Genomic DNA, 60948 nt, shown 5'->3' with positions numbered 1-60948 from the left:
TTATTTGTTTGTTTGTTTGTTTTTTTCGAGACAGGGTTTCTCTGTGTAGCCCTGGCTGTCCTGGAACTCACTTTGTAGACCAGGTTGGCCTTGAACTCAGAAATCCACCTGCCTCTGCCTCCCAAATGCTGGGATTAAAGACGTGCGCCACCATGCCCGGCGCATGGTTATATTTTTGGGTCTGGGTTACTTCAGTCAGGATGATATTTTCTAGTTCCATCCATTTGCCTACAAATTTTGTAATGTCTTTGTTTTTAATAGCTGAGTAGTATTCTATTGTGTAGAAGTACCACATTTCCTTTGTTCATTCTTTCCCCCACATTGATTTTCAAAGTGGTTGTGCAAGTTTGCAACACTGGAGGAGTGTTCCCTTGATCCACCTCACCAGCATGTGCTGTGTGCTACCCTTTGAGTTTTTGATCTTAGCCATTCTCATGGGTGTAAGATGGAACCTCAGAGTTGTTTCGATTTGCATTTCCCTGATGGCTAAGGAAGTTAAGCACTTCTTTAAGTGCTTCTTGTCTATTCAAGAGTTCCCTACTGAGAATTCTCTTTTTAATTCTGTACCCTATTTTTAAAATTGGGTTATTTGGTTTGTTGGTGTGTAACTTCTTGACTATATATATATATATATATGGAGAGAGAGAGAGAGAGAGAGAGAGAGAGAGTATACCAGCCCTAGGTTGAATGTAGAGTTGATGAAGATCTTTTCTCATTCTGTAGGCTGCTGTTTTGTCCCATTGACAGTGTCCTTTGCTTTACAGAAGCTTTTCAGTTTCATGAGGCCTCATTTATTAATTGTTGCCCTGAGTGCCTGAACTGTTGGTGTTCTGTTCAGGAACTTGTCTCCTGTACCAATATGTTCAAGGGTATTTCCCACTTTCTCTTCTATTAGGTTCAGTGTATCTGATTTTATGTTGAGGTCTTTGATCTACTTGGACTTGAGTTTTGTGCAGGGTGATATAGATATATTTGCATTCTTCTCCATGCAGACATACAGTTAGACTGGCATCATTTGTTGAAAATACTTTTATTTTTTGTTCAAAAATCAAGTGTCTGTAGGTGTGTGCGTTTATTTCAGGGTCTTTGATTCTACTTCACTGATCAATCTGTCTGTTTTATGCCAATATCATGTGGTTTTTTAAAATCATTATTGCTCTGTATTATAGTTTGAAATCAGGGATCCAGAAGGTCTTTTATTGTACAGGATTGTTTTAGCTATCCTGGGTTCTTTTGTTTTTCCATATGTCTTAGTTAGGGTTTCCATAGCTGTGAAGAGACACCATGACCAAGGCAACTCTTATAAAGTTTAACTTAATTGGGGCTGCCTTATTGATTCTGAGGTTCGACCCATTACCATCATGGCAGGAAGCATGGCAGTGCCAGGCAGGCATGGCGCTGGAGGAGTTGAGAGTTCTACATCTCATTCTAAAGGTAAACAGGAGAAAACCGCCATCCTCAGGCAGCTAGGAGGAAGCTCTTAGAGCCCAACCCCACATTGACACACTTCCTCCAGCAAGACCACACCCACTTCAACAAAGCCACACCTCCTAATAGTGCCACTCCCTGAGCCAACAATATTGAAACCACTACATTAAATGAAGTTGAGAATTGTTTTTCTTCTTCTTCTTCTTCTTCTTCTTCTTCTTCTTCTTCTTCTTCTTCTTCTTCTTCTTCTTCTTCTTCTTCTTCTCCTTCTTCTTCTTCTTTCTTTTTTTTTTTAGGTCTGGGGATTACATTGAGTCTGTAGATTGCTTTTGGTAAGATACTATTTTAAATGTTAATCCTACTGAACCATGATGGGAGACCTTTCCATCTTCTGATACCTTCTTCAACTTTTTTTCTTCAGAGACTTTAGGTCTAATCACACTGGTCTTTCACTTGCTTGGTTAGAGTTACACCAAGATATTTTATATTATTTGTGCCTATCATGAAGTATGTTATTTGCCTGATTTCTTTCTCAGCCCGTTTATCACTTGCACATAGGAGGACTACTGATTTTTTTTTTTTTTTTTTTTTTTTTAGTTAATTTTGTATCCAGTCACTTTGCTGGAGGTGTTTATCACCTGTAGGACACATTTGTGTGTGGAGAGCTCTTTGGGGTGCTGACATTGGCCAAGGACAAGGACGTAAGCTCAGGCAGGAAATCTGACTTTAGGGCATGATGAGGAAGTACGTTTCTGGGAGATTCTAACTTTTGTCTGTAATAGGGAAGTAGGTTAAGGCAGGAATTTGAATCTTAGGGTGGAATAATAGAAGTAGACTTCAAGCAAGATTTTGGGCTTGGACAAAGAGGTGGGCTCAGGTGTTTTGGCCATTCTGACAAGCCCTGGGACACAATGGGAGTAACCACAGGACTTTGTGTATGTCTTACTTGTTCCTTATTGTGCTGCTTGCCCTTAATACTTGCATGCAATTAAAATGGTATAAAAAGCAGATTGGGAAAATTAAATTTGCCTTCAGTCTCAGAATTGACTGGGGTCATGATACAATGTTGTCTAAGTGTCTTTTTTTCTTTTTAATCCTCACTCCCGTGCTGGAGAACCTGTTGACTGACTGAGCAGGCTTGGTCATCTGTGATGTTAATTCTTTCAATACAAGAACACACACACACACACACACACACACACACACACACACACACAAACCCTTTCATTTATGTATGTCAGCTTCAGTTTATTTCATCGAAGTCTGATGGTTTTCAATATATTCATCTTGGTTGAATTTAATCTCATTTCTTAAATAAGATATACACCCCATATTTATGCAAAGTATTGTAAATGAATAATGTTTTCTGAGTTTTGTCATATACTTAAATTTTAAATTAAATTTAAAGTTTAAATTACTTTTTACATGTTAATAGTATGCACAATTTTCCCCACACTGGGACTAGTGATTATGAAAATGAATGAAGTATCTTTAACTGAAAAGCTAACAAAGTGTCCTCTTTCCTCCAAACCACAAACTGGGTGGCAGCTGCGTCCCTATGCAACACATTAACAAAAGAGACAAGGGGTGCACTTTGCTGTCCTCCCCAGAGACCTTGGCCACATGCAAGGAGAGGATTCTACACCATCGGACGGCAATGGCCATCATTTTGCTCTCGTCACCCCCGTCTGGCCCTTGTTTTAATAGTTTCACGCATAGGATGCACTAACGTAAAAGGGAGCATCAGGCTGTCCTCTGTGACTGACACTTCCCCATCCTCCTCCCTCTTTCTTTCACTCTTTTTTTTCCTGCATTTTTCTTTCTCCTTTCCCTTTCTCCAGATATCGCTTTGACCACTAAATGGGTCATTCCAGGAACACCTTGAAACTTATCTCGATGCAGGCTTGACTTGAAATTCTTCCCTTTTCTTTTCTTTTTTTCTCACATTGATCATAATTTTGAAACTCAGTCATCTTGAATGGTTCAGAGGCTCAGCATAATTTATATTCATTTATTGAATAAATAATTGAGCAAATGAAAAATGAACACAGTTTTTATTATTATCATTAATTATTATTATTATTTTAAAATAAAATATGTAGAGCTGGTTAGGATAAATGGCTTCTGGTGTTCTACAGCATAATAGGATAATGAATCAAATAACTCAGAATAGCCTATAGAGAGGATTTTGAGTGTCCTTAGCAGAGACATGACAAATATTGGAAGTGGTAGATATGCCAAACATAATGATATGACCATCACCCTGTACCGGTGCATTGATACAACACACTGTAACTCCTAACACATGAAATTACTTCATGTCAGTCAAAAATAAAAAGAGCGTGAAATGCTAAGGAACGTGAGCAGCAGGGGGCAGTAAAGTGCTTTTTCCCTCCTCCCTCCTTAATTGGCCTTCAACATAGAACTACCACTCCAGTAATATTAACTTTCCATGTGAAAGAGAAAGATGCAAATAGTGTGAAAAGTGCTTATTCCAAAGGTCCTGTTCTAAAGTGATAAATGCATTGTGTAGTAACGTTCTTCAGGTAACTGTAGAATAACGCTCCAGCCCCTTGGTTCTTTCCTGAGCTGACAAAGATTCATATGTATTACATACCAATGACCAGCAGGTGGCAGCACATCTCACAAGTCAGGAATATAAAAACAGATTTTTGAGGGAGGAATTAGACATGTCTAGGGAATGGAACTTTGCTTAAAAACTAGAGAAATGAAATCATCATTAGGCAAAGATTAAACCATTTATGTTGCAAGTGCAAAACAAAGGGGTGTCGAATTTTAACCACAAGTACATAATTCATTTTGAAGCAAGTGACAGCTAAAATGTTCGAAGGTCAAGTTGTGACTGACGGACATCATTAATGTTTTTCCATGAACTTTTAGAACACTCCTTTATCAGATTGTGACCAATTAATTCACCAGTGTTAGCCAGAGAAAGACAGTGCACACAGACACAGTGCTCTTGGATTGATGATTAATATATGGACCGTCTTCCCCGTTGCTCCTCACTTAAATTATTCAAGTCTCAACAGAGGACCTCATGTATTCTCAGGTCTTCACCTTTTCTGAACATTTAACTACTTCTCTTGTATATTTGTAATCAGATAAAGCCAGGAACAATATCTGAAGTACAAGCCCTTGTGTGTAAAGCAAAATGCAGAAACACTGGTTTTTGAGAATGACCGCTGTTGACCCGAAACTTCAAACATTCCTGTGAAACGTCTATCCTGATGCAGGAGCAGAGACCAGACCTGCTCTGAGCTCCACCATTTCTTAGTCATGTAGATAAGCAATACGATTGCTTGAAAGAGAATAAAAGGCATTCCGTTGCGTTTTTATAGGTGACAAAAAACCAAAATCTCCCAGTCTTTGCTGCTTGATTTCTCACGGGAAGCCCAACTTGGATTTCACTGCAATGACAAAGAGCGCTAGAAAAAACAAGAGGGCGTATTTGGTTAAACTGCTGTTTGCACGAGAAACTGCCTAGCGGGGTTATCAGAGGGTCAGGCCTCTCATGCCTGTTTTTTCCAAGTCTGAATCAGGCGCTGTGGATCAGGAAGGCTAACTGGAGTTAGTCTTCAACTCTACTATCCTCATAAAATCACTGCGGAGAAGGCTCTTGCTTAGGCTTGCATTTGATTGCCAACTGAAAGACGCTAAGGAAAGAGATGCAGTGTTGAAGAATGACTGGGTACTAGGGAGTGAACTTTGGATTGGATTTGACTCACTGCTGCCTGTGGAAATCTGATCCCTGCGCCTGGGCTGGGACTGGGGTCTCGGGTGCCCTCTATTGGCTATGGCATGCCATCACATTTGTTCCTTCATCTGTGAGACTAGGGTGAGTCCTCCGAGCTAGTGTGAGACACTTGGAACTTGGTAAGTGCATGTCACGATGGTGGTGGTGGTGGGTACATTGGTGCTGTCGCATGAGCTGCATGGAGAGTTGTGATTATGGCCGGAGGTGCTGACATATCCCTTCGATCCCAGAGGCAGGGGGATCTCTGAGTTCAAGAGAAGCCTGGTCTATATAGTGAGTTCCAGAACATTCAAGTCTGCTCAGAAAAGCACTGTCTTGAAAACAAAAAGGATGAAGAGGGGGAGGAGGAGGAGGAAGGGGAGGAAACGAGAATACGGAGACCTGCAAAGGACTTCTACTTTGGGGAAGTTTAGTGGCTTTTAACAAGCTTCAGTTAAGTAAGAACAAAATACGATACTTGAACTTGAGATCTCTAGAGATTGCAGTAGTAGAGCACAAGGGATGTTAAGTTTAGCCCAGTTAGGGGTGAAAGAGACTTTCTATATGTTCACAGATAAGAAAGGGGCAACGGGAAGCTCTCAGACATGGCTGAAATCAGGCTGGAGGATGTATCCTGACGAGATGCCCAATGTGAAGCAGTGTGCTACATTTGCAGAAATGCCATTATTGAAAATGATTAAAGGGCAGTGAGAAACTAAGTCCTGCGAGTGGCCAGAGGTCAGAGTGCAGCACTGTGGGAGGGGCCTGGGCAGTTTTTGAAACAGACACATTTCCTTCAGCTCACCGGTGATTCTTGTTTTTAAAATAAAGTACTGGGTTAGGAAGAGGACTCAGTGGATAAAGCCCTTGCCATGCAAGTTTGAGGGCTGGAGTTCAGATGAACAGAATCTGTGTAAAAGCTGAGCAGATATGGTAGCTACCTGCAATCCTGGCACTTGGAGCCAGAGGCAGCAGATCTGGGGGGCAAAGCTGGCTAGCTAGACTAGATGACCAGTAAGCTCTGGGATCAATTGAGAGTCCCTGCTTCCGTATATGAGATGGAGAATGACTGAAGAAGACATGAGACAGCAACTTCAGGCTTCTGCATATCTGTACACAGGTGAATACATGCCTGCACACAAATGTGCTCACACACATGCAAATATATATATATATACATGTGTATATATCACCCTCATATACACACAAAATAAGGTGCCAACATTTGAAATTTGTTTATCTTTTAAGTAGGAAAACCTGAATTTTTAGGATTTCCAGGGAAGTTGGACTGTCTAGTGCTTTCATTCTGTAATCTTGCACAGTATCCATGGATGGCACTTAGTGTCCTTCTGGTCCCAGACTCTCCCCATCCCATTCACCCATCCACATTACCTTGACTCTTGTGTACATTGGCATCTCTGATCTTTCTACATCACTCTAAAGAGCTCTGCTTTAATTCCACAGGGTATGCAAGACATGGATAGTTTTTAGCAAGTAGATTCTGCAGTTTTCTGATTTATATTTTTGTCTAGAGGATTAATTGGAGGAAGAGATGATAAATTGAAGGAAGATATAATAAACTGCTTTAATCTTTTAACAAATGCTTCATGATAATTAGTGACTGTTTATATGTAAAGGCAGTTGAACGTCATTGCATTTTCTTAGACAATAGATTTTGATCTTTGGAAATTATAATCTCTGATGTTGTTATGAAGGAGTGATCTTCAGCCAAGTGTGTTTTTATTACTTTTAGAGCAGTGACAGTTCTCTACATAGAATGCATGGGATTATTTCAATCTTCTTCTATCTGTTGAAGCCTGTTTTGTGACTGATTAAATGGTCAGTTTTGGAGAATGTTCTGTGAGGTGCTGCAAAAAAGGTATATATTTTTTGTTTTAGGATGAATTGTTCTATAGATTTCTGTTAAGTCCATTCGGTCCATAACTTCAGTTTGGTTTCACTGTTTCTCTGTTTAGTTTGTGTTTCCATGATCTGTCCACTGATGAAAGTGGTGTGTTGAAGTCTCCCACTATTATTGTGTGAGGTGCAATGTATGCTAGGAGCTTTACTAAAGTTTCTTTTATGAATGTGGGTGCCCTTGCATTTGGAGAACAGATGTTTAGAATTGAGAGTTCTTGGTAGATTTTTTCCTTTGATGAGTATGAAGTGTCCTTCTGTATCCTTTTTGATAACTTTTGGTTGAAAGTCGATTTTATTCGATATTAGAATGGCTACTCCAGCTTGTTTCTTGGGACCATTTGCTTGGAAAATTGTTTTTCAGCCCTTTATTCTAAGGTAGTGTCTGTCTTTTCTAATTGACATTCAAATTAAGCCCTTAGCCCCATTCCCATAGACTTCTTGAAGCACATCTTCCATTCCCCTGCCCAGCAGCAGATGCTCACAGCCACATCTCCCACGATCATGTCAAGGAAAATCAAACTGACTGATTCAACTCAAACACACTTCAAGCCTTAAAAATCGAGGTCTGGGATATTGTTTATAAATCTTTGTCTGGCTTAGCTGTTATAGATTTTATGCTGAATAATATCTTACTGAAAAAAATGCCCTTTGTCTTAGTGGAAATTTCTTTATGTCCTTCTCAAGTAGAACTTTTAAAAATGTGAGTGTAAGCTGGGCAGTGATGGCACATACCTTTAATCCCAGAACTTGGGAGGCAGAGGCAGGCGGACTTCTGAGTTCAAGGCCAACCTGGTCTACAGAGTGAGTTCCAGGACGGCCAAGGCTACACAGAGAAACCCTGTCTCGAAAAACCTAAAAACCAAAAACCAAAAACCAAAACCAAACCAAAACAAAACAAAAAACAGTGAATGTAAGACACTAGGCTTTCTAGAAGAAAATGTTAATTACCAGGTGTCTATCTAATATATCTTGAAGTAATATATGATGTCATGTGTTTTATATATAAATTTTCTGTTCATCACAGCGATACTGCTTTATACCTATTAAATCTAATCTGTCATAAATTATATGTAATTCCCCTTTAATATAGCATTCAAGAGAGTTGATGTAATTTACTGTTTTGTACTTTATAGGAGAAATCCCATTGGGGCATTCAAGGTGTCTTTTAAAAATAGGTCAAGTAGGCTTTTCTTTCTCACACATGTCTTAGCTGTCATATAATACTTGTATTTATTGTGGGTTGTGGTATAATTAAATGTGTGTATATAGTATTTAACGATTAAAACGGGTCACTAAGGCTGCTTGTAGGGATGGGCGTCTGTGATCTTGGTGCTGAGGCAGGATAACCTGGTGTTCAAAACCAACCCAAGTTATATCAAGACTTTATCTCAAGAAAATCAAGTAGGCTTTCAGCTTTCCTCAGAGAGGCCTCACTCGCACTGGGCAGCGGTTAACACAGAGACTCACAACTGGGTGAAGTGCTGAGAGTAAGTGGAGGCCTTGGCCTTAAGTGAGATATCTAAATCCTCTCCTCTCAACAAGGCTTTGGGAACACCAGCCTGAAATTGTGGAAGAGTGCTGCTTCAAACGTGTTTTATGGACATGACATAGCCATCGAATTCATGAACTCAGTAGGTTATCTTGATAATCATCCTTCACGTGGGAGGGGCTCATGAGCCCTCAGCCCTCACTGAGGGTCTATGGGAAAAATTAGTTGGTGCCATAGGAGGATTGCCATTTCCCTCAGCACTGTACCCACTGATAAACTGTTCCAGCCAATAAGCCCCTACTCGTGCTTATGCAAAGAGCCTTAACTAATATTAGTGGGTCAACAAACTCACAAACATCAAAGTAGGAGTGATATTGTGAGATAAGGAAGGAACGAAGGGTTGGGGGTGGATGAAAGAGGCCAAGGACTCTACGTGAAGATGCTTAAAATACAGAATATAAAAGCATGAAAATTTCAACAAGTAATGAAGAACAAGAAAACAATAATTAGGGCCGTCAGCATTTTCATCTCCTCAAATACTATTGTTTCTCTGTTTTAGGAACTGCAATCTTTTGTTTTGATCGCCTTTCTCAGCTGTCCACTAAGCGACATCAATAGCTGAAGCGATTTCTACCAAGTGGAGAAGGCCAAAAAAGCTGGCCTGACTGGCTAGTGACACTTTCGTTCTATCTCAGGAGCCGGCTGACTAACTTCCTGTGCTGTGAAGAAGGCATTTCTGGAATTTTAGTGGGGAAGGAATTTTCTTGGTAGTTCGGAAGTGGTTAAACTGCTGGTTTCCTTTACCCACTTGCTGACCGTATTATCTACTGTCAGACTCACTGATATGACGTCTAAGAGACGAACCAGCCAAGTCAAGCAGTTGCAGATACTCATCAGGAAAAGCAGTGTCTCATCTTGAGACACACGGACGTCAGGCGTCTCAAACGCAAACCTGTCTGTGTGCAGTTGCTGCTTCCTCTCCTCTCTTAAAGGTCTCATTATGGCTGAAACTTTTTAGGAAAAGACCTTGAAATCCTTAAGTCTTAATATCTTGAAAAATAAAGACACAAAGGATTTTGTTCTTAGGCATGGGTCAGAGAGCAGTCGTTTGAAATGGTGAACCGATGTTTGATATCTAATATGTAATCACAATCTTGTGCTGCCACCCTGTAAAAGGGGATGGTTGCACCCATAATACATCTGCAGTGAGCGTCTCTGCAGGCAGCATCCAGAGTGAAAGCAAAACTGATCCTCATGTCATCTAGGAAAAGGCTTCTTAGAAATTCCCAGAAGGTTCTTCTTTATGAAAGGGAAACCCCCAGCTATTGTAACGTCTTCATTACCCATGCCCCTGTGTCAGGAAAGGCGTGGTTCCTATAATTTCACTGCAGTTCTTACTCCACAGAGCGAGTCCTCACAGCAGTGTGTGAAGTGTTCATCAGGTAAATGAAAACATATAGCCATAGTCTTTTCAAAGCTGACACCACCGGGGCTGATGGTCCCCGACAGCATGCTGCAGCTCCTTGGTGGACCTACAGCTGAGGCCAGGTATGAGCTCTGCTGGTACTGGAGTGCTACAGCTCCTTGTCCCAGGGGCTTTTCTAATTGCTCATCAGCCAAGGGAAATCCCGGGCTTCGTAAAGCGCTGTTAAGATATGTTTGATATGTTTTCCACCGCTTTATTTTTTTTTTCTGGGTAGAAAAAGTTATCGGAAATTCGATTAAGGTTTTATTTTGTAAAAGTTTTGTTTGTAGGGGCTGGAGAAATGGCTCGGCAGTTAAGAGCACTGGCTTCTCTTCCAGTGGTCCTGAGTTCAATTCCCAGCAACCACATGGTGGCTCACAACCATCTGGGGGTCCGATGCCCTCTTTTGGTGTGTCTGAAGACAGTGGCAGTGTACTCATATACATAAAATAAAAAATCTTGAAAAATGTTTCAAATTGTGTATGTGTGTGCACATACACACACACACACACACACACACACACACACACACACACACACACACACATTTTCCCAGAGATTGGAGGAATTCAGTCCCTTGAAGTTCTTGAAGTTGGAGCTGCTGCTAGTTGTAAGGTGCAGCACAGGGTGGTAGTAATTGCACTTAGGTCTTCTACAAGAGCACCATGTGCTCTTAACATCAGAGCCATTTTTTTTTTTTAGCCCTGAAGATTCTTACAAACAAAACAACAGTACCCACACACCCCTCACCCCCCACAGCTCCCCTCACCCCCCCCCCCACACCTAGAATCTAATTAACATCACAAGTATAGCATAGGACAGCCTGGGCAAATAACCTATAGTTCTACCACAGCGAGCCTGGTTACCTGAGTTTGAGTTCTCTCCCTGATTTTCTGAAGCTCTGTGATCTTGAAAAGTGCCATCATCCTGTTTTTGATCCATTCTCCTCACTTATGCAATGCTATTTAACAAGCTTGCTTGAGGATTATGCTGGATTAAACAACCAAAGCTCCCAGAGTAAGGTCTGTTACATAGTAAGTACTCAGTAAATATTAGCTTCCCGATTAACAGACTTTAAACGATCATGTTAGATGTATGGTTCATTTCATAGTAGTCTCTATTGTTATTGTATATAATTTCAGCTTACACATAATTTTAAGCCTTTTTTGTTTATGTGTATGAATCTTTTTTTTTCCCACATGGCTGTATAAACTTCATACAGCCATGATCTCTAACCATATCATGGAGTTGTTAAATTTCAGCTGTTAAAAATGTCATTCATCTCTCAGGGGACAGCTATACCAGGTTCCTGTCAGTAAGTGCTTCTTGGCATCTGCAATAGTGTCTGGATTTGGTGTTTGCAGATGGGATGGATGCCTAGGTAGGGCAGTCTCTGGATGGCCTTTCCTTCAGTCTCTGCTTCACTCTTTGTCCCTGTCTTTCCCTTAGACAGGAACAATTCTAGGTTAAAAAATTTGAGATGAGTGTGTGGCCCCATCCATCAACTGGGGGACTAATACAGATGCAGAAACTCACAGCCAACTATCAGACTGAGCCTGGGGACTCCAGTGGAAGAGTTAGGAAGGGCTGAAGGAGCTGAAGGGGATCGCTGCCCCATAGGAAGAACAACAATATCAACTGACTGGACCACTCAGAGTTCCCAGGGATTAAACTACCAACCAAATGTATACATGGGTGGGACCATGGCTCCAGCTGCATATGTAGCCGAGGATGGCCTTATCTGGCATCAATGGGAGGAGAGGCCCTTGGTCCTGTGGAGGCTTGATGCTCTAGCGTAGAAGGATGCTAGAGAAGTGAGGTGGGAGTGGGTGAGTGGGGGGAGGAGCAACCTCATAGAGGCGAAAGGGAGGAGGAATGGGATGGGGGAGTTGTGGAGGAGAAACAGGGAAGGGGGATATCATTTGAAATGTAAACAAATAATTAATTAAAAATGTCATTCATCTTTTACAGAATCCTACTGAAATTATCCTTTTTTTAGAATGTGTACTTCATTACTATTTTGTTAACTATACATGGGTTCTACAGTGAATATCTTGAAACATTCTTGAATTAATTCTATTGATTTTTTTTTTGCTTAGCAAGTAGAATTGCTAAAAATAAAACACGAACTTTATACAAAATAACATTTCAGTATAACTTTCCAAAAATAGCTGTCCTAAGTCACAATATTCAGATAATGTCTCGGTATTTTAAGGATCTTTTCAGTAACATTTATATAACCTTTGGATAAGTAAAAACTAATATTTTAACTTTTTTCTATTTTTTGCTTATTCTTTTTGCATGCTCTTATATTTTGCACTTTCATGTTCTTAAATCAAATGATGTTTAAAGTGTGTGCTGTAAGCTACGAGTATTGATTTCTTCCTATAATATTAAACACATATTGGCCAAAGCTATTTTAATTAAGTTCTTTCTGAGAGTTTAAGGGGAAAAAAAAAAGAAGAAGAAAAGCACTATTTTTTTTTTTTTTGTTACAAATGTCAGCATACTTAGAATAGTTCCTGCTAGGTAAAGTTACAATCCAGATATGCTAACAGAAAAATTTGCCTAAACCTTTACTATAACAGAACAAACCATTGTTGCTCCCCTTTCTTGCAGTTACCACTGCTGTATCAGTCAGTGGCTATCTCATTCATATCAGGCACTGAGTTGGACTCCATGAGTAAAAAGAAAGAATTCAGCTGGGGAAGTTGTAGGCAGGCACTTAAACATATAATTGCAACATAATTTTCTAAGATCTGTGATTCAGATCATATAACTGCTGTGAGATTTCCAGCATGGCTTGCAGTTCACAATTGGCACGGCTCTGCCCCTCTGCTCTTTGACGTAACCCTTAGCCCAACTGAAGATGTCTCAGAGATGATGAAACATCGCAGCAGATCTGACACAACCACTTTCTGTCCTGCAGCAGAACCTTCCTTTTTATGTAGATACCACACCATCCTGGTTGCCTTCATATCACATCGACATTCTTGCTTTCACGTTTTCTGTGTAGACACCACCCTCCCTCTAAGCACTCAGTGTTGGGGACCCTAGTTGGATGACCTTGGTACTGCATTCCCTGTTGACCTCATTCGTGGGCAATCTCATATAGTAAGGCCACAGCTTCAAAAAGTTTCCACCATCCTCTTCTGAGGTCCAGGTTTGAATATCTGGTGCTCTACTGGTTTGTATGTATTGCATGTTAAATCAAAGCTTGCTTGTTTTATTTTTTAATTTTCACAAGCCTTCTCTTTACAGAGATTCCCTACCCAGCACACAGCATCACTGTGTTCAGAGTTACATAATCAAATACTCAGATATCTAGGTCTGCCCTCCCTTCCTCTTTCTCTTTCTCCCCTCCCATGCTTCTTTCACATCTTCTTTTCTTTTAAACTTGGGATTGAACCCAGAGCCTTGTGCATGCTAAATGGCTATGCTGCTTCTGAGCCACAGCCCTGGTCTTCAGTATTTGTCTGTTTTCTTAAAATTGTCATCTTTTCCATCAATAAGTCTTGACAGCTCAGCCATCAAAATGTTACCACCATGATTATAACTATCTTACCACCTCCACTTATGTCATTATGTTTAGACAAGTTCTGCTATGTAGCACTCGCTGGCCTAGAGCATGCTATGTGGACTTGGGTGCTCTCAAACTCACAGAGATCCTTTTTCCCCTGTGTTTTGAGTACAAGGATGGAAAGACAATGTGCACCCCTATGCAAGGCCATTTTTGTCATTATTATATCTGGCTGAGAAGTGATATTGATTTTCTAGATGACCTGCCTATTTCTGTTTTCCTATGTCTTACTAATGAATTTTCCACACATGGGTGAGTTATTTTTCAGAATATAAATGTGTTCAGTCAACTTGGCTTAATACTCTACAATGGTTTGCTGTGAAGCCAAGAATGAGGAGAGTCCTTACCCAATCTTACTATGGTGGTTTGAATGAAAATGGTACCCATAGGGTCAAATATTTAGATGCCCAGTTGGTGGAATTGTTTGGGAAGAATTAGGAAGTATGGCCTTGTTGGAGGATGTGTATCACTAGGAGTCAACATTAAGGTTTTAAAAGTTTATGAAAATCCCAATGAACTCTTTTTGTCTTATGCTGGTGGGTTGAGATGTGAGCTCAGTCACTGCTCCAGTAACATGCCTGCCTGCTGCTATGTTCCCCTATCACGATGGTCATGAACTCTTAACTCCTTAGACCATGAGTCCCAAATTAAATGCTTTCTTTTGTAAGTTGACCCTTGGTCGTGGGTGTTTTATCACAACAATTAACCCTCTTCAACTAACTGTGATTCACCCCATTCAGTCCACTTAGCCAAGCTGCCTGGGCTTGCTCCTTCTTATGCTCCAAGTTTGGCCTCTGATTAGGTCTTGGCACTTGTCATTTATTCTTCCCAGAATGATGCTCTTCTAGTTCTTCACAAGGCTCATTTCCTTATCCCGCAGAAAGGATGCCTTCAAAGCAAAGACATTCCCAGACTTTCAGCTCTTGAGATCTGCCTTCAGGAGTTACAGGCAGACACAGCCATGCATGGGTTTTTATAGAGGCTGGGGCTTGGAACTCGGGTCCACAGGCTTGCACAGCAAGACCTTTTACATACTGAGGCCTGATGCCAATTTATTGTTCATGAAAGAGACATTGCTATTCATGTTCTACCTGTAGATTTCTTGAGCTTTCTCTGAATGTTACTGCACATATTAGACCTTAAGAGGCCCTTCCCTTTTACCCTGCTGTGCAGCTGTTTCCTGTGAATTGAAATGTTCCCTGGTGAGTTTGTCAGGAGTGTGAAGAGGCTCAAGACTCAGGAAGATAATGAAAGTTACAAGGCTTGCAAAGCTCATAAAAGTTACAAGATCCACCAGTAATTGCTGGGAGAAGAAGAGATTGTCCTCTGGCACTGAGCCCCAGTTGTGGAGGGACCATTAGAGATGTGGCTTCTGTGAGCTGATCCTGTAAGTAACCCCTTAACCCTGCTTCTGTGAGTACATCCATAATGTCAAAGCACACTGAGTTAGACTCGAGGGAGCCATTTCTTAGTTCTGTCATTGGTACACTATCTGGGACAAATAACCATTTTCATCTCTCCCTAGAAATTCTACAGCACCTGTGAATACAATGCTCTTTGATGATTCTGACTGGTTCAATCAGGCATTTTTCTTGGTCAAGGAATAACCCATCAATAGTATGATTATTGATGATTTGGCTTGGTTTGAGAAATCAGCATTGCTATTTAGTTCCAAGTCGGGTTTGGGGAGAATTCAGCTGCCAGCTCCTGTCACCTTCACTGTCTATTTATTTATTTATTTATTTATTTATTTATTTATTTTCGAGACAGGGTTTCTCTGTATAGCCCTGGCTGTCCTGGAACTCACTTTGTAGACCAGGCTGCCCTCGAACTCAGAAATCTGCCTGCCTCTGCCTCCCGAGTGCCACCACGCCCGGCTACCTTCACTGTCTTTAATACGGTTCTAGGGTTTTTTAAAAAAAACATCTTGAGTATCTGACAGTAGAGGACAAGGTAAATGCATGCTGTGAGATGCTGTACAGTAATTAAAGGGATGCAAATAAATATTGAAACAAGTGACACTCTATAATGTGTATTGTTGAATGGCAGAAGATAAACAATATTATTATAGTATGTAATATCACTTCAGTTTTGCTAATTTCCTCTTTTCATAATATATTCATATATAGTTTTCATTAAAATTTGAATAAAATTATGTTACTCAGAAACCTTTCTACAAAAAAGGCCCTCTGAAATTTTATGCTTTGTTTAAAACTAGATTTTGCACTGTTTGCTTGTTATAGAAAACTATGTATAAAATATAGAGTTTATGTACAATACACATGTTTCTATCAAGCAACAAATCAGAACATGTGCTCTCTCTAAGCACACATGCATCAGTCTGTGTCTAGCCAATTCTTGTCAGCCCTTCAACTGCTAATTCATTTTCAATCTAAAATGTGACTTTATGATAAAAAAAATTTGCCAAATATCATTCTTCTTCTTCTTTTTAAGAAAGTACAACAAAGAAAATGAGCCTAAGGGAAATTATTTCATTTTGTTAGAATTAAAAAAATATTAGTGCAAGCCAGGTGGTAGTGGCACATACCTTTAATCCCAGCCCTTGGGAGACAGGCAGATCTCTGTGAGTTCAAGTCCAGCCTGGTCTACAGAGCTAGTTTCAGGACAGCCAGGGCTACACCTGTCTCAATAAACAAAAACAAACAAATAAAAAAATTTAGTCCAGTTGTTTTAAAATCATGTTACAAAATAATGGGTGTTCCATTTGAACATCTATCATTTAGAAATTCAAATGTATTTCTGCTTAGATCGAAGTGTCCTTCACCTTAACTGAAATTCTGCATCTAAAATGGGAAATTCAGCTATTGCATGATAGATCTCTCAGAGACTACTTTATTATAATTCAAGTGGTAGCACCTTGAACTAACAATTATTTGCAATAATAGCTTAAAGATGAGATGTAAGACAGTAATGGATGCATTTTGAGTTGAGAAGCTTTGTATGTATTTAATTAGGAATGCCCTTGGGTTGTTTAAAACTCAGTGTTTATTCATAGTTTTAAAAATTAATTTACCTGCGTAATATTTTTAGAATATCTGCTATACTGCATAAAAGAAATGAACTAGAAATAGTTAATTAAACGATCAACTAGCAAATTCAAACTATGACATATGTGCAGGCTGGTTTTATGACAAGCTAACGTCATTTGGGAGGAGAGAACCTCAATTAAGAAAATAACTCTATGTGATTGGGTTGTAGGCAAGCCTGTAGAGCATTTTTTTAAATTAGTGTTTGATGAGGAAGGGCCCAGTGTACTGTGGGTGATGCTCTCCCTAGGCTGGTGGCCTGGGGTTCTATAAGAAAACAGGCTGAGCAAACTATGATGAGCAAGCCAGTAAGTAGCACCCCTCCATAGCCTCTGCATCATCTTTTCCCTCCAGGTTCCTGCCCTGTTTGTGTTCCTGTCCTGACTTCCTTTTTTGATAAACAGTGATAAAGAAGCATAAGCCAGATAAACCCTTTCCTCTCCATGTTTCATTGGTCCTGGTGTTTTATCACAATAGAAACCCTAACCAAGACAAGGTACATTAGGAAACTGCACTGGGAATCAACATGAGTTAGGATAGAGATGAGGTCCTTCCTTTTGTCTAATAAAGGAATGTTGACAGCTTTTAAATACCACTGACCTGAATCACCCTGCTAGGGCCAGAATTTCTCTGTAGTGAATGTACCAGTTCTCAATGTGTGGGTCGTGACCACTTGGGGAGTCTCCCCTCCCTTTCACAGGGTTCTCCTAAGACCGTTGGAAGACAGGTATTTACATTACAATTCATAACAGAAAATTGCAGTTATGAAGTAGCAATGAATATCATGTTATGGTTGGGGATTAGCACAACGTGAGGAGTTGGGTTAAAGGCTCACAGCATTAGCAAGGTTGAGAGCCACTGAGTTCATGGGAACCAGCCATATAGTCCCCAGCAAATAATTCTTTGGCGTCCATATCTGTGTTTTCTCTTGTACATACCACATACTGTAGGAAAAGGAATGAAAACAGAGCCAAGGGCTTATGGACCATGAGATGGTCCTCTCCTGCTGCTCTGTCCAGAGAAATGGCTCTAGGGAACTGTACTTTTGGCTTCAAATGAGTAAGTTTATAAACTCAGTGTAGCAAGCAAAAGTAAAAGAATAAATTGAAGGTAGCAGATAGTAGAACATCATCAAATCAGAGGCGTATGGTATCCCACAGAAATGCCTGGGGAAGCCCTGCTGGAGCCGTCATGCTGGGGCTCCTGACTGAGGTTCAGGCCCAGCTGAGTGGTGATTCTCATTTCTACCACAGGCTTTTCCACGCCATTGGATAAACAGTAGTAACCTCAGCTCGAAATGGCTTTCCTTAGAGCTGTTCTTGTTTTAAAATGTTTATTACTTAAGATCGCGTGACACATGAAACTCAAGAAGAACGAAGACCAAAGTGTGGATACTTTGCCCCTTCATAGAATTGGGAATAAAACACCCATGGAAAGAGTTACAGAGACAAAGTTTGGAGCTGAGACGAAAGGATGGACCATCTAGAGACTGCCATACCCAGGGATCCATCCCATAATCAGCTTCCAAATGCTGACACCATTGCATACATTAGCAAGATTTTGCTGAAAGGACCCAGATATAGCTGTCTCTTGTAAGGTTACGCCGGGGCCTAGCAAACACAGAAGTAAATGCTCACAGTCAGCTATAGGATGGATCACAGGGCCCCCCAATGGAGGAGCTAGAGAAAGTACCCAAGGAGCTAAAGGGGTCTGCAACCCTATAGGTGGAACAACATTATGAACTAACCAGTACCCCGGAGCTCTTGTCTCTAGCTGCATATGTATCAGAAGATGGCCTAACCCGCCATTGTTGGAAACAGAGGCCCATTGGTCTTGCAAACTTTAGATGCTTCAGTACAGGGGAACACCAGGGCCAAGAAGTGGGAGTGGGTGGGTAGGGGAGTTGGGGGGGGGGAGGGTATGGGGGACTTTTGTGATAGCATTGGAAATGTAAATGAGGAAAATATCTAATAAAAAATAAAAAAAATGTTTATTACATTTTATGTATTTATTTGTTTGCTTATTTATTTAGAGAGAGAGAGAGTGTGTGTGTGAGAAAGAGAGAGAGAGAGAGAGAGAGAGAGAGAGAGAGAGAGAGAGAGAGAGTTCCCACATGCTGCAGTATACTTGTGGGCACCAAAGGACAACGTCAGGAGTCACTTTTGTCCTTCTACTACGTGAGCCCCAGTGTTGAGTTCAGACCATCAGGATTGGAGATGAGCACCCCTTACCCACGGGACCATCTCGTTTGCCCAAAGGCTCCATACATTTAATATGGTGAGCCATTTGTGGTTTTTCTTTCCTTCCTGTTAAAGAGTACTGAGTCAACGTGACCCAGGACAAGGGATCTCATGGGACGGCTCAGAAGGACATGTTGCGTCTGAGGCAAGGGCACTATCTCTCATTCTTAGAGTTAAGATCTCATCAGGCATAAAGAGCACATCAGATAGAACTTAGATTACAGGTTCATTCTCAACATCCCCCCGGTCACAGCTCAGAGGATCACGGCTGTCTGTGACATTGATTGCAGTAGAGTCCTGGATGAAAGGACAGCAGGGCAGATGCTAAGTACTAATCCAAGAAAACTCGTTTCTCTATGTTGTACCCCTTCTATGTGCCATACACATTGTTTGATGTGTTATAGCTAATCTTCTTCCCAAGAACTTTGTAGCTGATATCACAATTTAAGGATGAAGAAGAACTTGGGCCCAGAATCATGAAAGGCTTGCTCAAAGTTACTCAACGACTACTTCAAAGGACTAGGGTTGGAAGTCAAGTTGTTCAAACTCCAGATCTAGTGAGGTTTCATTAATCTCAGTGCCAGTAGCAGACTATCTAAGTGGGTGGGACATGGGAAAAGCAGCTGGAGAAGATGAGGTGGCTGTCTTATACTAAAAGACCAAGAATGAAATTTACTACTAAGTAAAGCCTGCTGATGTTATCTGAATTTGTAGCTGTCTTAGGATTTATTGCTGGGAACTCAGTTACCCCAAGCTATCCCAAGTGCACTTTGATTTTCTCCCCTTTTCTGCTTTTTCCTCTTCCAAGAACATGGCTCACAAGAAAATGCAGCACATGGCCTGGATGCCTAGGCTATGGTGTTGGGTCCCCATTCTTTGGCTAGTGATTCAGTTCATCATGCCATTTTGCGCCGGGCCCTCCTGTTAGTGAGCTACATTTTCCCTGCTCTTCAGCGTTGGGCTTGAACATGTAACTTGTTTTGGATTGTAAGGATCTTGGTGACACAGAAAAGATCAGCAATGCTCTTGAACACTCCTCTTGTCCTCTTGTGTTCCAGGATTTCAGAATAAGGATGTGTCCTGGATAGCTGTTTCTTAGAATAAACATAGGTGGGACAGATTTGGAATGAACTTAGAGCAGGGAGCCAAGATCAGCTAACCTACAGCCTGAAAAGAGAGTCCAGGTTAGTCAACTATGTACATACAGACCTATAGTGTAAGAATAAATGACGTTTACTGTACACACACATGCACACACACACACACACACACACACACACACACACACACACACACACACACACACACACACGCTATGCACTAAAATTTAAGGGACATGCAGAAGAAGAACAAAACCAGTGTTCTTTTTTTTTTTTTTCTTTTCTTTCTGAGTTAGTCAGTAGAGAAAGTCAGAATTGAAGTTCCAGGAGGAAGTGGTCTGAATCCATGGTCTGAGTGTGAGGGGCAGAATGTTTGGGGGTGTTTACTAGCTGGACCAGGGTGAGCTGCCGGGTGAAAGGTAGAGGGGAGCCCTGCCAGGGCAGGTGTGCTTCTCCAGCCAGCTTTGTAAGCTCCACCCCAGAGGCCCAGCAAAGGCGCCTGTCACTGGAAATGAGCTAAGGGACAGAAGGATAAAGCCGAGGCTCTCTTGGCTCTCAGCCCTACAGCCTCACAAGTGAAACTAGTGAAATTGTTAAAGGTAGCTGTCATGTGGCTAATCGACCTCATTTCACTTCATCTCCTGCTGGATGCTACCTTTAGCTAAATAGGACTGAGGATTTATTAGAAACACTGGTGGATTTTGCTTATGAGGTAATCTGTAGATTAAAGTCATTGGAACAAAGGATTAAAAATGAAGTTGCTTTAGGCAGTTTTTGCCTCAGTCTAGATCATTTGCCCAGTGAAGGAATTACCGCAGAAAGATACTATTCATAGTTTTTCAGGTGGGATTTACTACAATAGCTAATGAAACACGTATGAAGCTTATCATGAAATACGCCGGTGTGGGGTGTCTGTCACCCCGAAGGAACTTGGCACTGGTACTGAGGTTTTGCTACATGAAGACAAAGACGACAGCTCCTAGGAGGAAGTTTATTTCAAGAGAGACAATGATTCTGTGGGGTAGGCACCCATGCTGGTGTTCTAACAGGGCTTGGCTAGAGATGTCCACAGTTACTCCTAGTTTAGGTCATAGATTTCGTCACAATACTAAGTCCCACTTAGTCACCCGGCGTCCTTGGGCTTCTGACATGGAACAGTATATGTTCTTGGAGAGGATCCTTCTGCCTTTTCAGCTACGTAAAAGATCCATCTTATGACTGAGTTGAAGTCGCAAAAAGGAACCCCATATATTTTTAGTTTTTACAGTCACAGGTTATATGATAAGTACAACTTTATCAGTGCCATACAGCCATTTGGTGAGATGAGAGTGGATGAAGTGGAAATCATGATATAAACAGAAAGTACAGTCATTGAAATTCCTCAGCAGGTATTGAGACTAGCTATACAAGCCTAGAGTCCTGCTTACAATTCCTAGGACTCACGTAAAGCAAAGGAGAGAACCGACTCTGCAAGATGCCCTCTGAATTCCATACCATGTCATGTGCCACATGGACTAATATACACTAATAATAAAGTTTACTTTTAGAAAATAAACCAGAACCATTTTATCTTATTGCTTCTCTCCAATTTATGAGACCCCACTATGATCAAGAATTTGCACATGGAAGCAATTAAGCTCTCTTAAGTTGGAACTCAAAATGTACATGAAATTAAGGGCTGCAATACTACATCCTTGTATACAAGAAATAATCACAGGCTTCCTTGAAACCACACATTTGCCTTTTGGGGCTGAGGCTGGAGGCATGATGTTGACCTAGAATTCAGGTGCTGGTGGGTTGCATGGGTTTTGGAGTCTGGGGGAGAGGTCCTTTTTCGTTTCCCAGCTCCCAAGGTTGCCCAGGTTCTCACTGAGTGGCTTCCTCCCATCTCTAAAGTCAGCAGCAGCCAGTGCTGTGTCACTTTGACACCAACTTGCCCGCCTCCCTTTTTAGAATTCAGTAACTCTGAGATCGCATGGATTCACCTTATAAACCAGGATATTTCGCCCTGTTCTGAGGACTGATTTATAAACTTCCATTTGTAGTGTACCAATAGTACTGTAGGCTTCACTTACAGCTAAAGGTAACTTAAAAATAGATGGTCTCCAGCACCAGATGTCTTATAAAAATGTCCATTGAACAGAAAGTAAGTGGGTTTTGTTCTCTCTCTCTCTCTTTCTGTCAGTCAGTCATTCATTCAGTCAGTCAGTCAATCTGTCTGTCTGTCTGTCTCCCTCTCTCTTTTCTGAAAAAAACAAAAAAGAAAAAAAAGCCCTGTCTCAAATTTCTGGAATTCCAGCTCTGAGCTCAGCAAACAGCCCATGCTTTCAAGCAGTTATCCAGATTCCCACATATCCAGTTTTCTCTCCCTTTTTTCTCCCTTTCATCCATGTGGGCACATACATGTATATACATGGAAACCAGAGGCCAGTGGGCATATTCGTGTGTATTCATGTAGACCAGAGGTCAATGTGAGATGTTTTCCTCACTTCCATCCATACCTATTTCCTGATCTGACATCCTAACTTGCCCCTGATTCCATGGTCATATTGCTTTTATTGCCGTATTTTCTAGAAGAAAAGAAGGAGGAGGAGAATAGGAGGAGCGGAGAAGAAAAATGTTGTTTAATTGACTTCCAGCTTTCATCAGGACAGAGTTTACAAATTTAACATGGCTAGCCATTTTTTTCCTATAACCTGATGGGTTTCAGATTCATCTCACAACACTGCATCTTTGTCACGCTCTCCGTGGCAATCTTAAGGGATTGTCATAACAGGGAGACAAGGGAATGAAGGAATGAAGAATGGGTAGATGCTGCTACTCTTACAGACAAGATAGAAGTTTGTTTGTGCTACTCTGATGGAGGAGACTACAGCAGCAACCGAACACGCCTTGATTTTATATATCTGAATCAAGGGGGTAGGTTTATTGTATACAGCCAAATAAGGAGGTAGCTTCATGGTATACAGCTAAAGAAGGAGACAGAGTTAGTATGTGTTGGCAGAAAATGTCTTTATGGACTAGTGGTCTCAGGTATCAGTTATCCAAGAGTAGAAGCTGTTGTTGCTAGGGTTTGCACACAGGTTAATCATTCATAAACACACATATTTGAACTAGAGTCTCAACCTTCCTAATGCTATGGCCCTTTAGTACAGTTCCTCATCACGTGAAAAACTCCAACCACAAAATTATTTTGTTGCTACTTCATAACTATAATTTTGCTACTGTTTTTTTAAAATATTTTTTATTACGTATTTTCCTCAATTACATTTCCAATGTTATCCCAAAAGTCCCCCATACCCTCCCCCCCCCACTTCCCTACCCACCCATTCCCATTTTTTTGGCCCTGGCGTTCCCCTGTACTGGGGCATATAAAGTCTGTGTGTCCAATGGGCCTCTTTTTCCAGTGATGGCTGACTAGGCCATCTTTTGATACATATGCAGCTAGAGTCCAGAGCTCCGGGGTACTGGTTAGTTCATAATGTTGTTCCACCTATAGGGTTGCAGATCCCTTTAGCTCCTTGGGTACTTTCTCTAGCTCCTCCATTGGGAGCCCTGTGATCCATCCAATAGCTGACTGTGAGCATTCACTTCTGTGTTTGCTAGGCCCTGGCATAGTTTCACATGAGACAGCTATATCTGGGTCCTTTCAGAAAAACCTTGCTAGTGTATGCAATGGTGTCAGCGTTTGGAAGCTGATTATGGGGTGGATCCCTGGATATGGCAGTCTCTAGATGATCCATCCTTTCGTCACAGCTCCAAACTTTGTCTCTGTAATTCCTTCCATGGGTGTTTTATTCCCAATTCTAAGAAGGGGCAGTGTCCACATTTTGGTCTTCACAATCTACAGATTCAATGCAATCCCCATCAAAATTCCAACTCAATTCTTCAACGAATTAGAAAGAGCAATCTGCAAATTCATCTGGAATAACAAAAAACCTAGGATAGCAAAAACTCTTCTCAAGGATAAAAGAACCTCTGGTGGAATCACCATGCCTGACCTAAAGCTATACTACAGAGCAATTGTGATAAAAACTGCATGGTACTGGTATAGTGACAGACAAGTAGACCAATGGAATAGAATTGAAGACTCAGAAATGAACCCACACACCTATGGTCACTTGATCTTTGACAAGGGAGCTAAAACCATCCAGTGGAAGAAAGACAGCATTTTCAACAAATGGTGCTGGCACAACTGGTTGTTATCATGTAGAAGAATGCGAATCGATCCATTCCTATCTCCTTGTACTAAGGTCAAATCTAAGTGGATCAAGGAACTCCACATAAAACCAGAGACACTGAAACTTATAGAGAAGAAAGTGGGGAAAAGCCTTGAAGATAAGGGCACAGGGGAAAAATTCCTGAATAGAACAGCAATGGCTTGTGCTGTAAGATGGAGAATTGACAAATGGGACCTCATGAAACTGCAAAGCTTCTGCAAGGCAAAAGACACCGTCAATAAGACAAAAAGGCCACCAACAGATTGGGAAAGGATCTTTACCTATCCTAAATCAGATAGGGGACTAATATCCAATATATATAAAGAACTCAAGAAGGTGGACTCCAGAAAATCAAATAACCCCATTAAAAAATGGGGCTCAGAACTGAACAAAGAATTCTCACCTGAGGAATACCGAATGGCAGAGAAGCACCTGAAAAAATGTTCAACATCCTTAATCATCAGGGAAATGCAAATCAAAACAACCCTGGGATTTCATCTCACACCAGTCAGAATGTCTAAGATCAAAAATTCAGGTGACAGCAGATGCTGGCGAGGATGTGGAGAAAGAGGAACACTCCTCCATTGTTGGTGGGATTCCAAGCTTGTACAACCACTCTGGAAATCAGTCTGGCGGTTCCTCAGAAAATTGGACATAGTACTACTGGAGGATCCCGCAATACCTCTCCTGGGCATATATCCAGAAGATGTCCCAACTGGTAATGAGGATGCATGCTCCACTATGTTCATAGCAGATTTATTTATAATAGCCAGAAGCTGGAAAGAACCCAGATGCCCCTCAACAGAGGAATGGATACAGAAAATGTGGTACATTTACACAATGGAGTACTACTCAGCTATTAAAAAGAATGAATTTATGAAATTCCTAGGCAAATGGATGGACCTGGAGGGCATCATCCTGAGTGAGGTAACACAATCACAAAGGAACTCACACGATATGTACTCACTGATAAGTGGATATTAGCCCAAAACTTAGGATACCCAAGATATAAGATACAATTTGCTAAACGCATGAAAATTTTGCTACTGTTATGAATTGTAATGTAAATTTCTGATCTGTGACCCCTGTGGGTGTTATGACCCACAGGTTGAGAAACACTGGATTAGAGGGATGCTTTGCCATGTCTCTGAGTCACATCCAGGGGTGGATTTGTCACTCCACACGGTTCCCTAACATAGCCATGCTCACTTTAACAACACATCAGGACTTTGTCTGCCCCTTATACATTCACTCAGAGTTTCTCTGCTCCATACACTCCTTTCCTCTCTGAGTTCTGATGTCTTAGTCTTACTCTATTTTCTGTTACTAACCCTCAATACTCACAAGTGGATAAATTGTTGGCAGTACAGGGTTATCTAGCTCACAGTTCTGGAGGCTAGGAAGTCCAAATGTATTTTTGTTTGTCAAGGCCAGTCTTACTGCATCAAAGACGTGGAATGTTGAGCCCGAGCAAGATGCTAGCATGAGTTTCTCTCCCTATTCATAAAGCCGTTAGTGCTGTTAGAGGGTTCCAGTCATCATAATTGTGTTTAGTTATTCACCCCAAGACTCCATTTTCTAATATTGTCAAATTATGAGTTCAAGGATTTACTTTCCACCACACAAACTTTTAGAGCACACATTTCACCACAACCTCAAGAAGCTCTGCATTTCTTTAGTCTCTCTGTTTTCACACTAGTTCTCTTTGCAAGAACAAGTGAATGCTTTGGAATGCTGAAAATAAAAGGAGTTTTATTTAAATCTCCTTCAGCTCATTTCAACTCTTCTGCATTAGTCTTATTCTTTAGAGGAACAAAACAGATAGCATAAATATATGAGATTTAGTACCTTGCTGGCTGTGATCCAGCTAGACCAACAATGGCTGTCACCCAACAGAAAAGACAGAGTTGTTTATTCCCCTAGGCTGGGTGTCTCAGCTGGTCTTCAGTCTACACTGGGATCCTGAAGAAGTAGGTTCTAATACCAGAGAAGGAATGCCTCAGCAGCAGGATAAATGAACTTCTCAGTAAGAGTTAGGCAAGCAGTTAAAAAGCAAAAGCTTCGTTCTTCTGTGTCTTTTTCTATAGGCTGCTACCTGGAGAAAGCCTATATAAAAGCCTATATATAGCCAAGATTTAGAGCGGGTCACAAGAAACTTCTTCACAGGCATGCCCAGTTGCTTAGATTTTAGCTGATTCCAGATGTAAGTTGATAACTAAGATTAGCCATTATCTCCCCTAATTCAGGTACCTTCTATATTTATTCTTTTAAATTGTATTTATTAATAATGTGTGATGATGATGATATGTGTATATGTGTGTGTGCACGTGTGTACACTGGTTAGTTCTGTCAACTTGAGACTAATCAGAGTCACGTGGGATGAGGGAGCCAGAACTAAAGAACTGCCTCCCTCAGACTGGTCTGTAAGTAGGCCTATGAGGCATTTTCTGCACTGATGACTGAAAAAGAAGGGCCCAGCTCATTGGAATTGGTGCCACGCCTAGGGCAGGCTGTCCTAGGTTGTATAAGAATGCTGAGCAAGCTGTGGACAACAAACAGGAAAAGATCATGCCCCTGAGGTTTCTGCTTCAAGAATGACTTCCTGTGCTAGTTTCCCTTAATGATGAACTTTAAACTCTAAGATTTAAAAAAACAAAACAAAACAAAACAAAACAAAACAAAACAAAAAACAAACCATACAAACAAACAAACAAACAAACAAAAACCCTCTTTTCTCGCTAACTTTCTTTTGGTCAGTGTTTTATTATAGCAATAAAAAAATGTAAGCGTGCAGACACATGTGCACCACAGTGTGTTCGTGGAGTTCAGAGGGCAGCTTTTGGGCGTTAGGTCTCTTTTTACAGCAGGAGATTTGGGTTGTCCGAGTACACTCAGGTTGTCAGGCTTACTTGGCAAGCATTCTTACCTGCTAAGCCATCTTTTCAGCCCCAGGAAGCTTTTAGGCAGCACTTAATCCAGATCTTTCCTGTGTTTCCTTTGACACCACAGCACCCTGGATTTCCTCTGTTAAACACACACTGACCTTGGAGGTTCTTTCTCTGATTAGCGCCTTGATTCCATAGTGTACGCATCATGGGAATGGGCACAGTGTCTTAGCCAGTTTTAGTTTGCTATTCAGCAAATCTATCATCTATCTATCTATCTATCTATCTATCTATCTATCTATCTATCTATCTATCTATCTATCATCTATCTATCTATTTATCTATCTATCTATCTATCATCTATCTGTACAAATTGTTCCCTCTGCTCTAAAATCTCATAAAGAAGTCAAGCTATTTCCTATTTTTGCAAGAGACTTGAAGTCATAGAATTGAGAATTAGAACCTTGGGTTTAACTTGAATCCTCAGTTTTCACTTAAATAAGTGCCCCTGATGTTGGTGGAAAAAGAGAACTTTCTGATATCTTATCCTGGTTATCTAAATTTATCTAAATGATACATAAAAACCTGGAGAAAGTTTTCCCAGGACCTGTGAATGAGAAGACCTTTGTACCGACTGGACAGTGAGTCAGCACCTTTCAGGCACTTTTCCCTGAGGCCTGTGAGCCAATTAAAGACCCAGCCACAATGGTTCCCAGCGTTTCTCATGGTGATTCAGACAAGCAGACTAGAGGGTTTGGGTTTACTCCTGTAAAAGTGGGATGACAGCAACATTTCATTCAGTGGGGATTTAAGGACAATGCAGAGCAGAAGTAGAAACTGCAATGGGAATAGTGAAGCTGGAACCTCTCCTCTGGAAGCTTGGAGTTAAATGCAAGTATCATCTGTGCAACAATTCCCCCAATTTACTAACGCACTCTGTTCTCTTTTCCCAGGAATGATCAGCACAAAGCAGTGTTAAGTACAGAAATACAAATTCGGAACACAGGTAAGTCTACTAGTACTGACAGATCTCTGCTTTTGAAGCAGCTGCTTAAAAACATTGCCACTGAGGAAGAATTTGCCACTAACATCAAAGCATGCTACAGTTCCATTTTCCAAATTATTTGAATTTTGTCAAATATTTGTATGGTTAAAAAAAAAATCTTAAAACAACTCAAAAGTTTGATCCCAAAATTTCCAGTTGTCTGGAAGAAATCAGAATCTAGTCAGTTATTGTGATTGTCAATCATCAACTAGGCTAGATTTTGAGCCACCTGGGAGACACACCTCCAGGTATGTTTGTGAAGGGGTTTCCAGAGAGGGTTACCTGGAGGGCAGACCCAACCTGGATGTGGGTGGCATCATCCTATGGGCTGGGGACCTAGACTGACTAAGAGAGAGGAGGAGAAACTAAGTTCAGTACCAGCATTCTCCTCTTCCTGTTTCTTGCTTCAGACACAGTGTGAGCAGCCACTTCATGGTCCTGATGCTAGGTCTTGAGCAACTCTTGCCAACACACTTTTGCTGTCATGTTTGATGCTTCCTAAGCTGGGAGCTAAGACAAACCCTTTCTTCGGTTTTTTTGTCAGGTATCTTGACCCAGGAAAGGAAAGTAGCAAATGTAGTTATCACACTACTCGCACATCTAGGTATTTCTGAAGCCTAAAATTGATAGGCGATTCCACTTGTCTTTCAGATACTTTTATTTATATTAATAGGTGCTTGTATATTACACGTTCTTGGATAGGCTAACATCTAGCCTCACTACCTTAGGGAGTAAATAAATTTTCAGAGTTGGAGACTGAAGAACTGAGTTCTTTGATACATAAGTGTGCTCTGTTGGATTGTTAAACTCAGGAGGTAAGGCTATGAGTAAAGGGGAGAGGAGCAGGTCACCTGAATGTTCAAATGTGCTTTTCTAAGATGAGCTCCCTGTCACTCAGTGCTAAGCACCTCAAAGTTGAACATGGTGGTTTGAATGAGAATGTCTCCCACAGTCTCGAATATTTGAATCCGTGATTCCCCCATTGGTGGCATTATTAGGAGGCTTTAAAGGTGTGGCCTTGGTGAAGAAGTATGTCACTGGGGATGGGCTTTGAGGTTCCAAAGTCTCATGCTCTTCCCACTTCTGCTCTCTGTGCTAGAGTACCTAATGTGAGCTGTCAGCATCAGACTCCAGCCACTGTGTGTGCTACCTGTTGCCAAGGTGACCCTGCCATTATGGACCCCAACTCTCTGGGTCCTTAAACCAAAATAAAACTGTTTCTCCCATAAGTTGCCCTGGTCATGGTGTTTTATTACAGAAATGGGAAAGTAACGAACACATTGATTCCAAGCATTTTATTGGCCACTGGTTTCCCCAATGCTTTCACCCTTCCCTTCCCTTCTCCTTCTATTTATGCTTCATTTATTGACACCCATTACCTATGAAATGTGCAGAATCCCAGGATGCCTGTTTGGCTTATGAACCTAGGCCCCCAAAGGAAATCTGACAGAACAGCGTGTTTAAAATTATGTTTGGATCACAGATTCTTTTTCAGAGTTGTTAATGGTGGTGAATTCTCTTGTCAGAAAAAAAATGCATGCAATTCTGATAGACAGCCCTTGAAATTCACCAATGAATGTTAGACTAGAAATCTATGCCTTGAAGTACAGAGAAAATAAAATTACATCTTGGCAGCATAGCCATTCTGTTTAGGTGATCAAGGGCAGTATTTTATGCCAAACACCAACAAATGAAATCTCTCTACCAGTTTGCTTAGATTGATATTACACTATATTATAGCCTGGGTGACAGAGACATCAGAAATGTGCTTTTCTCAGGCTGGAGGTTGGGAGTTGAATTGAAGTACCAACAAGTGTGGGTTCTGGTGAGAGTCTCTTTCTGACTTGTAAAAGCTAGTTTCCTTGACCTGTATTCATATGGTGGTGGGGATAGCTTGACCACACATTCTCTAATTCTTTATATAGGGACAATAATCTGATTATGAGGGCACTACTCTCATGATCTTATCTAACTCCCAAGCCTTCTAAATACCATCACATGAGTGCTAGTCCTTCAAAACATGAAATAAGTGTTGAGGTGTATATGGGGGAGGGCACAGTTCTGCCCACTACAGCTTCCTTGGGGATTATGCCTGCCCAGACTCACAGAAATACTGACTAGGGTTTCCTTAGCAATAGAAAACCCCTACTAGGTTATAAACACAAGCTATTGATGCTTCAGGGTGGTGTCATGAAATTATATGGAAACATGTTTAGTGATTCTTGTGGCAAAATGGTATAAAATATCTCTGTTATTGTTATAACAAATCAATACAAATCAATCAAAACAAATATTAACAATGAAAAGCACAGTCTAATTATGTAATAAGGGAGGAAGAGAGGAATGAGGAAAGGAAAAGAAGAGAGAGGAAAGGAAAGCAAGAGAGATCAATAGAGAGAGTCAGACAGAGTCACAGAGAGAGAGAGAGAGAGAGAGAGAGAGAGAGAGAGAGAGAGAGAGCATGAATATGCACAGCCATTATCTTACCAGGTAAGGCAAGCACTCACTTGCAGAACATGTTCCTGTGATATAATTTAACCTCTTGCATAAATGCATGTTTTCGCATTTCAAAAACAATTTCAGCATTTATTCTTTTATACTATCAGTTCATTGAGAGTTTTGTACATGTGTTTTGATCACCTCTTCCTCTAATTTCTCATTTGGATGTTGAGTTATCCACTCATCCTCTTGTTTTTTTAACAAATATTTATTGATCACCTACCATGTGTGATGGCTGCAAAGAGGAAGAGAGGCAGGGTGACTGAAGGCTAATGATGTCAGCTCCAGCTGGCTTCAGAGGCAGACAAGAGTATTAACAACTCCCACAAGCTCAGTACGGTGGCTCAGGTCCATAATCCCAGCCCCTGTGGGACTGAAGCAGAAGGATTGTTGAAAGTTTGAGTTCAGCCTGGGCTACATAGTGAGTTTAAGGCCAGTGTCCCAATCCTGCCTTGACCAAACAAAATCAAACAAACAAAAAGCAGAGCGGTGATTGGGGTTGAAATCAAGGATGGCCACAGTGGGATTTTTGATGGGGTTTTGTTGTTGTAGGAAGCTGCTGAAGTTTTAGACTATGTTCAAACAATGAAAACTCAGCCTCATCCTCTGTCACCAATGCTTCTTTTCGTATGGAGTCCCACTGAGCTGTATGATTGGCAAGGCCATGTTAGATCCCAGGGGTGTGGATGTGCAGAAAAAGTTGGGGGACATGGACTAAGAGGATGTACAGATTCTGAAGAATATTGAGGAAAACCTAGAGGATATCATTGAGCAGAAACAATCTTTGCTCCTTTTTGAGAATTAAGAAGGTTGTTAGTCCAGAGGCAAACAACACAGAAATTATAACATGCAGTGGTATGGGAAAAGAAAGAAAATGGTTATATTCCGGAAACACCAAGGTGTTCTATACTTACTGCTGCTGGTGTGTGTGTGTGTGTGTGTGTGTGTGTGTGTGCTGTGTGTGTGTGCTGTGTGTGTGTGCTGTGTGTGTGTGCTGTGTGTGTGTGTGCGTGTGTGCACATAAGTAGACCAGTGGGCCAGATCTGCTTAATAACGCAACCTGGGACTAAGGTTTGATGGGAAGTGTGCATTTTACCACTTTTTTATTCTCTTTTTTAGATGAATAATGTTAATAGTCTCATAATCAATCCTTTATCCACAGTCAAATTGCAATTAAGAATAGCCTGACTTAAAATACCATCACATTGGCTTCTCTCCCACCCATCTCCTTTTCTGGACAACTGAATTTCAGACATTAATATGAACCAGTGACTGAAAAAAATCCCCTCTGTCAACCTGTTTATCTTGTTAGTGCCACGAATAATCAAATTCAATTGAATTAACTAAGCTGCAACACACTGTCAAAAGCCATTAGCGATGTAAGAGCCTCAGGCCATGAAGAACTCTTCCTGTGTATCTTTAAGAGTTTTTCTCATGAAAGGAGAAGCTCAAAATAAAGGAAACAATATGTTTCATTTACAAGCTCAGAGTCTTTCAGGGTTAGGGTCAGCCTACTAACTACGGTTTAATTATTTTCTTCTCTTCCTTGAAGTTAGGAGCATCATTTTCTACTTAATTTTTCAAGTACAAGGTTTTCTTGTTGAGATTAAAAATCATGCTGTATCATGCAGTTTATTTTTCAAGGGGAGGGAATGTGGAACCACGGTAAAAACTAATAGGCGAATCAGTACAGAATGGTCCCCTCTGCCGTTTGAGAGAGATTTTGCCCTCTCCCTGGAGCCTCTGTGATAGTTTTTTTTTTTTTTTTTTCAGGTTCAATAGCATCACACAGTTGCCAGTTTCACGAAGTTTCTCAGTTAAAATGGTCGTCTACTGAAATTAACAAGGTGCCAATGACTCATGGGATTGTCAGGAGTAGAAAACATTGGAAGAGCTAAAACAGAAAGAAACAAACAGACCGCCCCCAACCCTTGCCACATCCCAAACAAAACATCTGTTGGTGAGACACAAATGGACCTGCACTTAAACAATTTCATGCTACTTGCAGCTGAAGAAGGAAGTTGCAAACTAAAGAGACATATGATACCTTCTTATTTAATAACTTCTAGAATGCCAAGAGAATAGAGATTATTTATCCCACCTGATGAGTTCTCCATATGGGGACTGTCCCTGTTGAAATGGTCAACCAAGCTGGATACACAAGATACAGAAGCTCACATATCACTACACGCCCTTCTCCTTTGCACATAATTATCTCAGTCATGTGGTATCCATGGGTGGAAGTGAGTGGGATGAAAACAGGGAAAGAAAGGGGAGGGGCTTAGTGCTTCCTATCTCTCCATTCTCACAAAGGCTAGAGGACCACACTGACTGTGCCTAGGCACGCCAGGAGTTCCTATGCCTCAGGGCTTCTGATTCTTCCCAGTGAAGTTGGTAGAAGGGCATGAGGTCTGGTTTTAAGGGAGTCATCTTACAGTCAAGATTTAGGTAAATCCTTTAGGTTTAATCTTGATCTCTGTTTAGAAAATGTACCGTGTTCTTCAGTGGCTAGCTTGGAGAGTTCTGTTTGCTACGAGCACTGCCAAGGGTCCTTAAACATTACTTAGGTGTTTCCCAGGAGATAATGCCTTAACACATTTAGTGTAGGTACAGAGGAAATAGATGGCAGGTTATCCAGGTTATATTATGGGAGCCACCCTGAATGGCCCTGATTATCTTCTTTGCCACGAGTCTATGATGACATCTGGGAATGTCTTAGACCTGGTTTCCCAACTTAAATATCCAGAATGGTCTTTTATCTCTGGGCTTATGAACAAAATCGAGGACTTACTGAAGTAACTGAAGGTATGCATTGGAGTGAAACCCGAGTTCCCACTATCTTAAGCACAATGACTTTTACAAATTTCAAGTAAAAACTTGCAGAATTTCTTTAAAAGTTTTTCTCTTTCTTTCTAATTGGTGGATTAATAAATGACGTTTAGTAGTATCTTGTTTGGTGCTATTTTGTTTGCTTTTCATTTAAAAATACACGTCCCCAAATTTTTCATCTGTATGACCCTTACTATCACCAATTGACCTTCACTAAGATGGTCAATTCTTTGTATGTTGGTTTCAGTAATGACAAAAACCTTTGGTCATTGAAGGATTTTATTATGGTCTTTACGAAGTGTATTGAAAGAAAGGGACAGGCCATCACTCTGTTGGTCTCTGCACTATCCAGAATGGCTTGTCTGGCTTACTCTAAGACGACTCCTGTCGGGAACATCTTTTCATGTAAGAGCTAGGGGATATTATTAAATTTTTCCCTTGTTTGGTGGAGGAATAACTGTGTTTGAATTGAATGGATCTTCCACCTGGTGGAAGCTTGAACGTTGAGATATAGCCTGTGTAGACACAATGAAGTTTCTTCTCTGGCTGTTTTGGAGGCTCTGGGAATATCTGAAACATTCTAAAATATGCTCCAAGTGTGTGTGTGTGTGTGTGTGTGTGTGTGTGTGTGTGTGTGTGTGTGTTTAAACACAAGGAATAGTTTAATAACCACATTCTGGTATTTCAAGAAGAAATAAATTTTGTAATCAAACAATCTTCAAGAATAAACAAACAGGGGCTGGCAAGATGGCTCAGTGGTTAAGAGCACTGACTGCTCTTCCAAAGGTCCTGAGTTCAAATCCCAGCAACCACATGGTGGCTCACAACCATCCGTAACGAAATCTGATGCCCTCTTCTGGAGTATCTGGGGACAGCTACAGTGTACTTACATATAATAAATAAATAAATCTTAAAAAAAAAAAGAATCAACAAACAAAAATGTATTGAATCTACAGTGTACATTTTGGCCTGCCTATATTCTATAAGTAATTTGTTATCTGGTGTCACCTGTGATGTAGAGTGACTTTCACATATTTAAAAACATACTACACAATGTTTATGGTTCCTATTCCGGCAGGTAAGTGTGACACAGTAAAGAAGCATGTGGCACTTTGAGAATAAATCGTGAGCGACTGTGTATGAGGTGTGTACGCACTGAGCACCAGGGTCTTCAGATCCCCTCGGCTTTACAAATTTGGCAAATTGTTTTCTGACCCAAAGCCCCATTTTCTTAGGCTATGAACACCTGTAACTGTACATTCCTTCTGTGTATTTCTGATATGTCAATCTTAAAAAATTATTCTCATCCTAGGACCTCTCATAAGGACCCAGGCACCATCCTTTTGAAATGAAACCATGCAGACTGTAGTGTCCCCCTCACTCCCTCCTCTCTGGGAATGAGGAGACTAACTGGGTAGCAATTAGACACACAGATGACTTAATCACAGAGAAAAGTATTTGCAAACTCAGTGCGCTTTAGCCTCACCAACGCCACCCCTCCAGCCACAACCTCTGGAACTCTTCCAGCTGTTCATCTCAGTCCTCAAAAGTCTTTTGTTGTCATCCATTTGGATTGGGCTGCACTCTGGCCTCTCTCCCATACTGAAGTAGCTTCAAACGAAGTTTTCCTTGCTGATTGCACTGTCTGTGGTGCTGTTTACTAATACGTTCACCAACGTTCATAGAGTTTACCTAGAGCTTTTCATTGGAAGCCTCTCACAGAAAAAAAAAATAGAAATGCTTCTTCATGTTAGCCTTTAAATGATTCATGTATGTGCTGTGGGATGCTTGTATGGGGCTGCACACTGCTACCTTAGTGACTTGTAATTCTAGTATTGCTTTTTTTTAAAAAATCCTACCTTCCTGTTTTATTTATTTGCTTTGTAGTAGTTATCACTACTAGACATCTTGTTGCTTTGCGCCTTCTTTGCCCAGAATGAAAGCCCAGCAGATCAGGGATTTTTATGATCTTCATTCTCTTCTGTCTTCTGTGGCTGTCTCATGGAGTATTTGTTCAATGGCTTGAACAAAGGAAGGATTAGTTATTAACATTTTACTACGGCTATTATTAGCATCTTACTATTGTTATCCTTAGTGTTAGGTTGTGCATTATTGATTTAATTAGACCTTCTAAAAGCTGACCCAAGTAGAGTCAGAATGGCATAGATTGCTTCACAGTGTCTTCCAAATTTAAAGAGCTGACTGAATTTAGGAGCCAGATAGCTCAGTTTTCAAATTCTTCCTCTAAAGTTACCACCTCTAGCTGACCTTCCTTTACTTAATTTCAACTTCTAAAAACACATTTATTATGATATGTCTAGCTCATCAGCATGCTCCTACCAACGGAATTACACCATAGATAAGCATTAAACTTAGGAGCATACTTGATATTCAAACTTAACTGCAGGAACAAAGCAAGACAGACTCACTTTGGAGTAAGACTTTCAATGCTAAAATTCTAGACTTAGCCATTTCTGTCTGTAGGACTTGTGAATCATGCCTAGCACGTCTGCGCCCCATTTCTTCACGTTATGAAAGAAATGGGGGCATCTGTGTCTTTAGGCTGTTCTGAGACACTGGTGAGATATTACATTCAGGGTCAGCAGTGAGTAGTTGTTAGGTGTTCTCTTAGACCAGGTTCCAGGGAAGTGAGCTCAGGAACAGATGCGCTAAAACCAAACCTGCCATTTATACCCTCAAGTTCAGGGCAGGGGAAGTAAAAGGGAAATGGCCGGGGACCGAGGGAAGGCCAAAGTGACTGAACGTTTTGTTTGTTCATTTACTTCAGAGCTTATCCCTGTGCTGTGCCGTCTCCATTCAGTTCAGTACAGTTTGTCCTTGACATGCATCAGGCCAACCTACAGAGAACCACAGTAAGAGCATGGTAACTACACCCATGTCACAATCACTCCTGAATATTGGAGGATGACCTGTTGTCCCTTGTGACACTTATCTTACTCTAAGGCCATTTTCATACAGGTATGTGCTGCACTTTTAGTATGCTCCTTTTCAGTCCTCTTTATTGCCACTTTTGCCCCCATCCATCCCAGAACAGGTTCACTTTTCTTTTTATGTGCACAAATGATTGAATGTAACTATGTAAAAACTAGGACCCATAAGTACAAGAAAACACGATTTGCTAAAGGACATACTGCACTTCTTTGAAATGTTATTTGACTATTTTTTATGTAGCTTATGTGTATGTGTGTGTGTGTGTGTGTATATATATATATGCATGTGAGTGCCATAATGTGCATGATGATGATCTGTGCGCATGCGTCCATGCATGTGCTTGTGCACGTGCACGTGCGCTTTCTTTAGAAGACTACTAGTGGGAGGAGTTGATTGTTTTTATCATGTCCTATCTGGGGATCCAACTCAGGTTATCAGGTTTGGCCTGAACATCAGGGATAGCAGCAAGGGCTTTTATCCACTATCTTGCTGGGCCCATCTTGTCCTTCTTTTCTTTCCTTCCTTCCTTCCTTCCTTCCTTCCTTCCTTCCTTCCTTCCTTCCTTCCTCCCTCCCTCCCTCCCTCTCTCTCTTTCTTTCTTTCTCTCTTTCCATTTGTACTCCCTTTCTTTTTTATTGTTTTTTTATATATACATTTCAAATGCTATCCCCTTTCTCAGTTTCCCCTCCACAACCCCCTATCCCCTCCCCCTGCTTCTATGAGGGTGCTTACTCCCCCACCCACCCACTCCCACCTCACTGTCCTAACATTTCCCTCTGCTGGGCCATGGAGCCTCCACAGGACCAAACATAATATTTCTATTGATTCTCTGTGAATCTCACATCATGTGCCCTGATCACACTAATTTCCCAGTCCTTTCATATCTGCTCCCCACTCTTGTGATCCCCCTACAAAATAAAGAAGAAACAAGTATTTTTTTAAGCTTTAATCCCCACTTTGTGTTGATGTGGTGGGATCCTAGCAGTCAATATTATTTGCTCATTAAATCTTTCTTCTACCTTGACTGACATCCAAGATCAATGTGTGGTAAGCCTTAGAAACCTGTGCCTGCTTTGATGTGCTTTGAAACCTTCCAGGTGTTCAAAGAGAAGTGACATACTGGTCTTAGCTTTCCATTAAAGTTGAACAGGTCTGATGCTTTCCTCTCAGGAAGGGGGAGCAGGGTGGGAAGAGTCAACTCAGGGCCTAGGTTCACACTCTTCTACTGAACCCCGCTTCCATGCCTCAATCTGCTCTCTCCATTTACAGTTCTTTTACTGCACTCTCTATCCAAGTCCTCAAACTCCTCCAAGATCTTTGCAAGCCCCACTTTTCTGTGAAATCTCCCAACTCCTTCCTTTGTACAATCACCAACTGCACTTGAAAACTGTGTGTGCTCCTAAATTGAATCGCACTATTCTAAAATCTGCCATTGTTTACACTGTATATGCATAGTCTCTTATGCAGAAAACATGCAGAGCATAGATCATTAGCTCTTTGGAATCAAATACCATAGCGTATGATCTTTCTTGGACTTTCTGTGCCTAACGTTTCTGGCACACACAGGTGTCTGAACAGATTCTATCGGAGCTGGAATTTCCAGTTGAGGTGTCAGGAACAATTCTGTAATCCACAAATCAGCAAGTAATTTTAGTCTGGGACACTGTCTATCTTATTTCTCAACAGCATCTCTAGCACCTGACGTGACGCCTAATGCATAGTAAGTTGCTGAGCCAACAGTTTGACCCATTTTTCTCACAAAGTTGGTGCAGAGACACAATGTCCTCTCCTACCTGGATAACGTTACTGTGAGAATGCTGTCATTTAAGAAATGCAGAGCCATGCCAAGAATTGAGAAAGTCTTAGTCAAAAATCATGATGTGGTGACTTGCTCCACCAGGGTACTCATAAATTTCTTCTTTCAGACTCTCAACGATTTAATTTGGCAGAAATCGAGATTCCCATGACTTTTCTACCTTCTTGCTTTATGGGCTCACATTACAACTAATGGTTAAATGGAATTCTTATAAACAATGTTTTATGTGAAGACTCAGGAGCAGCCCGATGAGCTAATGGGCCAGGTGTGCTGTACCTAACTCACATACCTCTCTGCCTGGCAGCGCTTCAACCATTGCTTTTAAATTTAATGGTCTTTGGCCAACCTTTCCGTACACCTAGGGGATTCTTTTATTTTTTTCTGAGTACACACCCTTTCACACCCAGTCACCTACCCACTCACCCTCCACATATTTTTCCTACTTCACCTGACATCACAGTGGATCTTAGCGACACGTTTCTTCTCCCACAAATGTTTCCGTGCGATCTTCAGTCATCTTGGTGATATGCTGTTATTGAACAAATAGACTGTGAGTCGGACTGTCAAATAGAGTATAACTTCTTTAAGATTAGGATGATGGAGGGGCCCCTGGGAAAGTAAAAGAGGTAGAAACCTGCCAGAAATCATCTCACAGAAACTGTGTGGCATTTTCATTACTATGATCAATAAAACATGGTCTTCACTTCAAAAGAAACTTATCTGCATGACCTCATTTGGTGACATAATTCACAACTATCTAAAGATGGAAATAATATCTATCAGTTGATAAATGGACAAGATAACCGACATAATAAGGAATACTTTCCTCAAATATTTCACAACAGTGATGAATATTGAACACAAGTTAAGCGAAGAAGATAACTACAGACTACTACACATTTTATGATTTCGTTGATATGAAATGTCCATGAAGGGCCAATCTATGAAGACAAAACAGTGGAGGAGTACACTGGAGAAAGTGCTAATTCAATGTTGAGAGCTAAAGGATAAGGGCTTCTAAGATGACGAAATACTTTAAAGATGGACTGTGGTAACTGCTACATAGCCACTGAGCTGGATGCAGTAAGTAGGCAAATTGTGTACTGTAATAATCTGCTAAGGTTTTCATTCCAAAGCATCACAAACTGAGTAGGTTAAGCAACCCAATTTTCTATTTTTATTTGTTTGTTTGTTTGTTTGTTTGTTTATTTATTTATTTCTGGAGGCTGGGACTCTGGGATCAAAGTGCTGGTAGAGTTGATTCCTTCTGAGGGGTGTGAGGGAGGGATCTGTTTCAGGTCCCTAACCTGACCTTGTAAATGACCACCTTTTGTCAAAATTCTCATATTCCCTCCTATAGGATATGTCTGTGTCTGAGCTTTCCCTTCCTAGGAAGATACTGGGGAGGAATTCTGATCAGTTTGAAAGGAAGGCTTTAACCATTTAGTCAATGAGGCAAATAGGCGATTCTGCTTGTGGAAGGACAGAGGCAGGTTCACTGAGAACACAATACCCACTACGCTTTTTCTTTGGTTAAGGGAGAGTGATGTCTTGCTGTCAGTAGTTTCTCTTGCATGGAATATTATGGCATTGTTGGATTATTTTCTTTAAGATGTCATTTTGTGATGTTGTAAAAAACCCTAGGGCTGGGACAAATGCAGTCATTACACTTTTCTGATCGGAATTAGAGCTAGCAAAGGAACTGCAGACAGATCATGTTTATGAAACACATAGTACAGTGTGGGCTGTGAAACTAGATGGAAAGCTCACAGGAGAAGTGGAAGAGTGTTCATCTGTTTGTTCTTACAAGGCAGGCATTATGTATTACAGAATAAAATAGTTATTTATTTATTTATTTTAACATGAGCCAATTTTGAAGTACTATTTCCTTTAAAATGTGGCTGGCAGTGCTGGGTGGGAGTATGGGTAACTGTAATAGGAATACCAGGAAAGCTGAAGCAGGAAGATGGTGAGTTTTAGGCCAGTCTGAGACTCTATCTGAAAAGCAAGTAGAAAACACGGAAAACAAAATCACCCAAGAAAGGTGCCAATATCAACTGTTTTATATATATATATATATATATATATATATGTATGTATTGAACATACTGATGGAATAATTCTTCCCATCAAGTCTTTAGTCTTTAAATTGCTGCTTTATCTATTTTCAGGAGTCTGAGCTTTATAACAAGCCTATAGGATTTACTGTCCATTACCATTGAGTAACATGACCTTCTGCAGATAGAACAGCTTATAGTATCTTCATCATTTTGCCTCAGACACCTTTTTGAATCTGACTTGCTCTGGAAGCCTGGGTTTTCTCCCATTTTTAACCTTCTTTCATACAATTTTAAAGCTGCCATGCCAGATCTCAGGCATGAGGTTAATTTAGGGCCTGCAAACAGCAGAGGAAAACAGCGACTTCTTGCTTTACTATAGATTTGATTTTATTATAGATTTGTTATTTCTTAAAATTAGAATTATGCCTTGAGGGGTTTTTGGTGGTTAGTATAATCTAATTATTTTGGTAGAATGGATAACATATATTTTTATCATATTTGCTCTGTTTATAGAACTAACTTTTACTTCCTTGCCTATGTGTTGGGAGCAAAACAATGTTAAGAAAAATAAGGAAGGAATAAGAAGAAATAAGAGATTCTCAAATAAGGAAAAATGAGAAATGATAGATTTGCAAAGAAAAGACCTTGTGACTAAAAGTTTACAACAGATCAAACTTCTTTTGACATTTGTCCTCAATTTCAAAACTTCCTGCCATGTTCTTTCATCTCTGCTCTCACACCCGAGTGTGCATCTCCCCACCGGGCTGTTGATTGTAGATTAGATAAAGCCCCCACATTGTCCTGAGGTGCAGCCGACTCAGGAGCATTTTCCCTGCAAACTGAATCACAGACAGGGTGATGCCAACTCATGAGCCAAGGATAGGTACTGTTATGAAACTTGAATGTGCGCAGACCATGTTCTTTTAATGACACACACACCCAAAGGCTAAGTTCTGCTGACTTATGAACGATAGAAGAAAATGGTCACATTACAGTTTTGTTTTGCATGCTGCATAAGCATAAATCCACCTGGTGCCAGCTTTGGGCTCTTTGCTGTGTAGTTCCTCGTACACATCACATTCCAGCCTTCCAGTTCCTCCATCTCAAAACTCTGGGACCCCACTTGATCGTCTTGTTTTTCCCACCAGCAAATGCTGGCAGCATTAGCTGAAGCATCTACTAGGAAGCTAACCATTCCTTGCTGATTCTCAAGGTTCCAAGCCACTCATTTAGACCACTGTAATGACCTCTTGTATAGAGTTCTGGGTTGTTGCTCTGCAGTCAAAAACAAAACGTAACTACAGTGATTCCAACAGCATGTCTGTCATAAAACACACGATTAAAAACTGGCCCTGTATCTGGTAAACATCCTTCAGCGGGTTTCCATCATTATGCAGAATAAAGGATATCGAATACTGGCTCACAATGTCCTCTTCCAAGGATCCCTGCTCTCTGCGAGCTCACCTTGTGCTCTCTACACATTGGCTATCCGTCTTCTCCATAGGACCCTCGACTTTGCCTTCCTCGGGTTCTTGCTAAAATTTTGACTTCTTTTTTATAGAGATGCTATTTAAAACTGACCCCTGCCTCCCTTGCTGATGTCCATCATCCTACTTCTTTATTGTTCTTATGGAATAATTCATATATTTCATGTATTTCTCCTGATTTCAAGACATAGTGATTTTTAAAAAAATGTTCATTGCTGCATTTACCGAGTCTAGAATGGTGCTGGTTTATATCATACCTCTCAACACATGTGAAGTTCATGTTTTCCAGAAAAGAGTTACTTATGATTGTCCTTGAGACTCCTCAAGTGAATATTATTTTAATTTGGGCTAAAACCAGAGATTAGAACCACTGTCTCTGCACCCCCCTCCCCCAAGGCTAGCCAAGAAGGTTTGCCAAACACAGTATGGAAAGATTCATCATGGTGTTCCAGAACAGGAAAGAAGATGCTGAGAACACACTACAGAGCTGTGGTTTTCAACCTTCCCAATGCTGTGACCCTTTAATGCAGCTCCTCATGCTGTGGTGACTCTCAGACATAAAATCAGTTTCATTGCTACTTCATACTTTTGCTGTTGCTATGAATCATAGTTTAAACATTCTTGGAAGTAGAGGGTCACAGTGGGGCCATGACCCAAAGGTTAAGAAACATTGCTTCTCAGGCACTGCGCTAGTCTCCCAGAACCCTTCTGCCCTCTCTGCAGCAGACCTGAGAGCTGATGGTTGGCTTCAGTGAGGGCCATGAAAGATTGCAAGTTTAAAATGTCGGTGGCTTGAGTTAAATTCCTCCTAGGAGAAATAATGTTTCACTAAATAAATAACTGGTCACTGATGTGACAGAGGTCACATTAAACACCGAGCTCCTAATTCAGATCCACGGATGTCAACAAGAAACACAATGGCGTGGGAATAAAGCAGGACAGTGGTTTTTCACGGGGGGAGTGCGTGTGTTATAACAACATAACCATGCAAACACCTGCACTATTATGGCATCTCTAGTCTTGCCCCATCTCCTACAAGGCCTTGTGATCCCAGCTGTGGTAAGCGCTTTTTTGATCCCATTGTAAATTGTCACAATCACAAAAGAGGATCTTTGCTTTTTAAAAAAAAAAAAAAGAGACACGAGACGCTGTGCCTACTAACCCCTCATCAACATGCCAGGCAGCTTAAGAAACTGCACTGAATCAGAAAGCAACACAGGCTGCCAATTTGCACATGTCAAAGTTTCTTAGCACCATTCAAAGTTTGCTTTGACTACCAAAGCCTATGATGGTAGCTCGGAATTTCCAGCAAATCTGCAACGAAGTATCTGGCAGGAGGCTTTTGTGTTTTGTTTCCCTTCACAAATTTCCCTGAGATTTCTCCTGACTTCTGACACCCATTATGTCATGTCTCATCATGTTGAGCCAAGCACGGTGGAAACACTAGGAAGGAAACTGGGAGACAAAGTGTCCGTGTAGAACTTGTCCTTGAACAAATAGCTGCTGGTTACGTGTTGTGTATGGCCATGGGTGTTAACACTGGAGACATCTGCACTGGTCACTCTAGAGGGTTAAAGCATCAAATCTGGTTGTTATGAAATTGAGGAGAAGGGAAAGTTAGAACAGATAGGAGAAACAGATGAGGTAAAATCAGGCACGCTCTGTGATGGTGTGGATATGAAGTGTCCTCACAAGAGGCTTGGTTTCTAGCCATGGTGCTCGAGAATGACGGTTGAGTCAGGGCAACAGTAATGTAATTGATGGAGGTCTCCATAGGGAATGGTCTATTAAGAGACTGAATCTAGTTGGAAGAAATAAGTCACAGGAGTTTTCCCTGTAAGATATATCTGGTTCCTGGATATCTTTTGTCTCTCTGGTTGTTTCTTGGCCACCAGAAAGTGAGCAGTTTTATTTTGTAACACTCTCTCTGCCATTGCATTTGTCCCTGATGTAGGTGCAAAGCAAAAGGGTCAAGAAATACTTCTATCCCTTGGTTAGTAAGTAAAATTAAACAAAAATATCTTAAAGCATGTTAGCAGGGCTTGGTGGTACATACCTTTAATCCCAGTACTTAGGAAGCAGAGGCAGGAAAATCTCTGAGTGTAAGGCCAGCCTGATCTACATAGTGAACTCTAGGTCACTCAGGGCTATATGGTGACACCCCCCCCCCCAAAAAAAAAGAGAAAAGAAAAAAAAGGAAAAAAACTGTCTTATTTGAATATCTGCTCTGTGATGTTTGAAACTGCAACAAGTTCTTCCAAGAAATATGCATATCTGTGCACGGGAGGAATTAGCTTGTGGTGAACACAGCGCCCTGGCGTGTTTCTTTGGAGAAATATATAACAATAATATTACTCACAGCTGTGCCATCTCCGGAACAGGCATGGCCATCAGGAACAGTTCCAGTCTCCTAACCTCACTATAATTGAGTTTCTTAAGAATGTCTGAAAATGACAGTAACGCAAGGAAAAACATGAATCCGCCCTAAAGCCAGCACCTCTGGCTTCCCTGAGGCCCTGCGTTCAGGGCTTCTCTACAATGTAAAGGTTGTGTGCTGGAAGAGCCAAGTGAGTGCATGGATGTGTCAAGGCTTCTGAGCGTGTTGGAGAGTCTAAAATGAAACAGTCAAAATCTCATCCTAAAACTGAGAACGAATGTGTGCTTTGTTTTATTTTCAGTTGAGACGCTGATATTTCCAATAAAATCAGGAATACTAGGAAAAATGGATAACAGGTATTAGGGAGGCGTGTAAGTGTGTCTGTTCAAAGAATGCAATTGCATATGTTGTAGAGTCAAATTTTGCTTGGAAGGGTTATGAAAAACTCACTTAATGTACATACATCATTAGGGCTTTCTAAATGCCACCAATTAGCAAATGAAAAATCACCAGTGGTCAATTTTTGCATGCCTAGATATATGCTTGAATATTTAGTTATAAAACATGTCAGGAACATATGTGCTTGGTCGAGGCTGTTTCATGTATGGTGGCTCAGACAGTGGTCCGTTTCTAAGCTGCTGGTGTTCCTGCCAGCTTTTACCTATACATGACTGAACATAAATTATTTTTTAATACATTTCATTTTTTGAGTGTGAACCAGTTCATTATACAAAAGAACAACTGTCTTCATTATACTATATTCTTTCAGACCTCTCCCTTGAGCCACAAAAATATCCACACAGAGCAACACTGATCTCATGAATTTGCACTTCCTGACTCTTTTCTCAGAAAATTATAAGCCAGCTAACTTTCTTAAAGAGCACTCTCCATTTCCTATCTCTTCTCATAAAATCTCAATTCCATCAACTATTTTCCCCCCTTAATTGTACCTTTCTAACTTAGGGACAAAAATAGCCATTCAGAGATTTTTCTTGGTTGAATATGTCTCTCTTGAATTATTTGATGGTTCCACATTTGTAAACAAAATGAGAAAAAAGTAGAGATGAGAAAGAAGGGTCTGGTAAGACTGGGTTAGGAATTAAATAGATGAAAAAAACAGCAATATCTATTTTTAACCGTAGCCATAAAAGCTCCCTCCTCATCCTTCTGTCTCCATGACCCCCCCCCCCCCCCATTCTCTTTGGCCCATCAGTTCAGAGGCTATTGAAAGGTAAGTAGTGTTGAATAAGAGAAGAGTTCTGAGGAACCCAAAATTTCCTAGGAGGATAATAATCATTTTTTAAAGAAAAAGTCCTGCAGTTTCATCTGGCAAAGTGTCAGATATGGTGGTAGCCTATATACAGGAAAGGTTTCAAATGGAAAATGTACTGGAGCTTGGACCCAAAATCATTGGCTACATGGAGTTTGGTAGGTGAGGGAGAGAGGGTTGTTTGCCTTTAAAGTCAGAGAAAACGATCAACAAATATTTTGAGTATAGAAGGAAGAAGGTGGAAGAAACTGTGTGTGGTGTGATTGTCTGGACCAAGAACCCTTGAGGATGAGAAAGCTGACGATAGAGTTACAGACTTCTTAGGAAGTATTCTCTGCTGTGCTGTCCTTCCAGAATCTTAAATTCATATCCATCAAAACCAAACACCTGGAATATGACTATATATATATATATATATATATATATATATATATATATATACATACATATAATGTATGTGTGTGTGTGTGTGTGTGTGTGTGTTTGTGCGTGCCAATAATATCTCCTGGAATAACTAACTGCCTTTCTGGGACAATTTCCCTTCTGCTTCAATAAGTCCATGAAGTATTTCACTCACCATGACAAAATTCTTTTTATTTCTTTGAACATAGTAATTTCATTCTTGTTTTAGAAGTCTGTTTTCCCCAGACGAAGAATTCTAAGTTGGCAGCAATTCTGTTTTAGCATTCTAAGATGTCAGTCCATTCTCTTTTGGTTTCTAACATTTCCATTGAAAACTGTGAGAAAACAGCTGTTGATCCTGTTGAAGATAATGTGCCTTCTTCCTCTAAGTGCTCCTGGGATGCTCTCTTTGTTTCTGGCTTTTAGTAGTTTTATTGTAACGTGTATAAGCATGGCTAGATTGCTCTGTAGTTATCCTGCTTGGAGTACAAAGAGTTCTTTACATCTATGTAAAGAGCTTTCATCAGCGTCTTTCATTCGTCTGGAAATGTTTGGGTCGATGTTCTAGTCTAAAGGAACCTTAGGCATACATTGTAAGACCTTTCCTCTGAATCCTCTTTTGTTTGTTCTTTGTATTTTTTTCTTCTGTTTTATAGGACACTAGTCTGAATACTTTCTGTTGAACTATATAATCAAGGCAATAACTCCAGTATTCTCTTGTTTATGGTATTTAAATGACTTCTTGAATTTTAATTAAAAAACACCTTTTATTGACTCTTTGTGAATTTCACATCATGTACCCAATCCCACTCATCTCCCCATTCCTCCATTGCACCCTGGCAACCCTCCTCCAAAACAAAATAAACCATCTCACAGTGGAAGTTGTGCTGTATCATGGCGTGTCATAGTATAGCTTTTTGTCTAAACAACTTTACTTGCAAATGTTCATTGCAATGAGTCATTGGTCTACTTTGAGACCTCTGGCTTTGGCTACACCATCAATACTGCATCCTCACTGAGACTCCTTTCCATATCTTGTTGTTGTCTGTGTCATGGGATCCTGCATCTTCTGCAGGACCCATCCCTTCATGCACTCCAGCACTTCATAAAAGCGGGAGAATTATAGTTATATTTTAAGTGTTATATTTTTCTTGAAAGCTATTATTTTGGGTGGTTCATATATATATATTTTTGAGAAATTTGTACATTAAATTTTGATCATACTTATCCTCCTCCTCCCCAGGTCCTTCCCCATCTGATACCCTCTGTGGTGGTTTGAATATGCTGGTCCACAGGACCTTGTTGGAGGAAGTGTGTCACTGGGTAGGCGGGCTTTGAGGGCTCCTAGTGCTCAAGCTCTTCCCTGTGCTTATGAAAGTTTCCTTCTAGCTGCCTCTGGGTCAAGATGTAGGACTTCCAGCTCCTTCTCCAACACCATGCCTGCCTGGATGCTGCCATGCTTTCTGCCATGATGATAATGGACTAAACCTCTGAAACTGTAAGCCAGCTCCAATGAAATGCTTTCCTTTACAAGAGTCACCTTGGCCATTACTCTTCACAAGCAATGAAACCCTAATCAAGACACTCAACCAAACTTTGGGACCCCCCTTCTTTCAAATCCGAGTTCAGTTTGTACTACCAAAACACTCACACTCTTTGGTGCGAGGCTATTGCCCGGAGTATGATATACCTGCAACTTTTTCTTTGATACAGTTTTATTTTTTTATTTTCCTAGTTGTATTTATATAGGTTTGTCTACTTATCTAGTTTTTCTTGTAACAATCCTATCTCCTGAAATAAATAGCTACCCTTCTGGGACAATTTCTCTTCTGCTCCAATAGCTCCATGAACAATTTCACTCACGTATAAGGGTCTACACCCTTAAAGAAAACCGATTCCGCCTTTCCCAGGGGTTAGCAATGGCCAGTAGCTCTTCAGCTAAGGGTAGGACTTCCTGCCTCACTTAGGTGGGGGTTGCTCTGGCTTGAGCTTGCATAGGTCTTGTATGTGCTGTCACAACACTATTGTGTCCAAAAAAAAAAATCCTTTTCTTATAGTCACCACCACCTCCAGCCCTCACAGTTTTCCCACTGGCCTCTTCTGCAATGATCTCTGAGCATTGGGATGATGATGATGATGGAGGAGGAGGAGGAGGAGGAAGAGGAGGAGGAGGAGAAGGGCAGGATAAGATGTCTCATTTAGGGCTGAGTACTCCACGGTGCTCACTTATGCTCTGCACCCAACCACTTGCAAAAATCTCTGTGCTAATCTCTGTCTAGTGAAAAAAGAAACTTCTTTGATGGGATTTGAGAGATGAACTAATCTATGGGTACAACAAGAAGTCATTAGAACTAGATAAGGACTGACGAGCTGAAGGGGTTTGCAACCCAATAGGAAGAACAACAATATCAACAAATCAGACCTCCCAGAGCTCTCAGGGACTAAACCACCAACCAAAGAATATACATGGGTGGGTCCATGACTCCAGCTGCATATGTAGCAGAGGATGGCCTTATCTGGCATCAATGGTCTCCTGTGGAGACTTGATGCTCCAGCGTAGGGGGATGATAGAGCGGTAAGGTGGGAGTGGGTGAGTGGGTGAGTGGGTGGAGGAGCACCAGCAGAGAGGCAAAGGTGGGGAGGGTGGGATGGGAGGGCTTTGGAAGGGAAACCCGGAAGGGAAACAACATTTGAAGTGTAAATAAATAAAATAACCAATTTTAAAAAGGAGGAAAAAGAAGTCATTAGAAGGTGGATTAATAAATAGTCCATGTAGCAGGATAATGTAACACTCTTCTTATGGCCCTATGGCCTATGGAGCCACAGGTTCAAGAGGCTGAACTTTTAAGTTCAGAGTCATTCTGTGTAAGGAGCCATTGTTTTCATCACTCAATAACGTTTCCCCACATGTGGAGTGGGTTTCCATAAACACAGAGAGGAGCAAGTAAAATTTCGTTAGTTTTTCTTTAGCATTTTATATAAATAAAGTAATAAATCCCATACAAAACAAAATAGGGATAAAACATAATTTGGTCAAATAAAAATATAGCTCTTCAATGTGAGATGTCATTTAAAAAACAAATTAATATCTCTTTGATATCCTTTCTTGAATATAAGAAGTAGGACTTTATTTTGATATTTTTCAATACTAACAATGTATCAGAGTTCTGATATGTAAGCTCCTGAGATTTTTTCCAGCTTATCCAGCACCTAGAGCTTGTCTGTGGTTTATGTCTTGCAATGCTTTGCTGTTGGGTGCACTCTCCCAGGTTGGTGGTTGTGGTCCCAAGACAAGTACTTCAGCTCCATGAGACAAGGGCTTCAGTTCAAGTGGGTGCCTTCTGAGGCTCAGTGCTTTCCTGAAAGATTTGTCTTCACAAACCCTGAAGGAACAGAGATAATCAATGTTTAGCTCAGCCCTGTCACTTCATACAAACACCAGCTGTTATAATTGCAGGTATTAGCACACAGAGGGTTATTTTTTACAAAAACCAACTGTTAAGAAAAAGATTTTAAAAGAAGCTCAAAGCAATCTGGAAGCATGAAACAAAACCACAGAACACGTTTAAAAAGACAGAAAAATTAATCTATCTCTGGGTCACAATTTGTGTTTGTTTTTTTTCAGACAACTTTAAACTGTTAGTTTTTCTTTAATGTATTAAAATATACATAAATCTAGGAAAGGCATATAATATACATGAGCTAAAGATCAGAAATTTCTGATATGTTGAAGCAATAAAGATTGTCTTCTATTCAACTAATTGAATCTCTGTAATTATATTTTCTGTTGGTGTTTAGTGGTAACATTATTAATAGAACAGGAGACATACAGACACATAAAACACACGTTTTGCATTTGTGACATACAGAATGCTAACTTAAGAAATATATCCACAATGACCACATCTGCAGATTTATGCATGGTATTGGTTCATAGACAACTCTAGTGCTTTCTTCATTGGTATCTATGTTTGGTGAATGGTCACCTCTGTCTTTACATCAACAGAATCCTGTTATAGTTTACCTCATAAATTCCACATAGCCTTGCCCATTTCCTTAGCTTCTGACATAATTCTCTCTTTCTGGGCATGCCTACTGCAGCCTTCCTTCCAACTGATGTTTCCTCTGTTCTTATCTCTTCTCCACTCAGGACCTCAGTGGGCCTTGAAACACCTAGTTCCTCCCCTCACCCCAGCATCTCTGCATCCCACCCTCCCTAAAACACTGGATCCTGTGGTTCACTAGCAGCTTGGTCGCTTTTAGCTTCATGCTTTCTTTCCTCTGGCATGTTAGCAATCTGAAGACCTTTGAAAATACCCCTGTAGCTTAGGATTGCTTTGCTTTTTATTGGATGTCTTCTTCTTCTTCTTCTTTTTTTTAAATGCTAAATTTCTTGAACCTTCTGTCAACAGTGATTTTATTTTCCTAAATAAAAATAAATAAATCTGATCTGAAAGAAAAAGAAAGTGCTATCAGGGAAGAAAAATAAACTCTTGGAAACTATGACCTCGGATCATTCTGGGATCTGTTGTTGCTTCACTTTTATCTCCTGTCTTAGTAAAAGTGCAAGGATCACGGTACAAAGTCCCAGTGACCAAGTTACAGACCACAGCACTACTTACACTTACTGACTCGCAGGATGTTGGTCCATGCAGTGGTACTACAAAACCCTGGTGTGAGTAAAATAACTCCTGGGATCTCATCTCTCATGTATGTCCTGCTTGCCTGTGCTCTCCCATGTCTGTGTGAGTGAAGGGTTCTCAGAAAATTAGTGCTGGTTTGTAACATCTTTACCTTGTGCACCACGGATGGTATTAGTGACCTAAGCATGTTTCCTGGAACACTGACCCCAAAGGATATTCCTTAAACACATGCATTAGGAAAGTGTTATGTTCCTCAATGCTCTTAGAAATCGCCATTTGGCTAACCTGTTGCAGGTTTTTATCAAGTTTTACAGTCAGCTCCCACTTCCTCCATTAAAATGCCTTTACAAGCCTACACAACACACTTTTGAAACCACCTGATCAGGTAATATATGTCATGAACTTAATTTTCTGAGATATGAAACTTGTGTCTAGGATGTATTGAGAGAATATAGCTATTTTTATATTATTATATTAATAAAACAATAAAAGTTGAAGGTTTATGTTAGGAAAAATACTGTTAAACATTTTTTTCTAGAAAGAGTTCCAATGCAGAAGTTAGGAGTGGTCCCTGGAATGGCAGGCTGTGCTAGTCTTGTTAGATGCGAGGTGTGCGCCACAGTGGACGAGGATGATTGATACATTTCTAGACATTGGTGATACAGGGACATATTTTCAAAACATATTTATCAAATCCATTCTGGATGAGATAATTTGGGGAGAATTATAACTACAAGTTCTATAGCTAGTTTTGATGTGCAAGCAGATGATATTTTTGTCTAATGAGCAACATAAAAGTGAAATGATAAAGATGTAAAATCAGACTCACCTCATTGGTCAATAATTTATGTGACTTCTTTGGTAACTCACATAACAGCATTTGGATTTAAAAGAATGGTTCCTTTATGTGCTGTGCTGTTGTCCCGACAACACCCACACCGATGACAGACTTTCAGGTTTTTTGTTTTGTTTCTTTCCCTAGCGTTTTCCCTCACTACAGTCTAGGAACAGAATCTACAAAAATAATACGTTGTCCTGATCTGCAACATGTCAGTTTCCACTGTCTAGAGCAGTGGCTCTCCACCTTCCTAACGCCGTGACCCTTTCATACCATTCCTCATGTTCTGGTGACCCCCAACCATAAAATTATTTTTGTTGCTACTCCATAACTACAATTTTGCTACTGTTATGAATCATAATGTAAATAGTTTGGAGATAGAGGTTTGCTGAAGGGACCATGACCCACAGGTTGAGAAGTTCTGTTCAAGATGCTCTCTCCGGCCCATTGGACACGCAAACTTTATATGCCCCAGTACAGGGGAATGCCAGGGCCAAAAAGGGGAAGTGGGTGGGTAGGGGAGTGGGGGTGGGTGGGTATGGGGGACTTTTGGTATAGCATTGGAAATGTAAATGAGCTAAATACCTAATAAAAAATGGAAAAAAAAAACATTTTAACACTTAAAAAAAAAAAGATGCTCTCTCCATGACTGATGTCGTTACCAAGTCTGAGGCCTTTGAGCAGACTATGGAAGAGATGTGATGACCCACTACACCCTAGACCTCTCTGCTTCAGGAGAGCAATCTAAGAATGGTACGACTGTTTTGCAAATTTCCATTAGGACTAAATTTTTGAGACTAGTGAGATAAGTTTGAGAATTCCATCTGTTTGAAGCTGACCTGGCTTGTGAGTATATATATTAAATACTCAAAGAATAACTTCCAAGATTTATGGGTTGGAAAACTCTCTTTTTTTGTGGATCGTCTTAACATCCTACGGAACACAATTTTGAGAATATAGCTAACAACCAAGTGTAACACACACAGGGATCTGAATTGTTACTTCTGTATCCCCTGGAGGTGGGTGGCTTGTTATGGCTAATTAGTGTCACATATCTCTCCATATGTTAGTGATGAGAATCATGAGTTCTCTTTAATAACAACAATAACAAGAGTAATGATATAATTTAACCCTTACTTATTTACTAGGAAGTGTTATGAGAGATTATGTGGATTAATTCACTAAATTTAAAATTTTTATTTATTTGTTTTTATTTTATGTGCATTGGTGTTTTACCAGCATGTATGTATGTATATTGGATCCTCTGGAACTGGAGTTGTAGACAGTTGTAAGCATCCATGTGGTGCTGGAAATTGAACCTAGGTCCTCTGGAAGAACAGCCAGTGCTAATAAATACTGAACCATTTCTCCAGGCCTGAAATAATTCACTTAATATACACAGAGGTCTTTGAGGTAGAAAATATTTATAGCAGTTACGTTTCTGCCTGCTGCGACAAAATCCCTGACAAGAGCCACTTAGGGAAGGAGGGAGGATGAAAGGAAGGAAGGACAAAAGGATGGACGAATAGAAGGAAGAAAGGACTTTGTTTAGTTCACAGCTTGAGGGTAAGGTCCATTATGGAAGAGTAGGTGTAATGGGAAGGCTTGTGGCTGTGGGGACGAGGGTGTGAGGCTCTTTGCTCTCACCTGGGCAGACTAGGAAGCGGAGAGAGGCATGCTATCAAAGACAAGGAAGTTCCAATGTTATTGCACTGGGAAGTGTAGAGTCTGGTTTCAAGCTTACTCAAATGGCTAGAGGGTCCATCTTCTTAAACATCGCCCTGTTCTACTCTTCTCGACAGTTTCAAAGCACTTATATTTTAAGCCTCATTTTTAAATTCTTCTTTCTGATGGAACACACATTCTGTTGTCTGCATCTCAGGATTTTATTCTTGGCCTAAGAACTAAGTTCAGAAAAGCTGTATGTAGGTGTGAGAAATGTCACCACAGAGAGTATTTCTGTTACTGGCCCATTCAACTGCTTTAGTGGTGTTTAAGGGTTAACATTTACTTTTGGATTAAAATACTATACATTTTAAGGGCTAGGAATGTAGCTCAGTGATACAGCTCTTGGCTGACATGCACATGACTGTTGGTTCAATCCCCAACTCAGCAAAGAAGCAGAAAACCAAACATAAAGCAAAATGAATTTAATAATGACAATACATAATTATCAACTGATGGGCAACTCCTGGGAAACAGAGGCTGTGACTGGCCACTGGAAGGTCATCTCAGTGAAGCTAAGAGCTTGACTAGGTGGTCCTCTGATATTTTAAGCACTTATATTATGTCAGTCATATAGGAAACACAGAGTAATACTTTTTTATTAAAAGAATTCACAGACATATGACTTATATGCCTCATTTCCTTTGATCCTTAGCATTCTTCCATGTAGGATATTTTAACATCATTGCAGACAAGGAAACTTAGGATATGTGCCTAGTGCTTGATACCTGGTAAGGCAGGAGTCATGTGAGGATGTGTGCTTCTAATGCTTGTGATTTGAATATGTCATTTGGCCAATCATCTGTATGGCAAGATGCAAACATAACAAAGTCTTTTACAAGCCTAGAACCAGGGAACTGCTTGCATACAGCTTTCAGAGGCTAACAAGAATTCTCCAGAGTATGAGAAGTTACTTAAACTAGTCTCATTCTTGTCTAAAAAACAAACAAACAAACAAAAACAAATAACAAAAAAACCCAAACCTGGTCCTACTTTGGAAAATGTTAGAGGCCATAAAAACAGTGTGCAGTGTTTTAGGTTTAATTAATAGCCAGTGTGGGTGAAAACAGGCCAGTTTTGATATGTACTTACTTTGATTGTTCATAACCCAAGTTGGCCTTTACTTACTATGTGGCTGAGGCTGGCCTTGAGCTCCTCCTGTTTCTGCCTCGCAAGTGTTGGGATTATAAGCATGGGATCCCAGGCCCAGGCAGGGCGTTATCCACCCAGTTGGCACAATAGCTCCTGAATTCTGCAGAGGATGTTACTAATGATATCTGCCGAGCTGTTCCCACAGCAGGAGAGAGAAACCTTCCAGGCTCTACTCTACCACTCCATTTCATTCCCATGCACTCTAGATGAGGTCAGTGGGTAGTTAGATTAAGTGGCTACTATTACATTTCTTAAGTACGGCTCTCTAGACATACCCGTTCTTCTCAACTGCACCCACTTAACTGGATAATTAATACATACAGGGTGTTTTGACAGTGACAGGTTAATTACCTTAAAAACAACTATGTGGAACGTACGCGGAAAGCACATTTCTCTCTTAAAATTTTACTGGAAATGTCATAAAGGGGAGGTGTGCATGTATAGTTTCAAGTAGACAGCAGATCGGAGAGGACCGGAGAAAAGTCAGCGATGAATAATGCAAAGTGGTAACTGCTAGAGTGTTTGCTAATTTGGACGGGATTACGAAATCGCGCATCTCAGAGTTGGAAGGAATCTTAAGGGACAGCCTGGAGCAGGGCCCAGGCTTCAGGCAACATCATTATCCTTATTTCCAGATGAGGCAGGAAGGTCCAGGAAGGTTGCACAATCTGCCTGAGGCCAGCGGCTGACAGGTAGGTAAGAAGGCACCAGAAGAAAGACTAGCAGTTTTTCTAGCATTACTGCTTTTTTTGTGTGCTGGAAGCCTTTAGCCTTGGTATGAATTTTGACTCCTCAGAAGTAACAAAGCCCCTGGTTTTCTCTGGAAAGGGAACCCAAGAAAGCAGATACAGTATTCCCCTCAGAGGTTCTTTTCAGAAAGAACTTTTATCCTCAAGATGTCAAAGACAGTGTGAGCACAGTTTGTTGTCTGTTTTAAATCAGTGTTCAACTCTCTTTCTCCTATAGTGGCACAACAGTGTGGAAAAAACCATAAAATCCCAGTGGGACTGGACAGAGATTTCCTAAGTGTGGTGCATACATTTGTGCATGGATTGGCCCAGGAAGGATGAGGCACAAATGTCAGTGGAGCAAGCCTAGTGAGGGAGGCAAGCCCTACAAATGATGACCATTGGAGATCATGTCATGTATACTTAATGGGTTGCCATGTGGGTGTGATTTTATAATAACTTGGGCCAAGTCCTGGATTCTGAAATTCTCTTTTAAAATTTGGAATATGCATAGGTTGTATATTAATGGGTATCAGTGGAAGCCCCAGCTTGGCCCTTGAATGTCCCCCAAATATTCATGTAGTCAATGTCTGGTTCCCAGTCTACAGCACCATTAGGAAGTGGTGAAATGTCTGTGTGGGGCCTAATTGCAAGAAGTTTGGTTATTTTGGGATTGGCTTTGGAAAGAATATTTGACCCTGGTCTGGTTCTTTATTTTTGATCCCTGCCACCCTGAAAAAGAACAGGCCTCTGTATTATAAAATCACATAAAAATATACTGTGTCACGACATGCCGAGAGCAATAGCAACAAGCAACCAAAGAGTAACTTCTGAAAGAATTAGACAAATAAACTGTTTCTTTTTCTAAGTTGATTGTCTTAGGTGCTTTGCCATAGTAACTGAAAACTGATGAATGCCATGTAATATCTTGATGAGTTCTCATAATATGAACTAAACAAGTCCCCTTTATTTCTATTCCCTCTTCTGGCTTTCTAATAACTACCATATGCTCCACATTTAGGTCATCAAGGGCTTAGTCGTTTCTCACAAGAAATTTAATTTGATGTCTTCTATCCACTTAGGGACACCAGACTGCAACTGAAGGAAAGTAATGTCACTTCAATTTATTAAAAATATGCGCATTACTTTGGTTAAGTAATATTGTCTAAATAAAACTGAGCCTCCCCAAGGCGATCTCTGCAGGGACTCATGTCTAGATCTGGAGAAACATTCAGAACAATTGAGAAGCAATCTAGTTCTTCAGTTGACTGGAAAGTGCAAAGTAAATATTAACTATTACTGTTTTTTCCTTGCAAAAATACTCCAAAGATCTTTTCTTTTCTATTGCTTCACACAACTCTGGCAAATATAGTCTATCTGATTGAGTTTTATTTCACTCTCCACTGCTTTCTGGCTTAGTTCTTTAGCTTACCTGGCAGATTGTTGAAGGCCCTTTGGCTGAAGTTTGTGCAACCAAGGATGCAATTCTAAAACCAATCAGGGAGCAAGAAGCCATTCTCTCCAAAACCAGAGATGCTGGCTTCATTCTTGGCAGGAAATAAATATCTCACCGTGTACCTTGTAGGTAATCTCAACACATGGCTTGAAAACTTTAGTTTTGTGGGTCTGTGGGCTGAACTACTTCTGGCTCCCAGACAGTGTGGGAATGAGGGAGTTTTGTATTTATAGTCAGACAGTTTCCAGTGATCTTTGGGGAATCAAGTTTCCTAATCTATCAAAATTGCTCCTCATGCAACAAAAAGTTTAACATCAGCTTTGAAAATACACCCAAATTGAATTTGTTTTGATTGAAAGATATAGCCCAGCAATTTTGCTGGTGAAAAGAGATGTAGCTAGATTTTTAAAGCAGAGTTTCATTGTCACTGAATTAACAGAAAGAATGACGCATGGAATCTGAAACAGGTGTTTATGTGAATCTTCAGCTTGAGCAGCAGTTGGGAGTGCACAGTATTATTAATTCAGGAGTCAGCAATTATCCTTTTAAGAAGTGGTATTATTAATAGTATGCTATTGGTAATTTAGCCCAATTACAATGATGCTGTATGGTTCAGCATATGAATGTGTGAGCTAGAAGCTATTATACAAAGATACACTTAAAACTTTACAAGATGAAGCCAAACTAAAATTCATTCAGAGAGAGGGAGACAGAGAGAGAAGGTGGGAGGGAGGGAGGGAGGGAGGGAAGAGGAGGAGGAGGAGGAGGAGGAGGAGGAGGAGGAGGAGGGAGAGAGAGAGAGAGAGAGAGAGAGAATCTGTGTATTAAATATAAAACTGTTCAGTAACATTTGACATTTGAGATTAACCATAAATCTCTGCTTTAAACTTCACTTCATTCTAAGGAATATGAAAGTTAGAACTTTTATTGTGAAAGTCATGTTGGCCACTGACCTGTTTTTACAGGTGTTTTAAACAAAATGTATTTAACAATGCTTGGAGCTCAGTGAATTTAGTACTTTTCCAATAACTCTGAGGCTGCGCACCTCGAATTTTGAAAACATGCAATCCAGACAAACTAAAAGCTAATGCTGTTACAGTAATATTTCCTGAAAATAATTTTGGTTTTGGAATCATAGGCAAGGTTGTACAGGTGTGCGTGCCCACAGGCACACTTGTGCCAGGGTGGACAGGGGTTGAAACAGTGTCCTTGAACTCAAGATATACCTGAGGAAGATCTTGAACTCCCAGTCCACCTTCTTGAGTGGTGGGATTACAAGCAAGAACCACCATAACCAGCCTTGTACAAGTATTAAAAAAAAAACAAAACAAAAACCCAAAATCTAACATAGCAATTCATGTATCCATGAAAATGTTCTGCAAACTTCTCCCTGAGAACTCTGACAAATTGCAAAGTTCAGAGGCAGGGTCTTTTGAAAAGTGCAGTTGTGTGGTGTTGACATGGTTATTGTGTCTACAACCAGGAGAGAATCTGTTGGTTACATTGGCAGTTTTGACTTGGGATTAATCTAGATTTCCTGGATGTAATTCCCATAAGAACGGATGAGTGTGTACATTCATTTGACAGGGTCTCTCAGGTTTTCTAAGAGACATTCACAGGCAAGTGAATGTGAAATAAGAGAACCCCTGCAGATAGAGGCAGCCATGCAGAATCCACCCGGGGCTCTTGTGAAAGCTGGGCTGTGGGACTTTTAACTCTCCCACCTCAGCTTTGCATTCTGAAAGGAGACTATCAGAAAGGAGTGCCTGCTGGGGCGTGAGTGGATCCTACTGACAAAAACGCCCCCCCCCTCCCCCGTGTGTCTGTGAGAGTTAATTTTATGTGTCAGTTTGACTAGGTCAGTTACCCAAAGTTTTGGACAAATATTACAGTGGGTTTTTGGGGGGTGATTTTTTTGAAAGATGAGTCTAATATTTACATTGGTAGACTTTGAGTAAATTTACCCTTCCTGTTGGGAGTAGACATCACTCAGTCAGTTGGAAGCCATAGTAGAAAAGATTGATTTCTCTAGAAGACAAAAAGATTCCGCCCGCAGATCCCTCTTCCCAGGTGTCTAGCCTGTCCTGCAGAGCTTTGAATTCCTCAAGCCTCCCCAGTTGTGTGAGCCAAGTCCTTAAAATAACAAATCTTGTCGGTTCTGTTTCTCTGGAGCAGCCTGACTAGTACTGCACATAACTAGTGTTGCTTCATACACACTGAAGCAAACATGTGCTTGAGACACCACTGAAAACACTAGGTCACATTGAACAGCCAGGTCACAGTAGAGGCTGCTACCCTGGCTGATCCCTTGTGGCTTATTAAAAGTATCCAAGATTCTAACTTAGCAAGTTTGAGTCCGACCCAGGCATCTACAAACAATGTTTAAAGAGCTTACCAGCTCCCAAGTAATGCTATCTACAGCCATATGCTCATAATTGTTGGGTAAAACAATAGGCATCCCTTAGGGCTATGCAAAGAGGATTGAAAACAACAGGTAATCTTAATACACAGCAATCTATTGAAAGAATTTTAAATGAGAGATATACTACTTGGCTCTTTGTAAAACACATCAGTGTCCCATGTAGGACAGTATTGTCATTTATTTTCTCACCTAAAAAGATTTATTAGGTAAATATTATGTTCCAGGTTTTAGACTGGGATCTGAATGACAATAGTTTTAATAAAATTTGGTTTGTAGATTTTAAGGGTTTAAAGATATATACTTTAAAAATATCACATTTATTTATTGAAGTTGTAGGTGCTTAAATCATGTGTAGTGTTTGAAAACCCTTTATTATAATTATATTTATTCTAAATATTAGCTTTCAGTTAAAAACTGGTAGAATAAAGGCCTGAATTTATATGATCTGACTTTGACATCTGCAGCCTTAAATACCTAATGTATAGTATAATCTTGGATTACAGTAATCCCAGAAACTGTGGGACATTGGTATGTTCCTGCAAACAAAACAAAACAAAACAAAACAAAACAAAACAAAACAAAACAAAATATAGGATTAACTTTAAAGCAGTATCTTTTTTTTCCCTCCAGGATGTTAGGATACTAAGCAGGGTAACTCAGAATCCCAAAATAACTGTTGACATTTTTGGCATTAGGATATTAACTTGCAAAGATGATTCAGGAAAATCCCTTCTCACTGTGTAATAGTTGTTTTGTAGCTAGAGTAGGGCACATTAAGGAGAGCACACTACACTTGCAAAGACTTTGGAGATAAGTTCATCTAAAGCTCTCTCGGCCAAGAGAAGGGGCTCATGCTGAAGGAGACAGTTTGTGGGTGAAGATGCTCACTGAGTTAGCAGTAGTTGAAACAACCTCAAACTTAACTATGTTCTAACAACTGCATGTTCACACGGTAAACCCTTTAGTGGACATTTTGATCATTACGACCTGTCTTCCTCATCAAAATTGCTCCTTTCAAGGATAGGGTCAGGAGTCCATCTGATTTCATAACATTAAGAAAAGAGATCAATTAATGTAATAAAATAGATACTTTATAGTGCTAACTAACCACTATCACTCTAAAGAGAAACATTAATTTTTAATAGCTTTAAGGGGATATGAATTAGGATAGCATTTGACTTCGCATTCGCATCAAGTGCGTGCTGAAGGAGGAGAAGCTTCCAGATGTTGAAAGAGGAGGAGCTTCGTGGTAGATGCTGAGGGGGGAGGAGCTTCCTGATGTGAAAGAGGAGGAGCTTCATGGTAGATGCTGAAGGGGGAGGAGCTTCATGGTAAATGCTGAAGGAGGAGGAGCTTTCTGATGTTGAAAGAGGAGGAGCTTCGTGGTAGGTGCTGAAGGGGGAGGAACTTCCTGGTAGAGATTGCACTGTTTGGAACTGAGTTTTGGTTTCCAGCCAACTTCCTTCAAGGTTTTGGGCTTCATCATCCTGGCTATATGTTTATATTAATAGAAGATGTGATCCCGAGGTGCCCTTAGATAAAAGGAAAATGGATGTGCTAAACCAGAAATGTGTGCTACATGAAGGGAACCAATTAATAGAGAGCAGAAAGAAGGAATGGGTAGACTGAGAAAGAGATGAAGTGCAGAGATTCTCGATGTCTTTCCAGGCTCCAGTGCCATAAGTACCACAGAATCTCTGCAAATGGGTTCCCTGCAATATTTCGTATCTTCTGATTCTGAAACCAGCTGATAATGGTTTCTGTCATTCACAGCCAAGATAGTCCTAATAATTATTTCCTTGGGGAGTAGGGGGATTTTTTTTAAACAGGCTTGGAGGATACATATGTTCTCAGAAAGCCCAATCCCCAACTCTATGAATGTACTGGAAACTTACTGATTTGTATGTATTTCCATGTTGACAATGCCGTCCCAGAGATAAGTGTTTACAATTGCTTTAAATCCCTTCATACAAATGCTGGAGCTGAAGTCAGCATAAAAAAAGCAAAGCAAGACAGCATGAGCAGGCTGTGCCTCAGAGAGCTGGTTATTATATCACATGCAGTGATTTATAGGTTCAGTCTGCCTTTACCTAAATGTCTAGTTATTTAACAGCTGTCG

At 40.6% G+C, this 60948-nt stretch overlaps 2 long non-coding RNA genes across 2 annotated transcripts in view; one reads left to right on the top strand and one right to left on the bottom strand.

Moving 5' to 3' along the window:
- Window positions 1-5258: 5258 nt before the first annotated feature.
- Window positions 5259-33618, top strand: Gm12602 (predicted gene 12602). The gene is made up of 4 exons (NR_151607.1): window positions 5259-5322; window positions 14810-15023; window positions 28082-28134; window positions 32446-33618. It is a non-coding gene; the product is annotated as a predicted gene 12602 (long non-coding RNA).
- Window positions 33619-48874: 15256 nt separating this feature from the next.
- The window catches only part of Wincr1 (WNT induced non-coding RNA 1), a 34304-nt gene continuing 22230 nt past the window's right edge, over window positions 48875-60948 (bottom strand). Inside the window, exon 3 of the long non-coding RNA NR_033533.1 lies at window positions 48875-49248. This is a non-coding gene — a long non-coding RNA (WNT induced non-coding RNA 1). The remainder of the gene's footprint in view (window positions 49249-60948) is intronic.

Source organism: Mus musculus, chromosome 4 (assembly GCF_000001635.26).
Source record: "Mus musculus strain C57BL/6J chromosome 4, GRCm38.p6 C57BL/6J".
Lineage (NCBI taxonomy): Eukaryota > Metazoa > Chordata > Mammalia > Rodentia > Muridae > Mus > Mus musculus.
Note: the sequence above shows the minus strand (reverse complement) of the source record. Positions and strands in the feature narration are given on the sequence as shown.